Source organism: Homo sapiens, chromosome 15 (assembly GCF_000001405.40).
Source record: "Homo sapiens chromosome 15, GRCh38.p14 Primary Assembly".
Lineage (NCBI taxonomy): Eukaryota > Metazoa > Chordata > Mammalia > Primates > Hominidae > Homo > Homo sapiens.
In genome coordinates, this window is record NC_000015.10 from 46,603,637 (window position 1) to 46,675,725 (window position 72,089).

The 72,089-nt window shown below is 36.2% G+C and overlaps 1 long non-coding RNA gene and 1 pseudogene across 2 annotated transcripts; both read left to right on the forward strand.

The window, feature by feature from the left end:
* The first annotated feature begins 4,113 nt into the window (after window positions 1-4,113).
* Window positions 4,114-35,174, forward strand: LOC105370803 (uncharacterized). 2 transcript variants are annotated; one of them, XR_932193.3, is made up of 4 exons: window positions 4,114-4,431; window positions 4,597-4,842; window positions 33,274-33,449; window positions 34,514-35,174. It is a non-coding gene; the product is annotated as an uncharacterized LOC105370803 (long non-coding RNA). The 2 variants fall into 2 exon arrangements; XR_932194.3 differs by having other exon boundaries at window positions 33,274-33,421.
* RNU6-1014P (RNA, U6 small nuclear 1014, pseudogene) lies at window positions 57,022-57,124 on the forward strand (annotated as a pseudogene).

Below are 72,089 nucleotides of genomic sequence, written 5' to 3' on the forward strand. Positions count from 1 at the left end.
GATTCTCTTTCAGCTGATAATTGGGGGAGGAGCATGAAGTATGCATTCTTCTCTCCATGACTTTGCAGCATATGCTGACATGTTTCTATGTAAAAAAAGGAAAAACTTTAATCTTCATGTATGTATGTATGTATCCTTTTTAAAATGCAGAAAGCAGCCTCACATCATCCAAGGAATTTTCTAAAAATGAAGTCATGGAACCTTGTCTCACTATGGTCAGAATCTCTGCTGCCCTCAGATTATTGCCTTCGCTATTCTAAATCTCAAGTGTGCATACATTTCTGTATAATGATGAACATTTTTCCTTCACTAAATGGTCTTCTCTCATTGTCACCAAATAAGGACCTTGGTAATTGCTGAAATTGAGCAATTACTAAAGAATTGTATCTCTTCTCTAAGAGTTCTCCTTCTTCTCTTGGCCTCTTGTTCTTTCTGGCTCTTCCCCTCCCTAGGAACTGTCCTGAGAAAATACAGTTGATCTCCTCTAGACGCTTGGCTTCCTCAGCTCTTCTGTTCACTCATTAAATTTGGCTCTCTTATGCCAGTTTTGCTTTGATTGTATGTTTAAAGTTACTTAAAGATAGAAAGGGGCTGTGAGGGTGGAGAGAGGGCCTGTAGCTTTACAGAAATATATCTTATCCTTATGGATTTATTGATCTAGACAATAGATAAGGCAGATGGTACTGCATGCTCAATATTTTATGTTTGGAAGAGAAGGTAGCGATCAGCATTCACTGGGAGAGGCTGGAAACTAGTTTCATCCAATGGGATAGGATCAATGCCAAAGGAACACTCACATACAAGTTACAAAAGGAAATTAATGCAGATGGCTGGAAATTGGTATCTTCCGAGTTCAGAGCCAGTTGAGCCCAGTAGTCTTGGCATTTCTCCAAAGAGTGTTAAGATTTCCCCAGACATAGATAGTCATGGGAATCTTAAATAGAAGAAAATTGTAGAGATTCTGATGACTGATGATGTTGTTTACTGTTTACTCATAATGCAACCAGGTCACCCATGGGTGGCTAGCCACATAGGAACCTTTCGAGAAAATGAATGTAGTTAATCAGACTACACGTAAGAGGCAAGATTCCAGTTTCTGAAGAGAAAAAGTGACGAGAAGATTCTTCAGCAAGAACAATTTGGCAAGACAGTTCTTTATCAAGATCAATTCAAGACCCAGTCATAGAGTTATTCCATGATTTATGCATTCACTCAATGTTTATTGAGTGTATAGTATATTCTGCAACCTGGCCTTGGCATTAGGGGTGCAATAATTTTCAAAAATGCATTTCCAGGAACTAGTGGTTATGTATTAGTTATAGTCCTTGAAAAATAACTATGTGAGTAAATATTTTGCCTATTATTTATTTCCTACAAAACTGCTAAGAGCTTTTATAAGCACATTTATGTTGCTAATGTGTTTTTGCAAAGGGTTATATATAGTAGGTTGCATTTTTCATACACAACTTGTTTAATGTACATCCTTTAGGAAATGCTGGCACGATAAAGACATGCCATGCTGGCTTTCAAAGACCTTATCTTCTATTGAAAGCCAATAGTGGAAAAAGTGATCGATATAGATAAATAGAACACTACAGTAATAGAAGTAGAAGGTGAAGAAAAGAAGCTGTGCCAACAGTTCTTCATTTGCTCCTTTAGATTCATCATTCAGCCTTCTCCTTCTGCTCTCTGTTCCAGTGATGTGGTGGGTATTGGCAGCATTATTTGGGTTTCCTTGTCTTCTAACTTCCAGTTGGGATCAACCAATGAAAGAATCCAGTAGTACATCAGAGGGTATGAAGATAGAGAGACTGGGCTATTATTTCTGCCTTCATCTACCCTTCCTGTACCCCTGGCAGGGGAGATTTCAGCAGTAACTGCTTTCTTCTACTGAAGGCCACGGATCCTGTCAAGAAGCCCCTCACACATACGTATAGCTCTCACTCTCTTTGGGGACAGGATCCTTCTATCCCTTTAGGTCTAGCATTGATAACACTTGCAGTTAGTTCCTGTGTGTGTCACCATCTGCTTTTCATTCCTTAACTTCTGTATAAAGCACCTTAATTAAATTATATCTAATTAGCTTTTGTGTGCATAATCTATATTGTGCCAGAACTCTGAGTGACAAAGGAACATTTATTGTCTATTATGTCCCAAACAATTTAACATACATTATTTTATTTTCTTATCACAAACACCCTACAGCGTATGAATAATTAGCCTCATTTTATAGAATCTAGAAAGGGGAGAAATGAAGAACCAGAAAGGTTAAGTAACTTGTTCTAAGTCACACCTCTAAAATTAGTAGATTTGAGACTTGAGCCCAGCTATTCAATAGTCATATACTTATCATATACTATTGTTAAGCAAAAAGGACCAATTACTCAAAATAGATCAGAAGGTTAGAACCATACTGGCAATAAGTTTTGCTTGATAATAAGCCAACTAAATAATGAAATGATTTGGTGCCAGAAGGCAGAAGTAGATCAACTAGATTGAGCGTGGAGAGAAGAGGCAAGGGACACGACAGCCGTTTTTAGAACTGCACATGTTTTTTCCTCAATTCTATCAAAAAGATTCAAAAGACACAATTACACTCAATACACACAGCATTATAAAATCATACATCCCGCCACAATGAAGAAGGTCTGAATTCTTCTGGAGCTGTGTGCATTTGGTAGTTTCTTAACTGATCACTATTCCTGTAGTGATCTAAATTAATCTAAATTAGGAAAACAAGAACAACAGCAATGCCTTATCTATGGTTCTCTGTGCATCTGGGTGTGGAGGCATGAAAAAGGTATTGCTGTTTTCCCTAACAGTAGGGAAATTTGGGTACTAATATATGGCATTGCTGTCCATATTTACATTAGAATATCAAGTCCCATACAAATGTAATAAATCCGGATGGGAATAAAAAACATTTCCTTTTATTTTTTCATATATTTCTTAGATATAACTTTCCTTAATGCTCTGACCCTCTCTGAAAAGCTAGAGAATCTGAGAAAATGAAATAAGACAGGTGCACATCTAGACACTGGCAAAACAAATGTACAAGTTGTCAGACCAATGTAATTCAGCAACAAAACAAAAACAGCAACCAACATCTGCAAGAATTTCCAAAGCCAGCAATGTATTATTATTTATATAGACAAATATAGTGTATGGGTTTCCAAACAGGAATGACCAGTCTCAGAAGGGTTAAAACAAGGCAGACAAAGGAAAGATACAAAGCCTTATGACAATAGCTTTATATAACAAATATAGCCAAAATTATTATGCACTTTCTAAAATCTCAGGATGATGATGATGATGATTTCATTAATCTAAAAACTCTTCTGCTAATTATCAAATTGTATGTTTGTTTCATTTAAGTAGGCTATTTTTCCCTTTATTTTACTGGAAATGTTTTTACCAGCTGGAATGGATCTCATAGTGGTGATAAGGTGGAATTTCTTTGACATAAAAGGGAATTTTTGCCTGCAAGGCAAATATCGCAAGGATCAACGATTTTTGATTAAAATACATATACCAAGGAGGGTAGCTATGATGTTTTTGTGTGATATTTGGATTTTGTAATGAAACACAGCAGGGAGAATGTGGACGTTAAGGTAAAGAAATACAATATGCCTGAAATCTGTGTAAGATCTTTCTAACTCCTGGTATTATGATTAATTTTCTCTGGGAGGCAGCCAACAGTGACATTATGCTGCTGTTGAGAGATCTTCTTTTAAGGGAGAATGTCTGGTGATGCCAGTCTGAATAGCTGCACAAATGATGATGTCTATGTCTTTACTAAACTGGGATTGTTTGATGAATCTAAAGAAATTTTAGAGCTATGTGGAGCCCAGGGTAGAAATTTGGTTATTTTTCCAAGTATTGAGCAAATGTACCTTTAGAGGCCAAACAATATGAGGTACAACAATATGCGGTAAGGTCTCATGAAAAGAACGTGGGGTCTAGTGTCAGAAAATCTGATTTGAAGAAAAGCCCTGTTGTGTTCTGAGAGTGGATTGAGGGTAAGTCACTCTCTTTGGATGACAGTGTCCTTACCTGTGTGATGTCATTAATGACATCTATACATAGATAATCATGACAATCAACTAAAGTAATATACGTGAAAATCACTATATACATCTGTTTCTTGAAGTCAAGAGGTCTACAGATTCTTCCCAACTCTTCCCTTAAAAACAACTAAACATCATGGAAAAAGTATTTTAAACTCTCTTTTAAAAAATATAGTAAAGGGATGGCAATAAGAAAAAAGAATGTAAGCAATCAAAAACTCAGTAAACCTGAGAACCTAGAGGGATAAAGAGGAAAATGAATTTGAGTTTCACCCTGAAGACACTTACCAAGTCTAAATGAACTTAGTATTGGGCTTTCACAGTCTCCCAGAAGACATGAGACAATGCCCAGGACCAACTTCAGGTAGGATATCTAAAACAACATCACTCTATCTTGGCGTTAGGCTAGAACTTCCAATGGGTGTATTTTGGCATAAGGTCATCTAGAAATAAACCAGACTGCTTTTCTTCCCAGGAAACCATTTAGAAAAATCCCTTGTCTCAAACCATTTTTTTTTTTTTTTTGCAGAGGAAAGAAAAAAAAATTGCTTTGGAAACCTACAACTACAACAAACTCTCACATAGATTTGTACACCAAATTTACACTAGCTACCAAATTTACACTTAAACCAGCAAAAGCTGGTTTAAGATACAAGGATTTTAATCTCAAATCTTCCTAACATAGTAGTGCTCCAGATGTATGGTGGAAGTAAATGCCAACCATTTGTGGAGTAGACAACCCTCAGCCTACATCTCAAAGGAAGGCAAGCTTATAGTAAGAAAATATTAAATGGGTAGTCTGGGGGTTGGTCAGGGTAGGTCTCCATGATCAAAAGAGAGCAGTCAAAAACAAAACAAAACAACAATATGAAAATTAGGCCCCCTAAAAGTATGAATATTGAAATTATTAAACAGAATATAAAATAAGCGGCCGGGCGCGGTGGCTCACGCCTGTAATCCCAGCACTTTGGGAGGCCGAGGCGGGCGGATCACGAGGTCAGGAGATCGAGACCATCCCGGCTAAAACGGTGAAACCCCGTCTCTACTAAAAATACAAAAAATTAGCCGGGCGTAGTGGCGGGCGCCTGTAGTCCCAGCTACTTGGGAGGCTGAGGCGGGAGAATGGCGTGAACCCGGGAGGCGGAGCTTGCAGTGAGCCGAGATCCCGCCACTGCACTCCAGCCTGGGCGACAGAGCGAGACTCCGTCTCAAAAAAAAAAAAAAAAAAAAAAAAAAGAATATGAAATAAGCCTGTATGTCTAAAAATAGGAGACTATAAATGTAAGTAAAGACAGAGTTCTGTTTCCAACTATGATGGAGTAAGTAACTTGTATTAAACTAACCTCTCTACTGAGAAAAAAACAACCTGTAAATGTGGAATAAATTTAGAAAACAGATATTTGGAGGCATAACAGAGCAAAGGAGGTAGTGAGGGCTTGAGGGGAGGATATCCTGGAGAGATGCGGGCATGGTGGGGCTATGTGTGGAGGTGATGTGAATGCTGTAACTTGCCTTCACTCTTTTTCTTTTCATAACATTTGCCAATATACAACCAGCTCTATAGAAGCCAGACAGGAGTGACCTAAAGCTTGGGACAGTCACTCTGGGCTGAGGAGACAAAAACGGACACTTAAGCTAGAACTTGAGAATCAAGATCACAGAGAAAAAGGAACCAAAGAGAAAGCAGCCCACATTTAACTATGTAATTTCATCTTTGGATATTTACTGACTCCTGAATTTAGTATTCACAGTTTAACACAGGAAACCAAGTGAAACATATGATGTTCCCTCTAGTACTCATTTGATAAGAATTTTTTTCATGAATGGATGTAGAATTTTACAGTTGTTTCTGTATACAATTTTTTTCTGTACATTTTTTTCTATATCTATTTAGGCAATTGTATGACTTTGTTTTTCTTTTGAAATCTGCCAATACAGTGCTTTGCATGGCTTGATTTTTCAAATGTAAAAACAATGTTGCAATCATAGGATACATCATACTTGATCATATTTTTAGTCATAACTAGATTTTCTTTTATTTTGGTAAGGATTGTTTTATGCCTATTTATTAATGATACAGTGAATTTTATTACTTACAAATCTGTCTGGTTTCAGTGTCAGGGTAATGCAGGCTTTGTATACTATGTCAAAAAGATTCCCTGCTGTTTTCTCTTCTAGAAGAGCTCATTTAGAAATGGTATTATTTGTTCCTTAAGTGTTTTAATAAAGTTTACCAGTGAAATGCTCTTTGTGGAGACAATTTTAATCACACATTGTCTTTGATACAGGGCTACACAGGATATCTATTTTTCCTGAATGAACACTGGTGATTTTGTATCTTTCAATGAATTTCTCTAACTAATCTAAGCTGTTAAATTTATAGGCATAAATTTTTAAATATTCCATTAATATCCTTTTAATTTGTAGGATCTTTAATGAGTCCTTTCACTCATAATATCGGTAATTCATATCTTATTTTTTTCCAATCACTCTGTCTCTCTGGCTGGAATTTTTCTTTCTTTCACTGACAGTCTCAGTCTCTCTTTCTGTGTGTGTGTGTGTGTGTGTGTGTGTGCGCGCGCGTGTGTGTCTGTTCACTGATTTCTGCTTTTATTTTCTTCCCATTGCTTATTGAGTCTAATTTACTCTATTTTATTATAATAGAAACTTAGATTACTGATGTCAAATAGTCTTATTTTTTAATATAAGCATTTAATACTATAAATTTTTATCTGAATGCATTTTAGCTGTATCTTCCAAATATTGATATGTGTATTTTTATCTTTATTGCATATCAAATATTTTCTTTTCTTGAGATGGAGTCTTGCTCTGTCACCAGGCTGGAGTGCAGTGGCACCATCTCAGCTCACTGCAACCTCCGCCTCCCGGGTTCAAGCAATTTCCCTGCCTCAGCCTCCCAAGTAGCTGGGATTTTAGGCACGCGCCACCATGGCCTGGCTAATTTTTTGTATTTTAGTAGAGACGGGGTTTCACCATGTTAGCCAAGACGGTCTCGATCTCCTGACCTCATCATCCGCCTGCGTCGGCCTCCCAAAGTGCTGGGATTATAGGCATGAGCCACTGCGCTCGGCCGCATTCCAAATATTTTCTAACTTCCCTTCTAATTTCTTTTTTAATTCAACACAACTGTCTTAGAATTTACGCAATTCTAAGAAAAGTACAAATGGCTTAGAATTGTCATTTGTGCTTGTGTTAATTATCAACTATTTAGACATTTTCCAAATCTCTTTTTTGTAATCAATTTCTAGTTTAATTCTGTTATGTCAAAGAGCCTAACAGGGATATATGACTTCAATTATTTTAAAATTATTAAGACTTGTTTTCTGATGCAGAATATGAGTCACTCTTGAGGCATATTCCTTATGCACTTATAAAAAACATGAATTTTGCTATTGTGTAGGATTTTCTATGAATACCAATTATGTCAGTTTGGTTGATAGGGTGGTTTGAGTCCTCTGTGTCTCTGCTGATTTTCTGGAGTTTTTATTCTTTAACTGATTGAAAGAGATGCTGAAATTTTCAGCTATAATTGTGAATTTGCCTGTTCTTCCTTTCAGTTCTACTGATTTTTGTTTTGTGCATTTTAAATATATGTTATTAGAGGCAGATATATTTAGGACTTCTATGTGTGTCTTCTCAATGAATTAACACTTTTATCATTTTGTGATGCCCTCTGTATCCCTGGTAATATTTCTTTCTTTGAAGTTTACTTTCTCTGATTTTAATAGAGTCAAAGTGTCTTTAATCAGTGGTTTTACATTACTTCATTTTTCAGACCTTACTTTCTCTCTATTTAAAATACATTTATTGTAGATAGCATGTAGTTTTGTCCTACTTTTATTTGTATCCAGTCTGCCATTCTTTGTATTTCAAATAAAGGTTAGTCATTTACATTGAATTCATTACTGATAAGTTTACCATATTCCTGTTGTTGTTTTTTATTTGTCCCATCTGTTCTTTGTTCATTTTATCCCACTTTTTTCCTGCCTGATTTTGGATAGAATATTATCAATTTTTCCATTTTATCTCCACTAGGCTTAGTAATTATAGTCTTTCTTTTTATTTGCTGCTTTAGAGGTTATAGTCACATTTTTAACTTATCCCAGCCTATCTTCAATAATATTATGCCATGTGAAATATAAAGCATGTAGAATAGCTTGTCTTCATTTGTTTGTTACTGTTAACATAAATTTTACAACTAAATATGATTACCAAAATACATCATTAGTATAGTCACTTATTTTTTACAGTTATTAAATATAAAGAAACTATCTTTTAGGTTTATTTTCTTACTTTCACTATTTGCGGCATTCTTCATTTCTTGGTATAGATCCTAATTTATTTTCATTTGGTATCATACAACTTGTCTCTGAAAAGCTTTCTTCAGCATTTCTTGTCTGCTGTGGTGAAATGTCTCATCTTCTGTTTCAATAAAAAAAGTCTTTATTTTGTCTTTATGCTGCCCAAATGTTTAATTCTGGGTTAACAGTGTTTGTTTGCTTTTAAATTCTGCAATATTTAAGATATAACTCCATGTTTTTCAAAAATTCTGAAAGGTGTGCTATAATTTTTACTTTTACCCTTCTGTATGTGTGTTTCTTTTTACCTGGTTGCCCTAAATATTTTTTTCTATTTCTGCTTTTCAGCTGTTTGATTATGATATGCATGAGTGTGTATGTGTGTTTCAGGTTTTTTATCCTTGGGATTCCCTGGATTTCTTGGACATGTAGAGTTTTTTCTTTTTTAATTGGTCATTATATTTTAAAATATTTTTCTGCCCTATTCTCTATTCTTGTTCTGCAACTTTAGTTACACATAGATTAAACTATTTGATATTGTACAACAGCTACTGAATACTCTTTTCCACTATTTCCCTTTGTGTTTCCATTTAGATGATTTTTATTTTTATTTTTTATTTTTTTAATTTTTTTTATTATTATTATACTTTAAGTTTTAGGGTACATGTGCACAATGTGCAGGTTAGTTACATATGTATACATGTGCCATGCTGGTGTGCTGCACCCATTAACTCGTCATTTAGCATTAGGTATATCTCCTAATGCTATCCCTCCCCCCTCCCCCCACCCCACAACAGTCCCCAGAGTGTGATGTTCCCCTTCCTGTGTCCAAGTGTTCTCATTGTTCAATTCCCATCTATGAGTGAGAACATGCGGTGTTTGGTTTTTTGTCCTTGAGATAGTTTACTGAGAATGATGATTTCCAATTTCATCCACGTCCCTACAAAGGACATGAACTCATCATTTTTTATGGCTGCATAGTATTCCATGGTGTATATGTGCCACATTTTCTTAATCCAGTCTATCACTGTTGGACATTTGGGTTGGTTCCAAGTCTTTGCTATTGTGAATAATGCCACAATAAACATACGTGTGCATGTGTCTTTATAGCAGCATGATTTATAGTCCTTTGAGTATATACCCAGTAATGGGAAGGCTGGGTCAAATGGTATTTCTAGTTCTAGATCCCTGAGGAATCGCCACACTGACTTCCACAATGGTTGAACTAGTTTACAGTCCCACCAACAGTGTAAAAGTGTTCCTATTTCTCCACATCCTCTCCAGCACCTGTTGTTTCCTGACTTTTTAGTGATTGCCATTCTAACTGGTGTGAGATGGTATCTCGTTGTGGTTTTGATTTGCATTTCTCTGATGGCCTGTGATGCTGAGCATTTTTTCATGTGTTTTTTGGCTGCATAAATGTCTTCTTTTGAGAAGTGTCTGTTCATATCCTTTGCCCACTATTTGATGGGGTTGTTTGTTTTTTTCTTGTAAATTTGTTTGAGTTCATTGTAGACTCTGGATATTAGCCCTTTGTCAGATGAGTAGGTTATGAAAATTTTCTCCCATTTTGTAGGTTGCCTGTTCACTCTGATGGTAGTTTCTTTTGCTGTGCAGAAGCTCTTTAGTTTAATTAGATCCCATTTGTCAATTCTGGCTTTTGTTGCCATTGCTTTTGGTGTTTTAGATATGAAGTCCTTGCCCATGCCTATGTCCTGAATGGTAATGCCTAGGTTTTCTTCTAGGGTTTTATGGTTTTAGGTCTAACATGTAAGTCTTTAATCCATCTTGAATTGATTTTTGTATAAGGTGTAAAGAAGGGATCCAGTTTCAGCTTTCTACATATGGCTAGCCAGTTTTCCCAGCACCATTTATTAAATAGGGAATCCTTTCTCCATTGCTTGTTTTTCTCAGGTTTGTCAAAGATCAGATAGTTGTAGATATGCGGCATTATTTCTGAGGGCTCTGTTCTGTTCCATTGATCTATCTCTCTGTTTTGGTACCAGTACCATGCTGTTTTGGTTACTGTAGCCTTGTAGTATAGTTTGAAGTCAGGTAGCGTGATGCCTCCGGCTTTGTTCTTTTGGCTTAGGATTGACTTGGCGATGCGGGCTCTTTTTTGGTTCCATATGAACTTTAAAGTAGTTTTCTCCAATTCTGTGAAGAAAGTCATTGGTAGCTTGATGGGGATGGCATTGAATCTATAAATTACCTTGGGAAGTATGGCCATTTTCACGATATTGATTCTTCCTACCCATGAGCATGGAATGTTCTTCCATTTGTTTGTATCCAAGATGGCCTAATAGGAACAGCTCTGGTCTACAGCTCCCAGTGTGAGTGATACAGAAGACAGGTGATTTCTGCATTTCCATCTGAGGTACCGGGTTCATCTCAGTAGGGAGTGCCAGACAGTGGGCGCAGGACAGTGGGTGCAGTGCACCGTGCGCCAGCCGAAGCAGGGTGAGGCACTGCCTCACTCAGGAAGCGCAAGGGGTCAGGGAGTTCCCTTTCCTGGTCAAGGAAAGGGGTGACAGATGGCACCTGGAAAATCGGGCCACTCCCACCGGAATACTGCGCTTTTCCAATGGGCTTAGGAAATGGCGCACCAGGAGATTATATCCCACACCTGGCTCGGAGGGTCCTATGCCCACGGAGTCTCGCTGATTGCTAGCACAGCAGTCTGAGATCAAACTGCAAGGGGGCAGTGAGGCTGGGGGAGGGGCACCCGCCATTTCCCAGGCTCGCTTAGGTAAACAAAGCAGCTGGGAAGCTCGAACTGGGTGGAGCCCACCACAGCTCAAGGAGGCCTGCCTACCTCTGTAGGCTCCACCTCTGGGGGCAGGGCACAGACAAACAAAAAGACAGCAGTAACCTCTGCAGACTTAAATGTCCCTGTCTGACAGCTTTGAGGAGAGCAGTGGTTCTCCCAGCATGCAGCTGGAGATCTGAGAACTGGCAGACTGCCTCCTCATGTGGGTCTCTGACCCCTGACCCCCGAGCAGCCTAACTGGGAGGCACCCCCCAGTAGGGGCAGACTGACACCTCACACGGCCGGGTACTCCTCTGAGACAAAACTTCCAGAGGAACGATCAGACAGCAGCATTCGCGGATCACAAAAATCCATGGTTCTGCAGACACTGCTGCTGATACCCAGGCAAACAGGGTCTGGAGTGGACCTCTAGCAAACTCCAGCAGACCTGCAGCTGAGGGTCCTGTCTGTTAGAAGGAAAACTAACAAACAGAAAGGACATCCACACCAAAAACCCATCTGTACATCACCATCATCAAAGACCAAAAGTAGATAAAACCACAAAGATGGGGAAAAAACAGAGCAGAAAAACTGGGAACTCTAAAAGCCAGAGCGCCTCTCCTCCTCCAAAGGAACGCAGTTCCTCACCAGCAACAGAACAAAGCTGGACGGAGAATGACTTTGACGAGTTGAGAGAAATAGATGATTTGTATTGATCTATCTTCAAGTTCAAATGATTTTTTTATCAGATACCTCCAGTGTTACTTCTGCACACTGAGAGAATTATTTATCTTTGATAATATTTTTATTGCTATATTTTCATTTGTCCCTCTTGTAATTTCTCTGTGTGTGTTGAAATTCTGCATCTTATTATGCATGTGTCCACCTACTCCATGAATTACTTTAACACATTAATCATAGTTTTTGTTTTTAAGTCTCTGTCTCCTAGATACCATACCAGGGTCATCTCTGAGTATTTTCTTATGCTTTATTTGGTCACAACATATTTTTTTCTTCTTGATTTTTTGTGAGTCTCATAGTTTTTTATTAAATGTTTCATGTTGTACATAAAGGAACATCAGAGTCTGAGGTAAAGGCTATTTACACAAGGAAACGGGCCATTAGGACATTTGTGTGTGGTGGTGGACTTGACCTGGGTTTGGGCTTTGTTGCTCCTATCAACACGTTCATGCATGACAGTGGTGGATTGCTGTTATCCTTTGTTTTAGAATGCAGCCTATGGTGTCACCAGCTGTCAGCCACCTTAAATCTCATTAGCCCTTCTATATACGGACATTAGAGTCTGCCCATACTATTGCTTCGTACACAAAAGGAGACTGCTGTAATTTTTTACTTGGCACTGTACTCATAGTGGCTGTGGTCTCTGGTGTTCTCTGTTCTCCTGGTTCAACCTCAGTCTTTTGCCAGCCCTATGCAACCAAGTCTTGTGGGTTAGGGTTTCATAGTGTCTTCGCTTCTCCTTCCCATGGCTAATTCTGCTCTGCACTGTATCTGTGGTGGGTGTGGTACAGGAGAGCATTTTCTGGCTCTCTCCAGCCTAAGCAGACCTCAGCTTTGTAGCCGCTTGAATCCTGAGTTTTCTGCTCCTCAGTCAGGATCAGAGTATTTTTTCTTATATTATTCATCCAAAGGCAATGGATCTTTGGTGTGACTTGATAGTGGGAAAGTCTTTATCCCTCTCCTAGAGGCAGACATACTTTGCTTCTATGCAATTCCAGAAGCAATAGCTCTTTATGCTGGTCTTTCAGTGGCAGCCAGTTATCTCCTACAGGTTTCCATCACTAAAGGGTACTCTCTCTGGACCTTGTCCTCGATCTTTTTCATGAGAATCCTGTTAAGACACAGGGAAAAGAACCTACAGTTGAGCCACCACTATTTCTGAGGTTCTCAGGAATGCTAGGCCACACTCAACCTTGAAGAGTTAGTTAATGTATTAGTTGTTTTTTGCTCATTTACTTTTATGGCTCTTACTTTTCCTCCCCTCGTTCTGACAAAGGCAAAAGAATGCATGAGTCCTGTCTCTCCTCACAGGGGCTCGTCGACCTTTGAAATTTAGTCTTCCTTGTCATCATATTCTCTGATGGACTCAGAAAATGTTATGATTTTGTGTATTACCCAACTTCTCCTGGTTGTTAGGATAGAGGCAACATTTTCTTTTGGCTTTCTATATCCTATGCAGATATGGAACAATCTGGTGTATTCTATATTGCTTTGGTAAATGTTGTATTCTCCAGGCCCTTCTTTGAAGCACAGTCCTCTGATGGGATTTCTTACATTCCACATTGTATCTCCCAGAGCATGCCATTCTCTCTCAGCCTGAAAATGTTTTTTTTCTACCATCTTCCATACCAATTCTAGAATTTCTAGTTCAGTTTGTGTGGAATGTCACCTTTTTTGATACTTCGAGAACCTAGCCTAGCAATATGGCTATATCATCTCTGACATCCTTGCCTGGGTATTAAGTCCTCTATCCCAGGAGAGTGGTAGAAAATCAATAAACTCTCCCTTTTCTGACTTTATTTTTCATTGCCCTTTAACCAAAGCACCTTCAGAATCCAGGATCATGACACTCTCCTGGCTCCTGCAGGTGTCCTGCTGAAGTCCCGCCGTTGCTTTGTCGAACACTTCCTTTCCTCCTGTATGAGGCCCAGCACATCTCCAGCTGGATTATACCGCAACTTTAAACCAAGTTATAGTTGTAATATCTTGAAGGGGAAATAGAGACAGATTTGGGATGACTGCTTTCAGAATTAGCTTTTAATTACTGATTTGTCATATTTAGCCTTTATTTTTTTCAAAGCATCAATCTAGTTAAGGAATAGACAGCTAGTCCATTGTCTATCAGTGACTGTTTATCCCACTATTTCTCAATTACCTGATATATCACAGAGGAAACAGCATTTCTTTTTGCTGATATAGCATTCTAGTTGACTGCTGGTGAACATTTTAACATAATTGGAATACCATCTTGTTCCAGGGGCTATCTTTGCTCTACCTACCACAAGAGATGAATTCCTTATTGATAACCAGACAGTAGGTGATCCAGCTCCAAAATCACATCATACCTTCAGCTTTTGCAGAATATTCTGCATACTAACTATTGAAGGTTAGGTTCTCTGCTATACTTGCAGGAGGTTTATTTGGGAGTCCTTTTGGGATTCTTATGTGGGGAAGTGAAAGAAAAGAAGCAGAATTGGGTAGGGATAGAAGTTGAGCTTTGATATGTAGTCTCTGTGAGATGCCTCAGCCAACCCTGTATGTGTGAGGAAGGGGGAAATGAAGACAGAATGGGCTTTCAGACCTCTCCATACATACTCATATAGGTTATTGGATGTGGACCTCCATGGGAAAGTGATATAACCTTGGCCATAGTGACGCTCTTCAAATGGGCTATCTCCCAAGATGACCTACATATTGGGGGGGTCTGCTGGAAGGAATTAATATGCCCTGTATTTCTGAAAGGTATCTTAGAAGCATATCAAGCTTAAGAAATTCAAAGAAACCACATCCAGGCAATCATAGTCAGACTGCTAAAAAATAAAGACAAAAGAGAATATTTTTAAATTAACAAGTGAAAAGGGACCTCAAATAAGCAACAATAAGATATAGAGCCAGTTTTTAGCGATGTCAATCAAAACTTTAAAGCAAAAGAGAAAAATAATTGACAATCAGGAATGGTATTCCCTATGGAAAGCGTAAGTGTGACGGCAACATAATGACATTTTAAGGCCATAATATAAAACAGAGTTTTGTTGTCATTGTTTTGTTTTTTGTTTGTTTGTCCCAGCATAATTGCACTAATAGTAATACCAAAGGTGACTTCACTTATGGAATGGGGGTTGCCTAGACATTTAAAGAGTGACTGGAGGCCAGGCACGGTGGCTCATGCCCATAATCCCAGCACTTTGGGAGGCTGAGGTTGGTGGATCACCTGAGTCAGAAGTTCAAAACCAGCCTGGCCAACATGGTGAAACCCCGTCTCTACTAAATATACAAAAAATAGCTGGGCGTGGTGGCGGGTGTCTGTAGTTCCAGATACTCGGGAGGCTGAGGAAAGAGAATCGCTTGAACCCAGGAGGCAGAGGTTGCAGTTAGCCGAGATCACACCACTGCATTCTAGCCTAGGTGACAGAGTAAGACTATGTCTCAGTAAAAAAGAACAAAAAAAACCTAACAAACATTAGAGGCTCTAATGGGGAATCAAGTAACAGATGGAATCATGGATATATCTAGCTTATAGTGGGTTCACTTTGTTTGCAGAGTCACCCAGTGGTTATTGCCTAGTCCCCAAGAGTATAACTGAGGTTAATATATTTGTAATTTAAAATAACCACTACAGACAGTTCTTGGCTTGTTCTAATACTGCAAACACAAACAAGTTGTAGCTCTGCAGCAGCTGCTATGCCGGAAGTGGTACATTTCTTGGTTAACAAGCCCTCAGGTAGGTGGTATATGCCCACTGATTTAGCAAATGCATCTTTGCTATTCAGATTAGAAAAGAGGATGAGAACAGCTTGCGTATAAGTAGAATGGATATTGATATTCATTTGCAGTTTTGTTTCCTTTTGTCATAATGTCTAAAGAGATCTTGACTGCCATAACATTGCTTAAACTCTCTGTTTCTTGTTGTTATTACACTGCCTAAAGAGATGTGAACTGTCTGCATATCCTGTGTAATATCACATTGACCCATTATGTCAATGACAGAAAACTCACTGGGTAGGATAAGCAACTGATTGCTAATATACTAGAGACCGACGTAAGACACATGATCTCCAGAGGTTGGAAGATAAACCCTATGAAATTTCAGGTTCTTACAGCTTCAGTGAAACATATAGCCCTGTGGTAAGCAGTGTGCTAACATATTTCCAACAAAATAAAAGGCAAAGTGCTCTATCTAGCATTCTTTACCATAAATAAAGAAGCACAGTGCTGGAAAGGCCTTATTGGGCTCTGCAGGCAATATGTTTTACATCTAGGAATGCTATTACAGCCCATAATCTGAGTAACATAGAGGTTGCTAATTTTGAGTAGAGCTATGGGTAATAAGAGGTGCTATAGTAGGTCCAGACTATGGTGCAATCAGCTCTGTCCCTTTGGGTCTTTGTATCCAACCGACCTAATAAAGCTGCAGGTGTCCATCCATTGTTAGATGGAAATGGTGTCACTGAGAATGAGCACAAGCCAATCTTGAGAGCATGACTAAGCCATATGAATAGGTAACCCTATTACCTGGTGCAAGTTTAAGTAAACTGGATAGCCACTTGGCACCAGAACCTATCTATGCCTCACTTATAACCAGTGATGAGGTTTTCACTGTCAGCTGGCAGCAAATGAAGTAGCTTCCAAATCCCATCTTACATTTTGATATTTTTAGTATCAATTGTTGAAGGGAAATAAGCTGTATTAATATGTATTATGTTAAATAAATTAATAAGGCACTGGAGGTTTACCAGACCTCCCTACTTGTGCAAGGGAAAGGGAGGAAACAGGCTTGGGCAGAGGGGGAAATCAAACTCAAGTGCAGACTAGAAAGAGTTAGCCAACCTGCTGGAGCTCTGGATCATATGAGACCTTTCAGTGTTGTCTCACATTAGATAATAATGGTAAGATACTTCAGTTAGGTAACAGTTTACAGAAACAGGCTTCTAGAATGGAATGGAGGCTGTCTTTCATTTAATTATTCACTTATTCAAGAAACTATAATAGAAAGAGGTGTCAAGAAATGAAAGTAACTAGCTAATAGCCTCTAGATTTAATATGTCTTTTGTGTGCAATACTTGGTAATTCAGGGAGCTAGTCACATTTCTGACCAGTTGCTTCCTAAGTGTATTACAGTTTTTTTCTCCCATGGAAACATATTTTTAATTACCTAATGGAAGTCAGTAGATAATAAGATTTACATGACAAACATTTCCATTCAGTCACCTTTGCTATAAATCAAAGGCTTTATTTCTAATAAAATAGTTTTTCATGCAATCAACAAATTGAGTATGTGATGTGGTTTATATACTGTGTGGCATGTGAAATCAAAGATGAATAAGTGCTAAGTCTTTTTTTTTTTTAAAAGAATGTCTGTTCTATTGGGAGAGATGAGAGGTGGACATAAACAAAATATAAAATAATATGTATTAAGTATGGGATGACAAGCAAAGTGATGTCATAGTTCAGAATAAGGTAACCCCCATTCAATAGACATGGGATCTCTAAAAGGAGCAGGAAGAAAGTGCATTCTAAGCAAGAAACAACAGCACTGTAATCAAGAAATGAAAGAAAAAAGAAAAGGCAAAATATTTAGGGTAATGCTTACTTGTCCAGGTTACCTAGAACAAAGGTTACTTGTAGAAAAATGAATGAATAAAAGTTTGGCAAGGTGGTTTGAATTTTGTGGTTTCTGAATGCTGATCAAATGACTTAGGACTTTATTAAAGAGACAATGTAGATACTCCCAGGCTTGTTAAGAAGGAAAATGTTGAATAGGTTTAGAACCAGTCTTTAAGAAAATTATTTGCTTGCTTGGAGCAATTTGGATTGAAGTGGAGAAAGTCTAGATGTTTGAGAACTAATTACAAGAATTTTAAAATAGAGCAAGTGAGAAATAATAAGGGCCTAAATGAAGTATTGTCACACCATATTGCAGTTATTTATCTATTGTTCTATCTTATTTGAATTTGAATCTAAATTCCTAACACAGTGTTTAACACGTTGCCTTTTTAAAAAATATGCTTTTAATAAGTAAACATATGAGTCCATGATAAGTTGGAAGGGCTATGCAAATGACAATCAATGGCACCTTTTGAATGATTTTATGTGAGAATTTAAACAGAGAGATTTCAAAGAATTTGAACTTCAGTAGTTGGAAGAATGGTAATAGTTATTACAGAAAAAGCTCAGAAAAAAAGCCCAAGAGGAAGCATGGGTCTGAGGGGCAGTACGGTGTATTAGGTGCAAAATGAGGGCCATCCTTACTTGAGCCAAGAAGGAGTGTGGCTTTGACCACAGTCTCAGAAAATGGCAGTGACCTGCCTGTTCTTCACAGAATGCAGCATGGCTCCAGGGCAGTGAATACTGAAAGAAGGTAGCATCATTTTGACTTTTTAGATGTCTGCTGTTTTAAGATGTCCTGAGGGTTCAATACTCAGGGCACTTAGTGTTTTTTTCAAAGGAATAGCAGGATCCTGTGTGACCGAGCTCCAGAGGATATTTCAGGGTTTGGCAAAAGGGGTAAATGTCCAACCACCAGAAGGAACTCCCAGGAGCAGCAGAAGCTGTACTCACATTGTTGGACATAGGTGGACACAGTCTGGAGATGCCCAGACACTTTTGGGGTGGATAGGAAGTACTTTGTAGGATCCTGAGGCTTGCCAATAATGCAGATGAGTTATTGATCCACAGAACGAATGGACATTATTGTTAATTTAGCCACATTAATGGTTATAGGCTGTGGGTACTATAGACAGTAAAGCCACACTTCCATAAAAACTATCCCCTCCCATGCCATTGGCTTCGAAGAACCAATTTTATACTCACTCAACATGTCTTATTGATGGGCATAAATCAGTCTGGAACAAAGTTTTAAAGCATTTATGATTGGTTTTGAAATTGAAAAAAATGTGCACATATCCCCAGAAAAGCTAGGCACAGCTTTTCATCCAAAATGAATAATTATGCATAGAACTGATTACTTAAATACACAGTTCATGATTATGAATGAAATTACCTGTATTACACTGCAAATACCTTGTTCTGCATGGATTAAATAAAGTAAAACTTGATTGCAGATGTTGGAAATTTTAGATCTTGAGATTTTTCAGTTACTCTCAAAATATATCACTTGCCTCTTATAACATTTCCCTTATAGAAGTAATTTACAAGTTGAAATTAAAAATGAACTCTTGGTTATAATGGATTTCACAGTGGGGTGAAATTCTAGTAGCTGGACCATAGGAAATAAGTGGACTGTTTCTCTGTTTTCACACCTAGTTCAGACACTTTCTGTAAGATGCAGATGCACAGGCCAGGTAGATCTCTACCTACTTGTTTAATCTGGGGGATTCCAATAAACCCTTAAGCCCCTGACAGTTTCTTCCAAAAGCCTGCGTATGTGCCTGAAATCCTATCTTTATTACTTTACTTCTGGTTTTTGCTTGTTAAAATGCACATGTTCCTGAGGAGAATAATCCATGAAACTGTAATCCATCAAAGCAACATAGTGTGAATCAGCCTGTCAGTTCCATTCCAAAGCGACAGCTTGGGAAGAACAGGTTTATTTTCCTATGTTGTTTTAGCAACCTCATTTTTCACATCTTTTTCCACTAACCAGATTAGACCCTCTGTGTAGGCATAGGCTTTGGTTTAGCCTTTTATCTGATCATTTCATGTGGACTCACATCCTGTTTTGGGGAATTCACTTGCTTTTCTTAGATTTCTTGGAGGTTTGTAGGAGACCAGGATTTATTAATACGTAGTGCTTAAATGCGAGGAGTCAATATTGAAATTGTAATCCTGGATCAAAAATAACTTAGACTCAGAAACATTTTGAAATGTAGGCAAAATACAGCTCACTTCCTTTGGTGTATTTCTTTATGTTCATCAATCACAACATTATTTTAATTAAATTTCATGTTTCTCAAAGTAGTATTTTTGATACATGTACAAAGTAACTCAAAGTTTTAAAAGAAAACTGTAAAAGGTTTCTATAAAGAAAACAACAATGCCTTACCCAACCCCTTTGTCCCAATCTTAAAGGGAAAGCCTTAGGTATAATATTAGTTGTAGATTTTTCTCAAATATCCTTTATTGAGAAACTATTCTATTTTTGTTAGTTTCTTCAGATTTTTTATCAGAAATGTGTGTTGCATTTTCTCAAATTGTTTTCTAGATCTATTGAGATAATTATATATTTTCTGTTTTAGCCTGTTTATATGGTTAATTAAATAAGATCAAATTATTAAAGTATTAAATATTAATGGATTGACTTTTTGAATCTTCAGCCCACCTTTTATTCCTAAGATAAAATCCCCTTGGTCATGATATATCATTCTACTTTGTATTACTGGCTTTGGTTTGCTAATGTCAGTTTCCTGAATTTTTTTCAAATTATGGCAACATCCTCCCATAGCTTCTCATAGGTCAGAACAATTGTCTATATCATCAAACTATCTAATTATTTGTCAGTTTCATTCCCTCAGCAGCCTCACCCAAACAATTCAAACTAATTGCTCTCAAGGCTTCTTTTTTCTCTAATGAGTTTTGATCTTCTGTTCCCTATTTCATGCTCTCCTCCTCTTAGCTTTTTTATTTATTTGTTTATAGAATATCCTTTAGTAATTTCCTTTGAAAAGGTAAATTTTTGAGACACTTTTCATGTCTTGAAATAACTTTATTTTACTTTCTTCCATGACTGGTAGTTCAATTGGCACTAAAATTTATCTTTACAGCACTCCCCATCTATAATATTTTGTTTTTCATTTTTCTCTGACAGAGACCAAAGTAATTTTAATTCCTGATCCTTTTTTATGTGATATTTTAATTTCTTCTTTCAGGGAAGAAAAAGATTTCTAGGATCTTCTTCTTATCCTTGACATTCTAAAATTTCATAAAGCTCATAGTCTCCGCCCAAAGGCTCCTAGAGCTGATAAACAACTTTGACAAAGTTTTAGGATACAAAATCAATGTACAAAAATCAGTAGCATTTCTATACACCAATAATGTCCAAGCTGAAAGCTAAATCAAGAATGCAAGCACAATAGCCACAAGGAAAATACAATACCTAGGAATACAACTAACTAGAGAGGTGAAAGGCCTGTACACCAAGAAGTGCAAAACAATGCTGAAAAAAATCAGACAATACCAGCAAACAGAAAAAACATTCCATGCTAATGGGTAGGAAGAATCAATGTTGTCAAAATGGCTGTACTGCCCAAAGCAGTTTATAGACTCAAGGCTATTCTTATCAAACTGCCAATGTTGTTTTTCACAGAACTAGAAAAAGGAAACTATTATAAAATTCACAAGGAACCAATAAAGAGCCTGAATAGCCAAAGCAATCCTAAGCAAAGGAACAAAACCAAAGGCATCACACTTCCTGACTTCAAACTACACTACAAGGCGACAGTAACCAAAACAGTATAGTATTGGTACAAAACAGATACATAGACCAATGAACAGGTTAGAAAACCCAGAAGTACAGCTGCACACTTACATCCATCTTATCATCAACAAAATTGACAAATATAAATGAACAAAAATAGGGAAAAGGACTCACTATTTAATAAATGTTGCTGGGATAACTGGCTAGCCATATGCAGAAGATCAAAAGTGGACTAATTTCTTTCAACGTATACAAAAGCCAACTCAAGATAGATTAAAGACTTAAATGTTAAACTCAAAACTGTAAAAACCTTAGAAGAAAACCTAGGAAATACCATTCTATACATAAGACTTGGCAAAGATTTCATGACAAAGTCTCCAAAGGCAATTGCAATCAAAACAAAAATTGGTAAGTGGGACCTAATTAAACTTAAAAACTTCTACACAACAAAGGACATGACCAACAGAGTAAACAGAAAACTTAGAAATGGGAGAAAATATTTGCAAACTATGCATCCAACACATGTCTACTGTCCAGAATCTAGAAGAAACTTAAAAAAATTAATAAGCAAAAAACAATCCCATTAAGAAATGGGCAAAGTACATGAACAGACACTTTTCAAAAGGGAACATACACACAGCTAACAAGCATATGAAAAAATGCTCAACATCACTAATTAGAGAAATACAAATCAAAACCATAATGAGACATCATTGCACACCAGTCAGAATGGCTATGATAAAAAAGTCAAAAAATAACAAATGCTGGTGAGGTTGCAGAGAAAAGGGAACACATACGCTGCCGGTAGGAAGGTAAATTAATTTAGTTACTGTGGAAAGCAGTTTGGAGATTTCTCTAAGAACTGGAAACACAACTACCATTTAACCCAGCAATCCCATTACTGGGTATCTACCTAAAGAAATATGAATTGTTCTAACACAAAGACACATGCACCTATATGTTTGTCGCAGCACTATTCACAATAGCAAAGTCATGGAAGCAACCTTGATGCCCATCAGTGGTGGTCTAAAGAAAATGTGGCATATATGCATCATTGAATACTACACAGCCATACAAAAGAAAGAAATTATGTCTTTTGCAGCAACATGGATGCAGCTGTGGGCCATTATTTTAAGCACATTATTATTGTAAGCATGGGAACAGAAAACCAAATACCACATTCTCAGTTATAAATGGGAGCTAAACATTGATGATATGGTTTGGCTGTGTCCCCACCCAAATCTCAACTTGTAGTTCCCATAATCCCCATGTGTCATGGGAAGGACCCTGTGGGAGGTAACTGAATCATAAGGGCAGTTATCCTGATGCTGTTCTCATGATAGTGAGTTCTCATGAGATCTGATGGTTTTACAAGGGGCTTTCCCTGCTTTTTCTCACCACTTCTACTTGCTGCTGCCATGTGAAGAAGGACATGTTTTCTTCCCCTTCCACCATGATTGTAAGTTTCCTGAGACCTCCCCAGCCATGCTAAACTGTGAGTCAATTAAACCTCTTTCCTTTATAAATTATCCAGTCTCAAGTATGTCATTATTAGTAGCATGAGAATGGATTAATATAGTAAATTGGTACCAGGTAGTGGATGCTGCTGTAAAGATACCCAAAAATGTAGAAACAACTTTGGAACTCGGAAATAGGCAGAGGTTGAAAAAGTCTGGAGGTCTCAGAAGAGGACAAATGTGGGAAAGTCTGGAATTTCCTAGAGCCTTGGAGGGCTCAGAAGACAGGAAAATGTGGGAAAATGTTAGAAACTTCCTAGAGACTTGTTGAATGGCTTTGACCAAAATGCTGATAGTGATATGGACAATAAAGTCCAGGCTGAAGTGGTCTCAGATGGAGATAAGGAACTTGTTGGGAACTGGAGTAAAGGTGACTCTTGTTATGCTTTTGCAGAGAGACTGGTGGCATTTTATCCCTGCTCTAGAGATATGTGGAACTTTGAAGTTGAGAGACATGATTTAGGGTATTGGGCAGAAGAAATTTCTAAGCAGCAAAGTATTCAAGATGAAGCAGAGCATAAAAGTTCAGAAAATTTACAGCCAAATGATGTGATAGAAAACAAAAACCCATTTTCTTGGGAGAAATTCAAGCTGGCTGCAGAAATTCACATAAGTAATAAGAAGCCAAATGGTCATTTCCAAGCTAATGGGAAAATGTCTCCAGAGCAAGTCAGAGACCTTTGTGGCTGCTCCTCCCATCACAGGTGTGAAAGCCTCGGAGGGAAAAATGGCTTTGTGGGCTGGACCCAGGGCACCCCAGTTCTATGCAGCCTTAGGAACTGGTACCCTGCATCCCAGGTGTTTTAGCTCCAGCCATGGCTAAAAAGGGCCAAGGTATATAGCTCAGGCTGTTGCTTCAGAGGGTGCAAGCTCCAAGCCTTGGTGGATTACAAATGATGTTGGGCCTGCAGGTGCATAGAAGTCCAGAACTGAGGTTTGGGAGACTCCACCTAGATTTCAGAGGATATATAAAAACTCCTGGATGTCCAGGCAGAAGTTTGCTGCAGGGGTAGAGCCCTCATGGAGAACCTCTACTAGGGAAATGTGGAAGGAAAATGTGGGGTCAGAGCCCCCATACAGAGTCTCCTCTGGGGCACTGCCTACTGGAGCTGTGAGAAGAGGGCCACCATCCTCCAAACCCCAGCATGGTAAGTCCACTGACAGCTTGCATCGTAATCCTGAAAAAGCCACAGACACTCAGTGCCAGCCCATAAAAGCAGCTGGGAGGGGGGCTGAATCCTGCAAAGCCACAGGGTCAGAGCTTCCCAAGGCAATGGGAGCCCACCTCTTGCATCAGCATGACCTGGATGTGAGACACGGAGACAAAGGAGATCATTTTGGAACTTTAAGGTTTAATAACTGCCCTATTGGATTCTGCACTTGCATGGGCCCTGTGGCCCCTTTGTTTTGGCCAATTTCTCCCATTTGGAACAAGTGTCTTGTAGAACAAGACCCTATTTTGTCTAGGAAGTAACTAACTTGCTTTAGATTTTGCAGACTCATAGGCAGAAGGGACTTGTTCTGTTTCAGATGAGGCTCTGGACTTGGACTTTTGGGTTAATGCTGGAATGAGTTAAGACTTTGTGGGACTGTTGGGAATGTATGCTTGTGTTTTGAAATGTGAGGACATGAGATTTTGGAGGTAACCAGAGATGAAATTATATGGTTTGGCCACGTCACCACACAAATGCTATCTTGAATTGTAGTTCCCATGATCCCCATGTGTCACAGGAGGGACCAAGTGGGAGGTAATTGAATCATGGTGGCAGTTACTTTCACGCTGTTCTCATGATAGTGAGTTCTCATGAGATCTGATGGTTTTATAAGAGGCATTTTACCCTTTTTCTTGCCACTTCTCCTTGCTGCCACCACGTTAAGAAGAACATGTTTGCTTCCCTTTCCACCACGATTTTAAGTTTCCTGAGGCCTTCCCAGCCATGCTGAACTGTGAGTCAATTAAACCTCTTCCTTTTATAAATTACCCAGTCTCAGGTATGTCTTTATTAGCAGTGTGAGAACAGACTAATAAAATTGCGAACATATAGATACAAAGAATGGAAGAATAGACACGAATGTCTACTTCAGGATGGCAGGTGGCACAAGGGTGAGGATTGAAAAACTACCTATTGGGTTCTATGCCTATTATCTGGGTGACAAAATAATCTGTACACCAAACTCCCATGGCACCAATTTACCCATGTAAGAAACCTGCACATATATACCCCCTGAAACAAAAATATTTGTTTGAAACTGACTGTTTGAAAAATAGTTATGTGATTAGTTGGTTGGCCTCTTGAATGTTGAGTTCTGGGAAACTGCATAAGTTCTGGAAATTTTTCATCTGTAATTTATTTTGTTTTTATGTCAAGTATTATGTTGCACATTTGTTTGTTTTGAGGTATATGTTGAAAGGAGAAGATAATGGAAATATATTTACAATTGTAAAGCCAGAAATCTGCTACTTTCTTCAGTTTATAACTTTAGTTGAACATATTAATTGGACATTTGTTATATGACCAGCATTGTGCTAGATATAAGGAACCAAAAATGAATTCACTTCCAGACACTGACTTTTAATTGCTTTATATCTAGTGGGAGAAATAAACATGAAACCTGATAATAGCACTCTAATGTCTAAGTGCTGGTAAATAATATGAAGGGAATCCTCAAGAAAGTTCAGGAAAGAATCCCTGGAAGAGATGATACATAAGCTAAAATTTAAAAAGGTGTAAGAATTAACCAAATGGAGAAATAGACGAAGGATGTTTCTGGCCGAGAATACAGCATTCATCCATTTATTCACTAATTCTTTTACTAACTTATTCAATAAGCATTTATTGAATATCTTATTCCAGCCACAATTCTAGACATGAGGATCAATAATGTATAAAATAATCAAAGGCATAAACAAAATGACATATATTTTGTGTGCTTGTGTCTTTGTGTGCTTGTGTGTTATAGAAGTGTTTCAGGACTTATTGGCATGTGTAATAAATGACAGGGGATATTGCAGGAGAGAATTTTGAGAAACAGGCCCTTTTATTAAATGACTTTATATGGCATAGTAAGCCATTTGGATTTTTTCTTGTTTGAGTGTCATCATAGGATTTTTTTCTGTTTTTCTTTTTTTTAAAATATAATATACTCCTTTTATATGTATTACTTGTATTCAATTTTTAACTTACCAATGAGATGTCATTTATAGGTCAGAAGTTATCCTCATGTTGTCATTGATTTAGAACAGATAATTATTGATATCTACATCTTTATATAGGTATCTATCTAAACTCTCTCATTTTCTTCCACCTTTAGTTTACTTATTAACTTATTCAATAAACAATCAACCAACTCACACCTTTTCTTCTACTAAATAAGTTGACATGTCTAACCAACTGGTGTGTATTTTTCTGGAATTTTATACTTGCTGAAATAATCATGTATAAAAATACATTCACCTTTTTATAATTCTACATTCATTTCTAAATCCATCTATTCATCATCTATTCAAGTTCGTCTGGTCAATTAAAAGAACTAGATCCAATTGTACAATTTCTCTGCTAGACTTCACAAAGATCCTTTCGAGTTAACTCATGTAGCTTTAATTAATTCTTCTTAATGGCTTCAGAATATTCCATCATGCGGATTTACCATAATTTATTCAACCATTCTTCTACTAATGGTGGTCTTTGCTTCCAGTTTTATGTCACAGTGAAAACTGCTGGAATAAAGACCTTGTATACATATTTTGCCAAGCTGTTTTAATTTTATGAGATAGGTCCCAGAAGCAGAGTTGCTGGGTTGAAAGGTATGTGTATTTTCAAATTTAGTAGGTTTTGTTGCTAAATTATTTCTTCAAAGACTGTCATATGTTCACCAGCAAATTAAGAGAAGGTTATTTTTCCCATATTCCAACAAGCAACACCGATTATTGCCTTAATTTGTGCCAATTGAACTATATGTAAAATTTTATTGGCATCATACTTTTCATTTATCTGACTACTGGTTGGTTTAGGGACACATTTATTGGTTATTTGGGTTTACTATTTTGTGAGTTTTGCTTGTTTTCATTAGTTTTTCATGTGAATTTTTAAGTGGTCTCATGTTAAATATTACTATTTTCTCTGTCATGTATAATTCAAATGTGTATAATTTAACTAGGATTTTATATAGTAAATATTTGTCATACACTAGTTTATATCATTTTGTAGAAAAATATTATCATTTTATAGCTTTTATAGTTTCTTAATTTTCTGTCTTGATAAAGGTCTTCTCCTTTCTCAATTTTTGTACATACAGTCTCAGAGCTTCTTTTCAGTTGTCTTTTTCAAGTTCTCAATTTATCTGAATTTTTTCTTTTACTTATAGTTCAAGGTAGCATTCCAACTTTCTTTTCTTTTCAGACGTACCGTCCATTGTGGAAGCACTTTTGAAAATATCACGCTTATCATACATTAAATTTTCACATGAATTGTGATTTGTGTCTGCATTTTTTATTAGATCTCACTGGTTTCTATGTCAGCATCCAACTTTATGTCACAGAATATTTACAATGTGTTTTAATATTTATTAAACTCTTATTCACTATTATTGCTTTTGCTTTTATTGGCATAATTCTTTCTCATCAACTTAAGAGACTTTTGTCAAGTTCCAAAACCAAATTTAAATCCTAATCCCCATAAATATTTTAATTGGACTTGAAGTACATTTATTTATTAATATTAGGAAGACTGACATTTTTATTCTATTAATCTTTTCCATCTGAAAACATGGTATGCTATTTCAATTTTTTCTTTGTTCATATTCTTTCAATCAGATTTACTCAGTTTCTATACCTTTCTTGTTGAATTTATTCCTAAGCATTTTATACTTTTGTTATGATTGTAAAGGGAATATTTTCACCACTTTCATTTCTCAGTGCTTATTGCTAACATGGAGAAAACCACAGTAGTGTTTTTTGTTTGTTTGTTTGTTTGTTTGTTTGAGATGGAGTCTCGCTCTGTGGCCCAGGCTGGAGTGCAGTGGCGCGATCTCGGCTCACTGCAAGCTCCACCTCCTGGGTTCACGCCATTCTCCTGTCTCAGCCTCCCAAGTACCTGGGACTACAGGTGCCCGCCACCACCCTGGCTAAGTTTTTGTATTTTTAGTAGAGACGGGGTTTCACCGAACCACAGTAGTATTTTAAACAGTGCTGAGAAACAGCAAACAAATTTTAAGTAGAAACGTAGTGATATTATGGAGAAAAGATTTTAAAGAAAAGAGAATGAGGACTGAGAAGCCAGTTAGAAGGCCATTGTTGCAATTCAAGTGGGAGAAACTAAATACCTGAATCAAGGTGCAGTTGTCAAGCTGGAGAAAATGGAGCATGAAGGAATGATTTTGAATAAAATTGGTAGAACACGGCTGTTGACAATATGGGACACATGGGCAGAAGAGGTGTTTAAGTTAACTGTGAGATTTCTGGCTGTTTCCTGAAATGGCAGATACAGGAAAATACGCAGGTTTAAAAAATCCACAGTAAATCTTAGTTCTGCTTATGTTTCTAAATATGTTATAAAGCAGTGTTTCTCAAATTTTTGGCAATCCAATAACCACTTAGTGGGTGACTAGTGCAATTATAGGTTATCACATTTTAGTTAAATAAGTTTAAAATAATAATGGCTTTAAAAATAATTACTCAGTAAACATTATTTTGATTGTTAAAAAGAATATTACTTATTTCATATCTATGCCAGATATCCTATTCATTCTAAGGCTTTATTACAATGTATATGTGGCTCAGTGATGGACAATGTAGCCAAGTGGCCACATTCTACATGTAGTGGGTTTCTATTGAGGTAAAACCCTCTGACTTTCTATTGAGTTAAAACCCTCTGACTTTCTATTATATATTGTGTGGAAATAGGAGCAACTATTTACAGCTTCATCAGCTATGTACATTAATTTCAAATATGCACATAGATATTATGAGACAAAAACTAATATATCTCATTAAAGACTATTTTCAGAGCTACATCAGATGTAAAATAAATAAGTGTATCACACTATAAAGTTTGACCTCAAATGTTTCAACTTAGACCACAGAGCAATTGGTTTGCTAATCTACTCTAGTTGTTTGGGTGATAAATAATAAACTCAATAATCTATCGCCAATTTCTATCCCCCAAAAGTGAAAATATGTATTAAGAAAAAAGTTAAATCCTTCACAAGGAAGCCATTGATACCACTGTTTGGATTTCTAAAGGAAACTTGGTGCCCTACCCTCAATTTAAAAATCATCATCTTTTCTCTTGAATTTTTAGTGTCATACTATTCAGACCATCTAAAGTCATACAAATGCTATCTACTGGTATCATCAGTGTAATAAAGATGTGTTTTTAACTTTATTAATGCATGAACTCAAATCTTTCCCCCTCAGAGAGCAAGGGAACTTATGAGGAAAGCAGTCTTTGACTTGAAGCGCATTTCCTCACATTGCATATGAAAAGATGAACTCACTATAGTTGTTATTTCATCATACTCAAATATGTTTACTATTTCAGAGAAATGTGCTAGTACTGTAGTCCTTAGATATATGTTAATAGTTAAATTTAAATTAAAGTTTAAAAATAGAATTTCTCAGTTGCACCAGTTGCATTTCAAATGCTCAATAGCCACATGTCTTTAGGGGCACCATGTTGGACAGAGCAAATAGAGAACATTTCTATCACTGAAGAAAGTTCTTTGGGTCAGTGCCATTCTAGGACAATGGATCAGGGAATATTATTGATCACCGTCTATTCTATTGTAATGAATAATGTTTGGACTGACTTTGTAGACACCCTCTTTTCCTGTGTCACATATTTTTCTTGCTTCACACACAGCTAAAGGTCTCTTACCATGTCCCAAAGATGCCTGCTACAGTCTATACCACACCTCAGAAGATAATCATTAATTACTCTGAAAACAAAAATCTTTCTTCTGATTCTCATGAGTTTTGTGAAAAATAGAACAGGAATCACTAGGCATTTTTTTTTCCTACCTGTCAAATACATGTGCTGAAAACACACAGAATTAGTAATTCTATTCAATTGTAGTATTAACTGTCTTGGCATACACATACACAGACAACAGACACACATGTGCGTGCACACAGGCATAACCCCCACACCCCCACATGCCAATATAGACATGTTTTAATATTTTCCTGACATATTTTTATCTTTGAGATCCAACAGTATCATTTCATAAATAAATTTTATCAGTAGCTTATTATTTTTTCTGGTATAATATTTCTTTTTAATTTGCTATTGGTTTTGTAGCCTTTTCACCAATAGTGTAACCATCATTTGTATCTGTTTTTTACTCTGAACAGTGTAATTCTGGATAATGCTTCCTTAGTTTGTGCTCTTGTCTTTCTTCAGTGGCAAAACATCAACAACTTTATACTAAAAAGCCTTTTTAATTATATATTGAAAAACATTTTGTAATTATTTGAAAATTCAATAACTTTATGTTCTCATTTGTTAAATTTTGTTAACAGCTAATTCATTGTGAAGTGAGAGAAAATTGTTCCATGGCCCAACAGAATCCAATTTTTAAATAATGATGTATTTTAGAGTTCTACATTTCTTTGGCTGACTTCATTATACTTAAAGATCCAATTTCCGAGAACACATCCGTTCACATTCTGTTTTACAAATGAAGTCCCATTTATTATTTCTACTAACAAGGCCATTCAGAAGGGGCCGTTGTTTGTGTTTTTATCTCCATCACTGTTTTATGCTTCAACAACCATTTTTTGGAGCTATTAATTCATTTATGTCACTAGGGTATATGACAAATCAACAGAGTTAAAACAAAAATGCAAATTTGATATGCAGAATATAAATAGTATATATACTACATATAAAAATTGGATATACATAGAAGGAATATACACATATATATGATGCGAAATTATGTTAGCTGTGATAAATTACATACTCCTTAAAAATGTGCACAGCTTTTAGGAAAGCAAAATAATTAAGTAGATTAGGATTTCTGTAAAAATCACAGTTAATCTCACATTTAAAATTTTTGAAATATATACCAAAATTATTTTCCTTAGAATTTACCCACCTCAGGAAGATCAGTAGTTTGACCATGAAGTTTTGAGGATATTATTGGTGGGGTCAATCAGGCTGCTAGTGTCTCTAACCTGTGTATGCTTTTCAGGAGGGACTTTTAATGTTTTAGTTTTTAATCCTCAGGAAGTCATCTCTAAGGCATCCAGGGCAGGGTGTCAATGCTGTGCAAAATGCCTGCATTTGGTGGTGGTGGGGAGGGGGGAATCTTGGATGATGTCTACCACACCTCCTTCTAGGACTGAGGTAGTTGGTGTCTCAGAAGTGAAATAAAGTTTACTAAAGTTTTAACAAGTCCATTCAGAAATGGAGCCAGAGTCACAGGAAGGAACAGGATTGCAGCCACGACTACAGCTCTCTAAGAATGTAAGTGCACGTAACAGGCAACACGCAGGAGTTATTTACCAAGGGAATAGAGGGCTACTTCTTAGGACTGACTCTCCCCAAGACGAAATGAACTTTTCAGGGTCACACAAAGTTCCAGGCTATCTAGCTGGGAACATAAACTCCCTGAAGTGCTGACGCCCATTCCCACCCACGCTCTCACCCATCACCACAGAGGCAAATAAATTCAGACCAGTGATGTGTTATTTGCTCATCTTAATTAAAGAGAATATAATTACAACATGTTTATGCAACTAACTTATACAGTAGTTATTTGCTTTCTTGGCATTGTCACAGAGGGAAATGTTTCATATAAAGGGACTTTGCATGTAACTAATTCAAGTATAAAATCTCTTTAAAAATTTAAACATGTCATTTAAAAAATCTCTCTAAAGTTTCTTCTACATCCCCTAACCTGCTAAAGCAGGATGTACTAAATATACTTTTTATCTCCCTAATGACATTACATGAAGAACATCGATGATTTTGCTGTGCTGTATAAACTGAAGCCTTCAGAGGCTCTTAAAGCATGTGAGACTTCTTTCCTCTGCACTAAAGGGCCTCAAGCTATTCTATTTGTGCTTTTAAGTTTTCAGACTTCCCCTGTAGAAAAGTAGGCTTCAGTTGAGACTTCTCATTAGAGGGCCTGCTTCAAGTATTATCTTCCCGCCCTTCTGTTTTTTCCTTTCATTCCCTTCTACTATCTCTTTAAAATTGGTGTTTTCTTCCTTTTTTTTTTTTTTTTAGGCTGGAAAACAGGTATTCATATGAGTATGCTATAAGAGTCCATAGGTTTCCAAGTGGATGGTCAGTGGCTTTTCATGGAGTAAAGTAACAAGTGTAGGGAGCTGGTTCTTTGACAGCTGTCTCCTGGCATTTTTTTCTTTCTTCTTTTTCTATGTTCCCAACTGTGTAACAGAGGACTGAGGATACCCTACACTTGATTTCTGATAGGAGGCATAGTTTTGCAATTTATGAAGCAGAGTTTTTTGTTATTTCTGAACATCTTAAATACGAAATGAAAAATCAGCACTGAGAGAAAAAGCACATAAGTACATGCCTTTTAACCATGTGATTTTTGCAATTATTGATTTTCTTGGCATTTGTTTCAGTCCATGTTTTCTGTTACTGGTGTCAGATACATTTTACTTAGAAATGCTACCTGATGAAAATCCTATAGTACAGAACTCCCTTTCCTCCCTGTGTTTTTATTCACAGTGTACAGTATCTTCTAACTTTGAGGAATCACTGCAGCAAGTTGTAAATGATATATGGAGTGACAAGTTTTCCCTACTGAATTAAAAGAGAAAAAGTACTGAGCAATGACTGCTGTGATGCACTGTTTCCAGTAATATTTAGTTTATACAAAGCTTTGGAAACCCAGCAGGCCCTGAGCTTTCTACACAGTGAGACAAAACCCAGACCAAAATGCATTTAATGTGCTCATTTCTTTTTTCTTTCTCTTCAATACATTTCCAGTTGAGCAATCAGTTTCATGCCCCAGGGTGCACTGCATGCCTATAACCCTAGCTATGCAAAGAGCTTGGATTACGATTGGATCTGGAGGTAGGAGTAGGAATTGCAGCTTCTTTGGTCTCTTGCCAAATACCATTAGGAAGAGAAATGGATCTACAAAAAAATTCTGAGTGTGTGTGTTGGTGGTAGGGGAAGGGAATATGTGTGCATGCATTTAAGGGAAAAGAATAAATAGCTGGCCTCGACCATTAAGCCAGTCTCATCCTGGGTGTCCAGACTTCTGCTGGGCAGGGAGGAAATGCTCACATCCTGGATCAATGGGCTGTTCACAACACCATCCCTTCTGGGACACACTTGGAAAGGGACATAGATGATATCAACACAGATAAAGGTATGAGGATAGAGACATCTAGAAGAAAAGCCTCCTTTTGAGTGTGCATTGAAAGATAGCTTTTTAAAAAAAGATGTGTGACCCCAAACTGCCACGGGCACTGTTTTAACTTAGAAATATTTATACATCTATCCTAATTAGAATTATTTTATAGGAAATTTCCAGTATGAAATCTACTGAGATACAGTGGTGGAGAATGTCTTTTGACTTTTACTTGATACTGGCAAGCCAAATGACTTATTGTAAAGAGGATCAAACACAAGCAACACTGCCAACTCACATGGGATTTGGCTCCATCTGAGGTCAGGACCTCACTGCTAACCTCAAAAGGTTTGACTTAATGCTAAAGTGTTCTTTTCCTGCAGTGCTTGCTTACCTAGTGGTTCTCAAGCATTTTTTGGAGAAAAAGTGGTTTGGGCGTAGCCTAAGGATAAAGCTCATATGCATGATATTTTCCCATCAGATGGGTGGAAAGATTATATAGATAAGCTAGGTTTTGGATTAAATTTCTTGTACTTTTTCTATAGCTCTACCTCTTTTCTTTCCATTGATGCATAACAGACCTATATGTAACAACACAATTAAGAATCAGCGCATGGCCCTTAATACCTATTTACCGGTTGCTCAGAGATTTGAACTTGATGATCATTAGTATTGTTCAGAAAAATTGTATCCATGAAGTCCAAGTTTAAATATCTACACAGAATTAAATAATCACAATATTTATAAATATAATAGAGAATTTGAAAAGGATTTTAAAAAGTGAAAATATATAAGGCTTTTAAAAATTACATTTATATCATAATCACACATTCACATTACCTTATAATAATTTATCCTTTATCCTCCATTATACTAAGTCCTGTAATGTTTCAAGTTTAAAAAATATCAAAATTCAAGTTAAAAATCACTTTTCTATCTCTCTCTTTAATAGAATGTCTTTAGGCACTTCTTCATAATTCCAGGAAAAAATTCAGATTGACATCTTAGCATCTCAGATCAACTCTCTGAATGATCATGTTTCTGGTAGCTTTATCTTCCATAATCAGAAACAATAAAATGAAATTAAAATAAAATTTAGGTATCACAAGTATATTACTGCTTTTCTTTCATGCTTGCTGTCACTGCCTTTTTTCTGATCAAATATATTTCTTACCTTACTGGTTCTCATTATTTAATATTTGTTCAATTTTGGTGATTTGTTTTCTTTGCTTTGAAGTTCAACTTTGTTGATTTTCCTATTTCTTCACTTTAATTATCATCTACTAAACATCTCTAAGTGAAGACTAAATACTGAGGCCATCTACTAAATTGAACTTTCTCTGCTTTTAAAAAAAAAGTTGATTTGATGCAACAAAAATATTGACCAATATTTTTAAATAAATTTTATACAGGCCCACAGCCCTGATTACAACTTCTGCCACCTAGATCCTGAATCCATAGATGCCATCTCTGCTCCGAAGTCTGATGACAAGAATAATGATGATGACTGATGATGACAAACTGTTCTAAATGCCTTCTGTGTATTATCTCATGCGATCCTCAGAGCAACCCTTTGAAAGTAGATACACTACTATTCCATTTCACAAATGAGGAGGCTGAAGCCCGGAAAGACTTAGAAAATTTCCAAGGCCTTATCAATATTATGTCTGAAGTAGCTTCAGACCACTTGTCTTCATCACTCCCCATTAAGCCTGCTGGGTTTTCCCTCTGAAGTTCTCCTAAAGAACATATCCACACTAATTATTCTGACAGTTTTGACAGGAAGACAGAGGAGGGCTTACACTATGCACCAATAGCAAACAACTATTAATAAAGTTTCATATTAATTATGTTCTCCAAAATCCCTTCTTGACAATCTTATCCCTTCCATGGCATTTCTCTGTGTTGCCTCCATCCATAAACCTCAGCAGGTTGTCAGTTGTCAGCAACTTGAGAATCCCCTGCAAACTTTTGGTTCTCTTTCCTCAATTCTATAGAACATTCAGCTCTATTCAGTCCTTGCTCCTTGGCTAGCCTACAATACTACCCAGGTGTTCAGCTACAAACTGCCTTCCCCAGAATGAATACCACATACTCAGAAGGTAATCATGGTATATGGTGCTGAGATATGGTGTTTCTATTAGAATTTGTTTCTATGTGCTTACAAAGCCTTTATAATTATAATTTTAATGGCTCACTAAATTATCTCCTGCTCATGTTACATAGTAAGCCATTTTTAATTGTTGAATATTTTGGTGGTTTTGTTTGTTTTATTTATATATCACAACAAACATTTTTATTCATTTGGACTTTGTGTATGTTGAATTATTGCTTTAAAATAAATTCCCAGAGGAGAGAGTACTCAGTCAAAGGATATGAATATGTTTATGTTGCATTATTTTACAAATCAGTTGTATCAGCTAACAGAGTTGTGTATAAGTTAAAAGCCATACCAAAGCTTTGTCAACACTATTTCTATTTTCTTACTATGTAGAAGCATGAAAATATTCCCTCATGTACAGAAGATCCCTGACTTACAATGGTTCAACTTATGATTTTTCAATTTTGTCCTGGCTTTATGGGGTATTGAATGCATTTTTGACTCACATATTATGTTTATCAGGAAACCCATCTGAAGTCAAGGAGCATCCACGTTTGTTTCTATTTGTGTTTTATCTAATGTGAGTGCTTTTTACAAACACTTTGATCTTTACCTATATGGTGAAACAATTTTTCTTTGTTGTTTTGTTTCTGCATTTCAATACTGTTTCACACAAAGACCACTTTTGGTCTGCTATACTTGATACAAGTATTTTAACTTCAGTTTTACTGCTTTTTCATTTTTCTACAAGTTTTAGATTTCAAGTATATTTCAAATATACTTTGAATTGGTCAGGCTAAACCTTTGCAATTACTGTTTTTGCTTCAAAGGTGAGAAATCCACCATTTCCAAAGATCAGATAATGATTCTATTTTCTCCTTTAAAACATTGTTTTATGTTTCCCACTTTCATAGACATGGCCTATATTTTGGAGTCTGGTAGTAATATTTGGTGTTGGGCAGGTTTTCATGTTTCCAAATTTTCAATAAGACTGTTTTGTCAGGGCAGGGTTGGTAAAGGGAAGAGTGCAAACACTGTTTTCCCAGAGCCAATGACCCAAGAAGGAAGGAGTGGTGAAGGCAGAGCACACGGGGGGTGCTGCAAGGGCGGGAGGCAGAGCATCTACCTTACAGTCTGGTCTTTGGATGTCCCTGTGCTGGAACTTTCAGTTAGGCATGAGACCTTAGTTATGACCTGTGATATGGGAACTAGATTGATGGGTTTAACTGCTTCAAGGTAGTTTAGAAAAGCCACTTGAAGACCTATCTTTTACTTTAGCATGAATATTTTTGACCAAAATTTGCAAAGAAAGGGAATTTTATTTAAGCCAGGTATAATTGTACCTGGCTTAAATTTATAATTTTATTTACTTATGCTCAATGTGAGCATAATTGTAGGTTTAAAGAAGAAAATGGAATTTTAGTTTTTTTTCCTTTTATTAAATGAGGCCATATAAAAGAAGCAAAAAAAAAAACTGTGGTAAAATTAAAATAAAATAAATTTATATAAAAAACAAAAGAACTTCATTGTGAGTTTTCTGCTCCCTTTCCCTAATGATATCCTGGGAACAAGACTAGTCACACCTCATTTCCCCACACCTTTGGGGCCCACAGAGGAAATGAGGGTCTTGGTCCCAAAGTTTGAGGGAAGTGTTTCTTCTCTGGGCCCAAGATTAAGTTGGCCCCTATATTCCAAGTTCAGTAACAGAAGCATGGGGATCACACTGACCAGAAGATGGTGGTGGTCCCAGGGCAGGTAGCTGCAGATTTTCCTCTTTTCTCAGTGTCTTTTTTTCTGATGTTAGCTTTCCTGCTTGGTTTTACTTAAAGCCAGAATTTCTTGACCAAAAAAAAAAAAAAAAAAAAAAGTAGGTAACTGAAGAAAGATAAGGTTTACCTGAAAATTCAGATATTTTATATAACTGTAATTCCTTAACCTCCATTTAAATCCCCAAATTCACAGAATATAAATACTAGGCTAAAATACAAATTGATTTTGTCAATGGCTTGATTCTTCTGTGAGCAGGTTTTCTGTTACGAAAAAATGTTTCTATAAAACAATTAGTCAGGTGTATAACCAGAGAGCCACAGTAACAATACTGCTTTCTTGTACATAGTACATCTTGCTGGCTGGCACGTGGGAAGGAGAAACAGAGGGAGAGGCATAGAACATGCATCAGGAGTCTACTTCTCAAATATTCTCTAGACCTTCACTGACTAGTCCCACATCAGAGAAAAATTTGTTCTTCACCTCTACTAAAGCGAATTCCTTTTTTTCCTGTAATTCTACTCCCTCCTGACTTCTCTAAATTCACCAGCCTTTTAAATATATATATATATCTTATTTCTGATCTTTGCTTTAAAACATATTGGGGAATTAGGGAGCAAAAATTAATAATAATTAAAGAAGGGGAGAGAGAAAGTGAGATTTATTGAGTACATGTTATGGGCCAATCAATTTATGTGTGTGTTCTTATCTCGACATCCCTCAAAACTATCAACCATCACATCAGAGCTGTGAAATAGCATTTTTAATTCATTTTACACATCAAAAAACCTGAGATTCTAGGAGCTTAAGTAACTTGGACAAGGTTACACTGCTAATATGCTACATCACTGATACTGAAATTCAAATCTATTTAATTTCAGAGCCTGTGCACTATACAACTCTGCCAAGCTACAAACATCCTCTCATTAAAAAAAAAAAAAAAATCAAAATCTTTTGACCTTGCAACCCTTCAAGCTTCTGCTTGCTGAGTCTAAAGATCTTTTGACAAATCCTGATTGTCCCACAGCCAGCACATGTGCCTGACCCCTTGATGCTCCTTCAGGTTTCTGCCCATAATTATTCTAGCGCCATCACTGGGTAAGTGATGGACCTGTTGCACCTGTCTCTTTCACTGGGTTCCAGCACGGCAAAGCTTTTCGTTTGTTTAAGTTCAGATCTCAGTTTTGGACTGACTAGCGAGTGAGGTTAGGCAAATTATTTATCCTCTTTTGCTCTTCATAACTATATAAAAATGAAAAAAATTTACCTCATAGGGTTATTATAGGCAGAAATAATCTTGAAAATATAGTGAGAGTTCTTGACTACTTTTTTAGGCTAATAAATTACAGGGTGGAAATCATGTGATTTCAATTCACCTACTGCATGTAGCATGGTGTCTATTTCATAAGAATTTAATAAAATTTTGTTAAGTAAATGAATATAGTTATGAGAAGACTATACTCATTGCTTCTAACTCTTCTTTTAAAGCCCTTGTAATCTGGCTTCCACAACCACCAATTCACTAAAATTACCGAAATAATAAGTAGTATCTTAATAAATCCAATTCAAAGTTTCCTGTCTTCGTTTATTAAATATTAGGCATCAGTACTAGTACCCTATTTCCAAAACTCTTCCTTCCCCTGACCAGTGGCATGGCACTCAAGTGGACCTGTATATTTTTCATGGCCAACTCTGTTGATTTTAACTCCTATAAAATCTCTGCATCCACATTCCTCTGCTCCTATGCACTGCTATGTATCTAATTCTAGCTTTTATTACCTTACACCATGACATGCAGAGGGACTGCACATACACTAGGGCCAGTGGGAAGAACTGACTCATAAATGAACCTAGGAAAAACTGGTATGGTCATAGATTAGAAAGCAAAAGTAAGCCTGAGTGGAAGGTAAGCCCTGCAGGAATGGCTCCTAATTCATCATCTTGCACCCGCTTTTTCCCCGAACCATCCTTTTTTTTTCCTACACATTGGCAGAGTTCTTTTTTCAAAATACAAAACTGATTATATCGCCCATACATAAAACCTGTCAATGTCTTCCCTTTGCTCTGAAAATGAAGAACACCATCCCTAATGCAGCCCATTTGGCCAAATATGATCCCAGCCTTTTCTCACTGCTTCAGCCTCACATCCGTGAGTCTTACTTTTGCTTCCTGAGCTGTGGCTACACCAGTTTTTCTTAGATTCGTTTACAATCCCATTCTCCCCACTGGCCCTAGTATACACGAAGTCCCTCTGCATATTTCCCCTCTTCTTGATTTCATCAACTTCCATTTTATCTTCATATGTTAATTGTCACTTTCCCAAAGAGTCTTCTGTGAACTCCCTGACCAAGTCACTCACCCCATTAAACACTCAGAGAACAACATTCCTCTCCTTCAGAGCCCTTGTCACAGCTCCAATTTTACATGTATTTGTCAGATTATTGGATTAATGTCTGTCTCCCCTACTAAACTGCAAGTTCCATGAGGCTAGCAGTGTGTCTGATTTGTCTCCTTTTGCACACCTGGCACTTACACCAGGAACTGGCACATTGAATGAGCTCAGAATACTTTGTTAAATGAATGAATGAACAAATGAATGAGTCAATCTATCAATAATGGTCATACAGTTTTTTCACTTTTGAGCATTTCTTCTCTGCCATTTTGCTACCTCCTTTTAGTTTTCATGCCCCAAATGTAGGCATTCTCAAGGTTCTTTACTCAATCATTATCTTTTGTTTCTTCCTAATTTTTCCCATGGAAATATCATCCTTTCCCATAGCTTTAACCACCAAACCTGTGCAGTTAAGCACATCGACTCCTCCATGGTTTCCTAATGCAGTCAATAGTCTCTATCAATATCTCCACAATGTTGCTTACTTTAAAAAATTCTTTTATTTTTGACTATCATCCTTAGGTTCTATGTATGGGGATTGAGTATCAAAAAGCAGTAATTCAGCAGACAAATATATTTGATCAATAACAAGCAAATGAAAGGACTGAGAGGGACAAAGCAAGGACCCCAAATACTATCTAATAGCCATGAAGAGGACCTTTAGACTTAAGCATCCCTTTAACTCATATAGGAGTATTTTTATTTTTATTTTTTTTGAGACAGAGTCTCACTCCGTTGCCAGGCTGGAGTGCAGTGGTACGATCTTGGCTTACTGCAACCTCCGCCTCCTGGGTTCAAGCGATTCTCCTGCCTCAGCCTCCCGAGTAGTTGGGACTCCAGGCACATACCACCATGCCCAGCTAATTTTTGTATTTTTAGTAAACACAGGGTTTCCCCATGTTGGCCAGAATGGCCTCGATCTCTTGACCTTGTGATCCGCCTGCCTCAGCCTCCCAAAGTGCTGGGATTACAGGCATGAGCCACCACACCTGGCCTCACGTAGGAGATTCCATATGCTTCCTGGTATGGCAGATACCAATCCTTGAAAAGGGAAGGCAGATGGACATAAGGCCATGCACTGCACTATCAGTGCATGAAGAAGCAGGAAACAGCACAGCTTTGAAGGGGCAGGTCCTTCCAGGGGTCAGATCTAATACCTCTCCGCATAGAACCCTGTGTTTAAAGGTAATCATGAAAACAGGCTTCTACCTGCTCTGCAGCTCTGTTTCAGTAAGCCTATTCTTCATAATTTCCAGGTTGTGGAATTATCCACCTAAATTTCCTTCACATAAATGGTGCTTGATGAATAAAAGTACAGTGCAGATTATGTCCCTTGATGGTACCTCTAATCTTCTGTAATAATGTGGATGATGATTACTGTTTATGTTATCCAAGGTAAAAATGGATTTGTATGTGTATACGTGTGATTTTTGATTTAGAAGTGGAAAGGGAGGGGAAATGGAACCGCTGAGTCAGAAAGCTAGATTGGAGAAATGGATTAGCACTGATTATTTCTGATTATTTCAATCCTGTACATGAGGTAAATGCATTAGAAAACCACGTGATTTTCACATTTTAATATTTGATTTCTGAATTTCTGCAAGTGATAAGTAAAAAAAAAACAGCATGCAGCAGATGTTATTTTATGTTCTGTTTATCAAGTGGAGACAGTTCCAAAGAGCACAGGGATTACTGGCATAAAAGTGGAGTGTTAAGTTTCAGTTTCTCTTTCAGGTTGCCACCTTCCAGGTAACAGAAACAGAAGTTCTATCTTCAGACATTTACATCCCTCATTTTCTGTTTCCAAAACTCATCCATGTCTACCCTATTCCCTGTCCATTTCTGTTGCTGTTAACCATGCTGTTGATTATAAAATTGTGGATACTTGAGGTATAAATAATGGATTAATGGTTTGTAGACCAAGTGCAGTGCTGGTTTTTTCTAGTGACATCCTGGCACCTCCTGGGAACCAGAGTGGGAAGGATTTCTTCTCTGGGCTTCCACATGTATGAAATATTCCTTTCTATCATAGATACCACAGTGTGGCTTCTACTAGTATCCATTTTAAAGTGTCATTTACTTTCTGAGGAAAAAGTGAGGGAAAAAATCCATGCACAATAGGTGCAATACCTTTATATTTTTTATTTTTACGTATATATTCATTTAATATCTCAGAGTCAGTTGGGTTCAGCTAAAATCTTTATTCATCGGTTTGTCATAAGCCTTAATTATTAACCTTTACTCTTAACATGTAGTCATTCTGGTCACAGATATACCTACCACGATGGGTTTTCTTTCTGTTTTTGTAACTATTGGTTTCATATTATTGCTATCTTCCTTTGAACTTTTTATAAAGAGCATCTCATGTGGGAGATTCTGTATGTTTCTTGTTAAGGCAGATGTCAGTCCCCTTATGTGGGTGGCTTCAAGAATATGTGAATATAAGTCCACATATTTGATGACAGTGGGGAATAAAGGAGCAACAAGAGGATTTCTTCTAAAAGGCACTTCTTCTCAGGAGTTGGTCTCAAAATTAATCTGTGTAGGACTGCATGCGTTGGTGGTAATCATAAAAACAGGCTTTGAGGACTCTTCTCGACACATCCAGATGAAGCAGCCTCCTTTTTCTGGGCATAGTCTGCCTCCCTGCAGCCTTTTATGACCACACCTCTCTAACCAACTCTTTTGTGGGGTACTTTTAAAATTAAATGTACAAGACTCTTTAGTCTCTGGTTTGTAGCCCCTCACAACCTCCTCATCACGAGTTGCAGAATTAAGCCCAGTGAATCCATATTCTTACTTGCATTAAGGGGATGAATGAGTTACTTACCTGCAGTGCAGATTACCCTAAAAACGTGGATTTAAATAACTGAAATCCACCAGAAAGGGAGGAAAGACTTGAAAAGCTTACAGTATTCACAGTTCTTTCTTTTCTGTATCCTCTATCTCACTCTCCACTAAGAATTCAGAGTGAAGAAAATACTTAAAATCCAGGTATATTCTGCTTGGATGAGATCTTTGTGGGTCCCATTTTGGGGTGTTTCTGATTTGAAGCTTCATAGAAATGATGGGGAGCCATGAGGTCATTGTCTCCCTAGTGAAACAGTGGAGAGTAAACATAGTGAAACTGTAGACTAAACCTGTTTGTGTGCAACAGAGAGGGCATATGTTGCAGTAATGTCAGAAAGCTATACATTACGCAAAAACAGCTAATGGCCAGGTGCTGCATTACCTTCCTAGTGTTATGGTTGTAAGGCCAGTAAAACGAAAACCTCAGCTGACAAGCGATCTTTATAGCTCATCTAGGCCAATGCATGGTATGCTTGTATGTATGTGTGTATTTGTGCATGCACATGTGAAAGACAGAGAAATAAAGAGCATGTTAGTAAGGGAGAACAGAAGGTATCTGAAAGACAAAATAAGCATATTTATAAAATTGGAGACATAATGGGATTGGGTCAGTGTTTCCATCTCTTTACTAGTGGTGCATGTCTGTAGAAATGTATTTTGCAAAGGTTCTCAATTTTCCTTGATTCACATGACTTATACAGACCTTAAAATGGATAATGATGGATCATAATGAGAGACAGAAGGCGAGTCAGACAGGGAAGCAGCTGGAGACTAGAAGTGATGGAAGGGCACTGATCCTCAAAGTGCTAAGGCATTTTAATCACCTCAGACTTGGTCTCAAGTGCTAGCACCTTCAGAGACTAATAACTGTGATCCTTAGCAAAAGAAAATTGGGCTTGTGACATCTTGAATAGGGGAAAAATGACACTTCTTGTTTTTAGGTACAAATGAGACACTTAGGCAGTCCAGAGCAAGACAGCCCTGTAGGAATTTCCTCAGGGGGTAGGTAATAGATCAATGTACTTTATCACTGCCTGGGTCCTGAAACTAGTCTCCTTTTCCCACATAAAGAGCTCATGAGGAGAACAGTGCCAGAATATGCCATTTTGGGAGAACTGAAATTGAAATTTTCCGGTTAAAATTCATTTAATAAGCTTTTCTCATAGACCTTTTAAATCTCAAATGTTAAAAGGAAGGAAACAGAAAGACAGAACTGCTAATTCAGTGGCACTGTATTATCTAAGACATTCACTTTAACCTATGACCAAAGTCATTCATTCTACCATTTTTGTTCTCTTCATGTAAAAGGAAAATTCAGTTAGAATATAACAACCTTCTGGGCTTTTCTGTCCGTTTTCTCTCTCTTCCCTTGATCCTCATGCTGGATAAATGCTTCACTAGAAGATATCTCCCTTGGTGGTTGAGCCAAGTGGACATGTCAGTTTTGTGAATTTACATGATTCTTCCAGGAAACATGATAATGATTCTGAAAATAATACTTGATCCAAACTTTATAACTTAAGACTGTTTTTCTGGCTCTGTAACTTAGAGCAAGAAAGTCTTTCAGTAGTAATTTCAGTTAATCAAACAGTTTCATGGATGAAATGAATGTTCATGTAATACTGTTCACTTGCCCCAGACCTGCCTGTGTGTGTATGTCTGTGTGTGTGTGTATGTCTGTGTGTGTGTGTGTGTAATGCAAAGTGAATGAAAATACACTATAACCTGGATAACTGGCCAAAAGACACAAATGAAATTCATTCAGACTAGAGGCACAGGAAATTCAGTGCCTAAGAATGAGGGGATACATGAAATAACAGACAGAGATATTTAGCATGGTACTATATCCCTGTTTCTACAAACAACTGTCACCTTCAATATAGGAAAGCTTTCTGAGTGTGTCTCTCCTACAACCAACACTGCTGAGCAGTCATTCTTGATGCAACACCGCCTACCTCCACCCCAACTCATTAATTCACTGCTGCTATAAGTTTTGCAGGTAACAACTCACATCTGTACCCTTCTCCAGAAGCTTGCCCTTTGGTGATTGGATCTGCCTCACCCTGAGGCAGCCAGGAACCCAAGACTGAGTGGTCTGAGTGTGTGAGTGGGTGGGAGGTGGTGGTAATAAAGCTCTACCACTTTGTTGCCACAAGGCAGGCAGTCTTGACAGTACAAATGTTTATGTTTCAGAAGTCCTGTGGTATCAGGTTGAAGCTAGATATCACCTGAAATCACATCTTTACTTAGCCTCTCTCCTCCATCCTAATTTTCTCACTTCTTCTGAGGTTTCTCCCAAGAGTACCCTCTGAATAAATCATTTACATAAGAATCACGTCTCAGGCTCTGCTTCTGAGGAAGCCAGATATAAGACAAATAGTTACAAATGACACTCAGAAATGTTCCTAAATGCCATTATTTCATGTTCTAAATGAAGACATTTTGTTCATCAATTCTTTAACAAACATTTTCAGAGTCTCCTAGTGGTACTGACTGCCAGCCAGCAGTTACACTTGAGTATTAATTACTACCTTTATTGGTAGACCAGTGTTTTTACAATTGTTTGAATATTGTATTGCTTTTCACTCATATAACTTTATGAGAATAGGAAATTAAAAAATTAAAGTACTCATAATAAAAAGAAGGGATGTAGCCCTAAAAGAAAAAAACAAACAATGAAATTAAAGCAAAGATGAAAATCATCAGGGCTGCACTCAAATGATATCTTTAGCTTCAAACCTTCTAAATCAACATAAGTGAGCAGAATGTGATCCACTGTGAAGGAAACGGACAAAATAAAAAATATGTGCAAAAGGCTGGAAATAGGGCATTGGATATTTTGTCTAAAGGAAAAAGGGTAACTATGGATTTTATAAAATCACTATACTAATCTTAATTATCTGAGAACACAACTCTTCATTATAGTGTCTCCCTTTTTGAAACTTTTTAAGAAGTTTTATGTGTTTTAGAGAGACATTATAGATGAATATAGATAACTGCATAGCACTAGGCCATTAAAATTTTGAAGGGTCAAGGGTAAGAAATCCAGTGGATAGCGAAGGGGGATGTAAGTTTGGCAGGCCTAGAGGTGTACTACACAGATCTCACTGCAAGTACCTGCTACAGGGCATACTGACAAGTGGCCTCTGTCTGTGGCACCTTCAGCTCTGTTGCAGTGTCAGCACTGAGGCTGGGACTCAGCAGAGAAGAGGCACCAGGGCTAGGTCATTTCTGCCCCATGCAGGTCTCCTCAAATATCACCTTGATCTAGAATTCCTCATCAGCCTGGCCAAGGCTTTCTCAGAAAAGCATTCAGTCTGAAGCTCCTCCTGCCCAATTCTCCCCGCTTTCTCTCTTCTTTCACAGATGCCAGACCTGTATGATATTCTGAAGGCTTTTCTAGCTTTATATTTGTTCCTTCTTCATCCACATTAGGTGTTTCTCCCAGTAACTCTCTTGTGATCCAATCTGTCTTGGCACATTCTTTTCTCTAAAACCAAAATCGGCACAAAGAGGTATGATTGGGGGTGGAAATACGCATTATTTAGACACCGAGTCCTCTCAATGAAAAGCTTGGAAAATGATGCTGGAAGGTTAGTTTCCAAAGGGTTGTGTAGCTGCTAGGCTTTGTAGTTTTCTGCTATGAACCTATAAGGCTAACAAATAAAGCAAATAGAACAACTCAAAGAATCAGTGTCTTAATTCAGACTTCAGACCGCAAAAAAAGCACTCAAGCAGTAAGAACTCATATTTGAATTCCATGTGCTTGGAGTCCATTTTATCCCACTTGGCTTTAGTTTCTTTACCTAGAAAATCATATATAATAATGTTTATGTTGCAAAGATGTTGCAAAGATAAAATGACTTAATATATGTGGAGATGCCTAATAAATAATCAATAGATAGTTTCCTCCCAGCTAAACACTCAGCTACTTGACATTATCCACAGAAAATATGTAGATCATTGTCCATACTTTACAATTAGTGGAGATAAAAGGACAGAAAAAAAAACCCACAAACAACAATATTTGAATATATGGAAATCGAAAGTTATTTTCCTGTGTTACCATAACCAGTGCTTTTCTCCCTTATGTCTGAATCCCAAAGGATCTGGTTGCAAAAATGAATATATATTGTATGTTTTTAAAAATTTTTCATATGTGGAAAGAGATGATTGAAAAAATATTTTTTATTATGCTAAGCTGTAAATGAAGAAACAGGAACTATGTAAGTTCAAATGCTAATCCTCCCACAGATGTATTACATTTCCCTAAATTACCAAAACCCCTAAATTTGGCAAAGTAGAAGAATCAATGACTTGTAGCATTCTGGATATAAATATTTTAAAAGGCAATAGAGCAGGGGCTCCAGTAAATGTGGAGAGCTAATAGAGAAGATATAAGTATTCTAGGCTGCACACAGAAGGAAATTAGAAAGGAGGTGGAAGACCTTGGAGCAGAAGAGAGTAGAGGGTAGGAAGCTAAAGATGTTTGAGAGCAATGGTAATAAGCTATAGTGGGTGTCATGGTGCATTACCCAAATTTCCACCCCCCTTCTCCCAGCTAAAGCTTTTATTCTTCACTTGCTCCAGAGGTGTGGTTGCTGAACCAGCAACCCTCTCTCTCTAAGGCTTAATATGGAGTACCAAATGCCTGGCTGAAGTGACTTTAGCTGGTGCAATTCTGAAGGGCTGCCCCAGCTCCAGAGCTCTTTTTAGGAATAGCTAAGGCCTTGGTCATAACTGCATTATATTCACCTTCTCCTTCTGCCCATTCCTGCTCCCAAAACTCCAGTCAAGGTGTTGATGCTAACAGTGTTCCCCATAAACTTGCCACATGCAAATATGCCTTTGCTTCCAAGGAACCCCACCTGGGATAGCAGCCCTGTTGAAAAGCATCAAGAGATAGAATGAATAAAGTCAGTTGAGTATCAAAGTCTTCATAATCCCCCAGAATATGTGTGAGAACAGGTTTGATCAGATTTCTTGTGGCCAACAGCAGTAGCCATTGACACATCAGGATTTGAGTACCCTTAAGGGTACAGGTTTCAGTCTGAAGACGAAATATATCCTGGGGCTTAAATTAAAAATATTTTTCCTCCAATCTATAGGGCTGAGTAAAAAACTCACTCTAGCTTTAAAAATAAATATAAATAAATAAAATCAAATAAATATATGGAAAACAACCCAAAAATAGACTTCAAAGAAGACTACCATGAAAGGCAGACTCTATGCTTATTGGTCAGTTAAAATTGGACCCAAAGAATGTTTATTCCAGTGCCTTCCAATTGTCTAGAGCAATTTTTCTAATTTTAAGTTTGCACATTTTTAAAGCAAAAACTCAGCTTTCTGGGCTGCAGATACAAAATTTATGTCCTTCCTTGTCTATGTTATTTATCTTAAAACTCCATTTAATTCCCTCATTTATTCCTTTTCTCTTACCTTACCTTCTATTAAAAACAAAACAACACTTAACCATAATTGCCCATAGCTAATTACTACTGAGAATATGTATTTATTTTTTTATTTGGTTTTATGTACAGCATATTTAAAATAAGGATGCAAATTTTCACTTTAGATTTGGTCTTTTGTCTTTGTCTTCTTTTCTCCTCTTTATTGAATTTTGTTAACACTGTAATTCTTACGGAATGCCCATAGTGTGGCATGATAGCAGGGATGTAAAACAATGAAAGTCCAGTATGTTAAACACTGTTCTCTCTGCAAGAAAATAATTAGTAAATCATGAATAAAACTGCACAGTAACATCAGATGTGATACCCTATATTCCTGGCCTATTCTTTGAAGTTTCAACTTCACCAATCTCAGCACAGATCGTCGATGTGTCATTGGCTTCAGCTAACTATTATTATTTCTGCAATTGTTTTCATATTTGGCTAATGACACTCCTACTTTCAGAATGGCCCTTTGGCTGATGTCAAATTATAACACCCTAAAACAAAAGTGGTATCTGTTGAGTAAGCATCCCTTTTTCCAAATTGCAAACTCATAAAAGATAGTACAAGTAAGCAAAAATGGTATTCAAAAGGGTATGGGAGGAGGGTGCAGGGAAAAGGAGGGCACCAATGCTAAAATTAATTGTATGATTATATGACATCAATTTTAAAATGAAAAATTTTCACATATTGCATGTATACATATTAAGTATTTGGAACCAAGATATAGAGAATGTGGGTAGCTAACATATGATTTTTCTTCCAAAGGAAATGTTGCTGAAAATATATAAAGACAATTCTGAAAATCTGCATAATTTGCAGGAGAAACAACATTGCAAGTGAACTTGGACCAGGGAAGAGATGGAGCTTTGTTTACTTGGCTTATAAGCGTGGACTTATATTTATTGAGCACGAATTACATGTCAGACATTTTATGTATTAATTTACTTGTTCCTTCTAATAACCCTTTGAGGAATATGTCAGTATTTCCTTATCATATAGATGAATAATCAGGTACTCCAACGCATAACATAACTTGCCTAAAGTCACACAGTTGTTAATTGTCAGAGCTGACATTTGCACTTAGGCAGTTCAATTCCAGTGCCTGCTCTTTTAAAAACAATGTACTGCAGAGACAAAGGCAGTGAGGCAAACACACATGCCCCATTAAACAGAAGGCCAGGGGGCAATCAGCACATTCACTAACCTGAGTTCTCATTTGTAACAGGGAAAAACCAATAGATACTGCTTTATTATCCAGTCTCTTATCTCCTCAAAGATTGCAAGCTCCATTAAATAAGGAATCATATCTAGTCGAGCTTCATCTCTAGTACCTGGACAGGGCTTAAAACATAAGAAATAGCACATACATATCTAACAAATAAATGAACTTAATAAAAGAGAAATACCAGAACAAAATCCTGAAATTTTATCATTCGTCTCTCGTTCTTGTACTCTGTGTATAGTTTTCCCTGTTTTGGCAGAAGTATATATTGTCTCAGGAACAATTTTGATTGTAAGTGAGAATGCCAAGGGAAGAAGTCAATGTTAATCATATGACTTTCAAACAAGGCCCTTGAAACCCAAAATTGAAATGAGAGCTTTGAGAGAAAAGTATTTTTTGAGGCTCAAAAAAGGAAATCCTAGCATAATTGATTTTTCTGGAGCACTGAGAGGCAATAAAAGTCCTTTCAAAGTTGAGTTGTGGGGAAAATCTTCAGAACCAGGATAAGACAGAAAAAGAAAAAAGCAAGGATATAAAAGGAAAAGTAGACAGGGTAGACTGAGGCGTTTCAATACATGTGTAATTAGAATTCTACCGTGAAAAATCAGAAAAAAATAAAAAAGGAAGGAAAAAAGCCAGAAGGGAAGGAAAGAAAGCAGAAAGGAAGGAAGGAAGGCAGACAGGCAATATTCAAAGAGATGATTGTTTTGAATGAAACTCTTCTAGTTTCTATTAACTTAGTTGGTAACTACTGTCCCTGGCAGCCACCAAAGGTCCGAACAGAAGAGCAAGAGATCTACCTGCATGAGTCCCTTCAAGGGAAGGATTGCAGGCATGACTTCTATGACATAGCCACAGTGCGAAAGTTTTAAAGTTTTTTATTACTCTCAGATCCTCATGCTAGGAATGGTCACTAGATAGGGGCAAACAACAGTTCTCTGTCCCAGGTCTCCTGCAGCTGCAGCAACAGCAAGTGTGGGCATGTGGGAGCAAGCTTCCCCTATTTAAGGGTAGTCTGGGATGAGTGTCTTAATTTTGCAGGGTTACTTTCTATTGGATACTTCAAACAACTCTGTCAGCAAGAGCAGTTGAGCAGTTCGGCACAAAGCTGGTGTTGAATCAGGGCTCCATAGAAGGACTTCTTATTTATCATGGTCAGCCTACCCAGGCGTAGGCAGCAATCAACTATGGTTTCTCAATTTCTTTTAATACTAAGTTGACTGAGATGTTTTCTGTATGGATCAGAACTGCCAGTGCTTAGATTCAAGAAACCAAACAACAACAACAACAACAAAACCAAATCCCATGTATAGTAACTTCAAAAAAAATCCTCAAATACATAATAGAGAATCTAAAGAATATCAAACACAGATAGGAAAATCATATAAACAGCCGAAGTGAAAATACCAGTTATCTATAAAGAAAACTATTAATTTGACAGCTGGCACCTACACAGCAAGTATGGAAACCAGGAAAAACAAACCGGAATGGATATCTTCAGTAAGTTAAGAGGAAATAACTGTCCAGTTAGAATTCTAAATTCACCAAACTAAGTTACAAGAAGGCCAAAATTGTGTTTTTCCTATCAACAGATATGCAGAATGTCTGTCCTTCAGGTAAAGTAAAAAAATAAATTAGGTATTGGGAGCCAAAAAAAAAAAAAAAGGTAAACATGTGTATTAATCTAAATACACCAGAACTATACTGAGCAATTAAAATTTGGAAACTTCAATGTCTAATATGGAGTTTCAAAATCACATTTTAATTCATTTGGTCTTGTCAAAGGTGTATTAGTTTCCTATTGTTGCTATTACAAATGACCACAGACTTGGTGGCTTAAAGCTACACAAATTTACTATATCGTAGCTCTGTTTGTCTTAGGCTACAATCATTGTGGGCAGGGGCTGTGGAACACTGTAGGGAATGTCTGGGGGAGGATTCATTTCTTTGCTTTTCTAGCCAGAGGTTGCTCCCTAGAGGTCACCTACCTTACGGTCAATTCCTCCACCTTCAAAATCGGCAAAATTGGGGTAAGTCTTTCTCACACCATCTCTCTGGTTCTCCCTTTTCTGCCTCCTCCTTTCACTCCTAGGACTCTTGCAATTACATTGGGCCCAAGTGGATAATCTGGAATAATCTCCGTATCCCAAGGCCAGCAGATTAACAACTTTAATTCCATCAACAACTTTAATCCCTCTTTGCCATTTAAAGTACCATATTCACAGGTTCCAGGGATTAGTACACAGATATCTTTAGAGATCCATTATTCTGTTACTATAATAGGCTTCTAATTCTCTTCACCAGCTTTTAATATACACTAAACCATTTCCAATCATGCAGAATTTTTCTATTATGGTAAACTTTGCTTATAAACTAAACTTTTAAATCACCAAAAATACTAGTGAAAAAGTAATCATTAAACAGAAAAGCAAACAGTTTTAGAAACTGTTTGGTGTTTTTTTAAATAGAGGTAAAAATGTATTTACATTATGGTCTAGAAATTCCTTTACTAGATATTTACCCAAGAGAAATGAAAACATGTTTACAAAAAGATTTGTACATGAATGTTTATAGTAGCTTTATTAATGACAGCTGAAACTGGAAACAACCCAAATATCTATAAACAGAAATTTAGATAAACAAATTGTGATATATTTAGAAAAAGGAACAAATGACTCATGTACTCAACAACACGGATAAATCACAAAATCATTATGCTGAGTGAAAGAAGCCACATCAATAGACACAGGAATCCATAATATATGACTCATTTACATGAAGTCCTGGGCAGGCATAATAATGCATGACAGAAATCAGAATGTCTCGGCCATGGGGGAATTGGGAAAATTATTGGGAAGGGTCAAGATAGAACATTTTGGAGTGTGTTTGGGTGGTGGTTACACAGACATATACAATTCCCAAAGCCAATGAACTTAAGAATTGTAAAATTTAAATAATCTATCACAGCTCCCTTGTAACTATCCAGATAGCATCCATTAACTCCAACCTCTAGCTCTCCTGCATTGATGGTGTCAGTCCCCTTACTTATAAATTTATTCCCAAACATTCTCACTGTTCTTAAATTTACTTTTAGAGCTCCAATTGAAAACAAAATCGATTTGATTTTGGATGGAAACAAAGTAACCAGACACATACATTGTCCAAATTTAAACATAAATGTATTCATGGAACCAATGCCCTTGCCTGTCTCTCACGGACTGATGCTTTATGTATTTCTCTTCTGAATTTATAATTGGAAATGACTGTAGTCAATGCCTCAGGACAGGAGTGCATTATTGCAGGCTCATTGACTTTAAAAAGGTGTGTAGATATTTCCCATTAATTAGAATAAAATAAGATCAAATAATAATAGCCCAATTCGTGATAATTTCGTTCTTGTAATTGACATCATCATACAAATGAGTTCTACGACAATGGAATATACTCAGTTAGAATTTCTTCAACCTTATTTACTTTAATTTTCCCTTATTAAAGTTTAAATTCAATCAATTTTTGCTTACTAAAGTATATCTGAGAAGTTCACATTAGGTGGATGTGAAGTATAAAATTTAATTATATAAGATGTCAGGTTAAAATCATAGTAAAATTTGTCAAACTTCAAATTACAAGTAACTTTCAGATAGTTTATTGTCACACGCTTAAATTTTCTGCATCAAAAATCTTTTCTATAAGTGATTTCAATAAGCTAAATGTTTTACATGTTATATTATCTTATCCTTATCCATAAATGGAACACTACCTCGCTTATTTTGTGCAAAAGTAAGGTGATATGTTAGCTTTGATGATCACTCCACTAAGTGTAAAAACGGTATTTTTCCAAATAAAAAATTTCCAAATAAATGCTATTTTTTTAACTTTATTTTTCTATTTTAATTTTTTAAACATTTAATGTCATTTGGAGTCATCCATATAGTTTTAAACTTTGAAATTAATTTAGAAAAAAACATGGCCTTAATTTTCCATGAGGTATTAAAAATAGTCATATTTTTCATGTCAAATTCATCTTTATATGAATGAACACAATTAAACCAATTAAACACTGCACATCTGCAATTATTGACAAATAGGGGTTTTTTTGCTTCAGACCCATGACAAAACTAAAAAAAAGTCTTAAAATCACATATCCTTGAGTGTATTTGCACTATCTTTCCACATAAAACATACTTTGTACACAATAAGTGTTTGACATTTGCTGAAGTGCTATATTTTAGACACTATTGAATTTAAAAACATTAAAGAGCCATCTTCAGATTGAGGTATTACATATTTGCCAGAGGAAAGATACAAAGTCCTTCAGAGAACTAGAAACTCCTAAGTCTGTTTTCTTTGCTGCCCAGTTTGGTACTTCCTGCAATCTTTTCTATATCTGCACAAATCTTGGTTGGTAAACTTAGACTCCGTGGTTATTAGGAAGGATTCAGCTTTTGTCTGGGGAAAACCAGTTTAAATTTGTATACAATAGAAAAGCTTCTCACTAGCTTCAACTGTTAGCACAATTTGCTCCAGGATTAAAAAAAGTTAAAAAAAATACCTCATGGACACTCTATATTCTACTTTACTAATTAAATTTCTTCTAAGTCATATTTACACGTTTTTATCATTTTGAATGACATTTACTTAATTTCCTCCAGGAGGTTCATGTGTTTAGTAAATTTCTAAATAAGTTCAATCTGACTTCTTTGTCTCTCCTAGAATCCCTTTAGTTAGCCAGTCACTGCTGACAATCAAGATAGTTGTCATCATATCCATTGTTCACCACCTTGCTTTAATGTTTGCATGTGAAGCAAACACTCTCTCTACTTGAGTCCAGTCCTTTATCACATAAGGCTCATTAGGATTTTCTGACTTGATGAAGGGAAAACATTAGGATTACCTGGAAAGCCCCTGAGGATCAAGCTCCCTGATTCTCAGTTATTCTACTCTAGATTCTTCCACTGTTAAGGAGAAGGTGCCTAGGATACTTGGAGTTGAAGCTATTATTTAGGCCTGAAAGTTCCCTGAAACTCGCCATTTAAATTTCACAAAGGCACTGATATCCCTCTGCCTGGGCTCAGTGACCCCAAATTGCAGTTTATTCTGTTGTACAGATTGCACTTCTCTAACCCCACCCATGTTTAGCCTGAATCTATGAACAACCTTTGTGTACGTGGCCAGATGCTGACAGATGAAAGTAAACACAGAAGCCAAAAAATAAAAAGAAAAATCTCATCAGCTCAGCTGAGAAAAGGGTGTGTGTGTGTGTGTGTGTGTGTGTGTGTGTGTGTGTGTGTTTCATTTCAGGCCAATTCAAAACTAACAGAGATAGTCATGAGGTAGTTTACATCATGATATAACCTCATGGGTTCTGCAACCATGGTTTTTGTTCAGTAATCACTAGTTGAGTATTTACTGTGTGCCAGGCACTGAAATAGGCATTATGAAGGATACAAAATATTACAGAGACAAAAAAAGGAAGTCCACAACTGACTGTTACCAATTTAGTCTTAAAGGGAGTGGCAATTTGCCACTTGGTCGACTGTAGCAATGGGGGTAAAAGTTGAGGTTCAGGGTCATGTACAAAGGCTGCTGATTGTCCCTGAGTAACTCTTCTTCTTCTTGAGGAGGTCTGTGATGAGGAAATAATCACAGATTGCTTTGTGGAATGAATGAATGATTGGAGGAGATCACCTTTCAGTGGCTTCAATAAGCAGCTATAGTTCTCATATGCTTTCAGTGACTTTTCTCTGTTATCTGACCCTCCAGATAGAATATTCAAGTACAGAGTTATACAGCATGCAGTCAGCACACCTTTGTTCTTTGTACCATTTTTATGAATCTACCTGTTCTCACAGTGAGAGTTGTGTCTTTAAATTGTGAGTTTGTTCATGTGTCATCCTAATAGGTTTATCTCTTTTGCTGGTGGGTCTTCCTCCTTTATCTGCAATAACAAATCTTGACTGCTTTATGGATCATTTATGCTGCTTAATCTCAACATAATGTCTATTCTCTTGCTTTAACCATGACACGTGGACCAAAGTCTTGCTTTTGAATTCCAAGCCATTCTCTACCCATCCTCAGAAGTACTGGGAGGATCTGCTTGGGGCTCTGTATATTGGACTAATCTTATCTGAGGTCACATAGCGTGAGCGAGATCATAAAAAGTGGGAAGACCCAGCGAGGTGAGCTTTAGCTATAATGCTAGTGGGGCAATTCAGAGGCCAAAAGTTTGCATGTCAAATGTAAACACAAACTACAGACAACATGGGGTCAAAATGAATATCCAGAAGACAGACAGACTTGAGATCAGAGAAGAAATAAAGTGGGGAAAACAAAGGGTCTTTGGCTTCAGATTGTTGTACTATTAGTGTGATTGACTGCTGCCTGCTATGTGGATTTAGATCAACATCAATTCTAGGTATTCCTTCTCCTTTTATGCTTTAGAAATACCCACACCTAATCCTTCACTACTTTACCATATCTGAATTTCAGGTAGATCTTTGAAGGAATCTCCCATTTCTTGACACACATGTGGCAAATAATTAAATGCTTGTCAGCAACGTAATTTTACTGTAATGCTGGAGAGAATCCTGGGTAATGTTCTGTCTTGAAACTCTGGTGATTTAATTGTACTGCATTCCTAGCATTTATAGTAAGTTTTTGTGGAGCCCTGCTCCCCAAGGTAAGCCCAGTGTTTGAAGCAACAATATTAAATTTTACCACATTTAGTTAGTCCAGAGTGTAGGATGACTTTCCACTTTTACAGCTCTTCTCTTGTACACAGATCTTCCAACAACTCATTCAGGGCCATGAGTTCAACTTTTACATTGACTCCTCACCTACGATATGTTCTTTAGTTCTCCCCAGTAATCACTAAGTTTCCTCTCTGGAAGGGCAACATGTCTGTAATAATTTGAAAGCAATTTTTGTTGAAGTCTATTTTTAGGAGGTAAAATGCATTTAGCATTGGGAAAATAAGTATGCAGGAGACACAGAAAGGCAGCTCTCTCATCTGTGGCTCTGTTATAGACACTACCTTTGTGAATAGAAAAAGATAATTGGGAGAATCATCTTCAGTTTGTTTCTCTGGGAATCCATCAGCCAAAGGCCAAGTTTTGCTGTTAACAGTAGATGCTCTGTCAGTTAAACTCAAAAAATGTTTATTGAGCTCTATTACTTGATTCACAGTGTTAAGCATGCAATTAAAATGTATAAACAAGTAAAAGACATGATTCTATCCTTCAAGGAACTTGTAAACATGTTTTTGTAAAAAACAAACAACAACAACAAAAAAACAAAATAAAACAAAAACAAAGCCTAAGAAACAAATCAGAGAAAGGTAAACGGACTGTAAAAACATACATACTAGATTGTGTGATATAAACAAGTGCTACATGCTTTGCAAGAAAGGAAAATAATGTTAATTGGGGAAATTATGACAGATGACCAGGAAAAGTTCTGAGTCATACTTGTCCTTAAAGGGTAGGTCCAATAACACAAACCATAGTGAAGGTAACTGGCATTCTAGGTAGAGAAACAGCATTATCGAAGGGATCAACATGGTATTCTATTTTACATCTCTAAACTAGTATTATTTCAAATAAAATTTTAAAACAACTTGAAAGCAATAACATTATTCTGTTCTTTGAGGATGAATGAGATGCTTATTGGCATCCTTTTCCTTTCCCAAAACAGGACTACACATGCTCAGAAGTGCAGATAACTCATGCACAAGTGGAACTGAAACAGACAAACAGACTGCTATAGATTGTGAAAAAAACCAACATAGAAATGGAGGACCTAGAATAGTCTATAGAAACATCCCCACCCTGCTCAGTGCTTCATGGTACAATAACAGAAAGACTTTAAAGCAGTTAGAAGCAGCTAAGAGGGTGTGGAAGAAGTAAATTTCCTTAGTTCCAGTATCAATTTCTGGCTGTCTACAATCTGATTTAAAAACAGAAAATAAAGACTTTACAAAATTATAGCAAAACTGAAGATAGTTTTGAAATGTGCAAACAAACCTTATGATGAGGAAGTTATTGTTCTGACACAGACTGGTATGGGATAGAGGAAGAATCATAGGCAGATGATGAAGACCTAATATAACAAAGAAAGAGAGAGTCAAATCAAAACCAGTGCTTGCTCTGCAGCACATATACTAAAGTGGAAATGACACAGAGATTAGCATGGCCAGTCCACAAAGATAACATGCAAATTTCTGAAGTGTTCCATACTTTTCTGCCATCACAAAAAATATGAAATTATAGAACTCATTGGTAGAGCAGATACACAAATGAGAAAGAGAAAGGAATCAAATATTATCACAACAGAAACCCAAAAACCTACAAAAGTAAACAATAAAAGAGGAAGAAAGAAACAATGGATATAAAAAAGAACCAGAAAACAACAAAATGACAGGAGTGAGTCCTCACCTATCAATAAAAATCTTGAATGGAAATGGCTTAAATTACCTAATTAAAAGCATAGACTAGGTGAATGAATAAAAAATAAACAAGACTCAACATTTGCTGCCTACAAGAAACCTACTTCACCTGTAAAGACACAATAGACCAAAAGGAAAGGAATGGAATAAGGTATTTTACACAAATGGAAGCAAAAAGTGAGCAGGAGTAGTAATTCTTATATCAGATAAAATAGATTTTAAGTCAAAAGCTGCGGAAAGAACAGGGAAGGCTATTATATGAGGAGATCAATTCAGCAAAAGGGACATAACAATTGTAAATACATATGCACTCAATGCTGGGGCACCCAGATATATAAAGCAAATACTATTATAGCCAAGGGGAAAGATAGTCCAAAATACAATAATAGTTGGGGATTTTAACGCACCACTTTCAGCACTGAACAAATTATCTAGACAGAAAATCAACAAAGAAATATTGAAGTTAAACTGCACTATAGAATATATGGACCTAACAGATATTTACAGAACAGTTCACCCAATAACTGCAGAATATACATTCTATTCATCAGCACATAGAACATTCTCTAGGATAGACCATATGTTGGGCCACAACACAAGTCTTAACAAATTGTAAAATACTGAATTTATATCTAGTATATTTTCAGACCACAATGGAATAAAACTAGACATTGATAGTAAGAGGAACTTTGGAGATTGTACAAATCCATGGAAATTAAACAACACACTTCTGAACAACCAATGGGCCAATGAAGAAATTAAGAATGGAATAAAATTTTTGAAACAAATAAAAAGAGAAACACAACATACTAAAACCTACAGCATAGAACAAAACTGGTACTAAAAAAAAGTTTATAGCAATAAATGCCTACATCAAGAAAAGGTATCAAATAAATAACCTAACAATGTGCCTCAAGGAACCAGAAAAGCAAAAACAAATCATCCTCAAAATTAGTAGAAGAAAACAATAAAGATCAGAGCAGAACTAAATAAGAGAGAGACTTAAAAAGTACAAAAGCACAATAAAAGAAGTTAAAAAAAATAAGCAAAGTCACCAAACCATTAGCTAAAGTAAGAAAAATAAACAGAGAAGACTCAAATAAGTAAAATAAGAAACAAACAAAAACGATGACAACCGAGACTATAAAAAAAAAAGGATCATTACAGTTTATTATAAACAACTATACACCAACAAATAGGAAAATTTAAAGGAAACGAATACATTCCTCAACACATGCCACCTGCCAAGATTGAACCAAGAAGAAATGGAAACTCTGAACAGACCAATAACAAGTAATGAGACTGATCAGTAATATGACTCCCAACAAAGAAGAGCCCAGAACCAGATGGCTTTACTGTTGAGATCTACCAAACTTTTGTAGGAGAATTAACACCAATCCTTTTCAAACTATTCCAAAAAATTAAAGAGGAGAGAATTTTTCCTCGCTCATTCTATGAGGCCAGCATTACCCTGATATTAAAACCAGACAAGGAAATAGCAAAGAAAATGAAAACAACAGACTGATATTCCTGATAAATAATAGATGCAAAAATCCTCAACAAAATAACAGCAAATCAAATCCAACAATACGCTAAAAAGATAACATACCAATATCAACTGGGATTTTTGCCAAGGATGCAAGGATAGCTCAACATACACAAATCAATAAACCTGATACATTACATCAATGCAATAAAAGACAAAAAACCATGGTTCTTTCAATAGATACAGAAGAAGCATTTGGCTAATTTCAACATCCCTTCATGATAAAAACTCTCAACAAATTAAGCATTAAAAAAACCACAACACATTAGAAGCCATGTATGACAGATTCACAGCTGGCATCATAGTGAACAGAGAAGCTAAAACTCTTTTTTCCAAGAACTGGAACAAAAGAATGCCTATTTTACCACTTTTATTCAGCTTACTATTGGGAGTTCTAGCTAAAGCATTTAATCAAGAGGAAAAAGTAAAGGTCATCCAAATTGGAAAAGAGGAAGTCAAATTGTCTTTGTTTGCAGATGACATGATCTTATATATAGAAAAACTTAAATACTTCATCCAAAAAACTCTTAGAACTGATAAATTACTTAAAGTTGTAGGACACAAAAACAACACACAAAAGTGAATAGCATTTCTATATATAAATAATGAAGTAGTTGAAAAAGAACTCAAAAAGCAATCTCATTTATAATAGTTTAAAAAATATCTAGGAATAAATTTAACCAAGGAGGTGAAAGTCTCTACAATAATAACTACAAAACATGAATGATAGAAATCAAAGGAGACACAGATAAATAAAAATACATTTCATGCTCATGAATTGGAAAAATTATTATGGAAAAAATTAGGAAAAATGAGCAGGCTACCCAAAGCAATCTGCAGACTCAATGTTATATCTATCAAAATGCTATTGACATTTTACACAGAAATTTAAATAAATTCTAAAATTTGTATGGAACCACAAAAGACTCTAAATAGCCATAACAATACTGAGCAAAAAGAACAATGTTGAAGGTTTCACATTACCTGATTTCAAAATATACTACAAAGTTATAATAATCAAAATAGCAAGGTATTGATATAAAAACAGAAACATGGACCAAAGGAACAGAATAGGAAAATGAAAAATAAATCCACATATTTACAAAGGTGCCACTGACATACATTGAAAAAGGACACCCTCTTCAATAAAAGGTGCTGGAAAAAGTGGATATCCATATGCAGAAGAATGAAACTGGATTTTTATCAGTATACACAAAAATCAACTCAAATTGTATTAAAGACTTAAATGTATTACCCGAAACTATAAAACTACTAGAAAAAAATACAGGGGAAACACCTCAGGACATTGGTCTAGGCAAAGATTTTATGGCTAAGACTAAAAGCACTGGGAACAAAAACAAAAATAGACAAATTCGGTTTTATTAAACAAAAAAGCTTCTGCACAGCATAGGAAACAATCAAGACTGAAGAGAAAACCTGAAGGAGAGAATATATGTGCAAACTATTCATTTAACTGGGGACTAATATCTGGAATATAAAAGGAACTTAAGCAATTCAACAGAAAAAAAATTTAATGTGGACATAGGATCTGAACAGACATTTCTTAATATAAGACATTTGACCAACAAATAAATATATGAAACAATAACAAACCTCACTAATCATCAAGAAAATTCAAATCAAAACCACAATGTCATCTTATCCCAGTTGTTACGTCTATTATGAAAAAGACAGTAAATGCCTATCAGGAGGCGGAGGAAAGAGAACTCATACGCTGTTGGTGGGAAGGGAAACTGGTATAGCGTTATGGGAAAAAGTACGGAGGTTTCTCAAAAAATGAAGAATAGAACTACCTATGATTCAGCAATCCCACTACTGGATATTTATCCAAAGGAAATGAAATCAGTATATCAAAGGGATTTGTGCACCCTCAAGTTTATTGCAGCACTATTCACCATGGTTAAGATATGGAATCAACCTAAATATCAATAGACAAATGAATAAACAAAATATGGTATACATACCCAATTGAATATTAATAAAAACGAATAAAATCCTGTAATTTGGGAAACACAGATGAGCCTGGAGGACATTATGTTAAATTGAGTAAGCAAGGTGCATAAAAGAAATACTGCGTGTTTTCACTCATATGTGAGAGCCAGAAAAATTTAGATCATAGAAGTAGAATGTAGAATTGTGGTTATTAAAGCCTAGAAAGAGTAGTGGGGAGGGGAGGATAGGGAGAGATTGGTTAACAAATGTAAATTTACAGCTAGCTGGGAGGTACGAATTCTGGTGTTCTGCAGCATGGTAGGGTGAATACATTTAACTGTAACTTACTGTATAGTCTAAAAAAGCTAGAAGAGAAGATTTTCGATGTTCCCAACACAAAGAAATGTTAAATATTTCAAGTAATGAATATATTAATTACTCAACTATTACTCAACTTTCTACTCCATAAATACTTGCAATTATTTATGTGCCAATTAAAATAAAGGAAGAAAAATAGGGCAGGTACCACCATGGCTACAGTATTTGCAGAGGACAGAATGAAGAGCAACTCCAAAACCGAATGTGTTTATAACTTTGTAGTTTTAGCACTTAAATGTTAATAATACAATACAATTGGGTAATTAGAATGGAGTTGATTCTGGGTGTTAGCCATTATTAATAATAGTTTCATTGTCTTTAAACAGCTCTTAAGAAATTCCTTTCATTACCATCAAAGAGAAGCATGTGAAATTGGTGAACCTAGTCAACACTTTCTGAAATTATTCCAGGGCTAACAGCGGGTAGAAAAGAAAAATAAATAAATAAAAAACCTGTTAGATAATTATACATATAATTATTAGGAGGACTTATTAATTGCCGGTATGCTATCTATACATTACCTAAGCTAATTTTCTTAAAAAATGAAAAAAACCTTTTTTTCAACTATTTTTCATTTTTCTTTTTAAAAACACTTTCTTAAGAGAAACTCATAAAAGCTTAAATGCTATTGCTATTCTTAGAAGGACTTTAGAAGTCATTATCTTATACTATTTTCACGAATAGCAGGAGCACTAGATACTTTAAGAGTCTTTGCTTATATTTTTATTTTAATATTCAATTCATGAAAGATTTATGTGTTTCATATAATCATTGATACTCTGAGTGCCAAGACATTCCTAAAGGTGGCCGGCCTTGAAAACAGGTCTGCTTTACCTTGTGACTCTAATTTAGCATGTGCCTTTCAAATGAATGTGTTTAATTCATGTCTTTTCTTTTTTTTTTTCATATTATCAACTGTAATTTCAAGGAATATCAAAAGAGCACTGAGAAGTATTTTTTATACTTTAAAGTCCTCAGATGGTTTAAGATATACATATATCTTATTTTATATAATTGATTTATAATTATATATAATATAATTATATATTATTATATAAATATATAATAATTTATATATACATAATTATATATAATTTATGATATATAATTTATAATAATTTATATATAATTATGTATATATAAATTATATATATTTATATATTAAATTCCTGAGTAGGTCTTTTGAAAATTAACTAATTCCATTTAATGTATACATTTGACAACCAAAGTAGACCAACAAATCTGTATCTAGAGGATGTCATATTGCCTGAATATGTCTTTTAAAAATTATGGCAAGTATTGTGTTTGATTATCTGGATTTTTTTCCACTCACACGACCAGTAATTTTTGGCAGGGAGAGATGACTCATGAAATTTAATGGCAGCTCATAATAAATTTATCAAAAATATCAAGGTTTTCTGAGAAAAAGGCCATAAAAATTCAATCTAAATGTTCAAATTTAAAGAAAAAAATATGACACTTTCAATTACATCTTTAATTTAAGAAGTCTAGTTAATGTGCTACTTGGAGTATATGAGGAATCTTTAGAATTCTGATATTCATTCATCCCTCAAATCTTAAATGATTAAATGACTATTGTGAACAAAACATCATAAGTATGTACCTGTTCTTTAACCCTTGGGGTAACAATATACAAAATGAATTAAGTCAGGAATTGTACATGTTTTTAATATGGAATTTTATTTATTATTCACCCCTACTGAACATGAAAAATATTTACCCTGTAGGGTATTACAAGTAAATACTTCATTGGTTGTAGAAGTCTAAATTCTGGTGAGCTATGCAGAAAACAAACAAATGTATATCTTTACTTCATTATATGCTATATAAAAATGTGGATAAGTGTATCTTGATAGATCAGAGACTGATGGTATTCAACATAGCTTCCTGTGTGCTTTAAATTGCAACATAAGGGAAATAACTATTGCACACAATTCTTTCAGAGAAAAGATAAGGCAACTTGATCCCATAATATAGCACTTTTCTTGAAGCTAAATTTAAAAGACCTAAGGCAGACAAAAAGGGAGAGATGTGTAGTGAATATAAATGAGGCGATACCTGGTTTTATATAACAATATTTAAGAGAGAGGGTGCAGTGCTATGTCCACAGATTTAAGCTAAGGACCTTCTATGCACATTTTTTCCCGTCTTGTTTTCTGAGAAAAAGAATTACATGCCAGAAAGCTGACAATAATAGAAGTATTTGGGAATTTGGTGCTTTTATCTTAAAAATAACATCTAAGAGAAATGAAAAGGCTGCTTTTTTATCTGCGCAAAAGCAAATTCAAAAGATTATTACTTTTTATCCTCTTGGTGATATTGCCATAGGCTTTAATTAAATATTTCTCTCCTGGCACCCACCCTTTACATTTATGACTAAGAGTGCTTGAGGAAGAATGGGAGTCCACTGAGCAGGTCACAATCTTAAAGCTCCTCTGACTCTTATTAGTAAAGTGTTAAAAACAAAAATCTGGAGAAGGATGCATATAAAAGTGACAATGTCCACTGCAAGAAATGGAGGAATTCCAAAGTCAGCAGTTGTCAGCATTAATATTACTGTACACCAAGGAATAGGATCACATTAAATATCATCTTTCCTTTCTGGTACAGCCTAATAAGTTTAGGTTAGTTCTACTATGAAATCTTAAAAACAAATAGCCCTTTGCCGGAATATAAGTAGCTCAGGAAAACAGAATATATTGTCTCCCTCAAGGATAAAGAGAGCCCACAAGTAATCTGCAGTGCCTCAGCTGTTTTTTTCTCATCTTAGGTCTTTGAAAATGTTAGGTCTTGAAGGGATCAATTTGCTCTCAAGTGTGTTTTCTCAACACCTAGACATTGGTTTGAAAATTGGCATGTTTAAAACTTTGAAAGAAGAGAATATCCTTCTACAATTTTCTGTTCCTTCAATTCTGGTCACAGTTCTGCTATGAATGTGTTCTTGTCCAGACTCCCCAGGGATTGATGCTTTTGAACAATGGAGATACCAAGAGTCAGTTAGGTTGAGATTTAGTTAAAATCCTGTGTGTTAGTAGCTGTGTGGTTTGTGGGCGTGCTGGTGAAGAGGCACTTTTTAGCACTGCTAGCTAATCAATATAACTAAAACATAGAATGTTTATTAGGATCAGTGTTTCACTGGTATTTGCAGCCCTGTCTCACTTTAGGCATTACTTGTAGTGATCTTAATGTGACTTCAATGATTATCACAATTGTGATAACAATTATTTATGACTTTTTAAGTGCTAGGTAGTATTTTAGGCATGTTTATATATTACCTCACTTAAGTTTTTTTTTTTTTTTTTTTTTGAGACAGAGTCTCTGTCTGTTGACCAGGCTGAAGTGCAGTGGCGCCATCCTGGCTTACTGCAACCTCTGCCTCTCAGGTTCAAGCGATTCTCCTGCCTCAGTGTCCCGAGCAGCTGTGACTACAGATGCATGTCACCACGCCTAGCTAATTATTGTATTTTTAGTAGAGACGGGGTTTCACCATATTGGTCTGGCTGGTCTTGAACTCCTGACCTCGTGATCTGCCCTCCTCAGCCTCCCAAAGTGCTGGGATTACAGGCGTGAACCACCGTGCCTGGCCACTCAAGATTTCTAACAGCCCATGTGCTGGATACTATTAGCATTGAAATTTCATAGATGAGGAAACTGCAACATAGCAAAGTTCAATGACTTGCTCCAAGTCATAAAGCTATTATGCAGGTGAAGTAAATATTTGAACACAGCCATGATTTTAACCACTATAGAACTTTGCCTCTCTATTCCATTAGTACCGCTGTATCTATATCCCCAGTGTTGTTCTCTAACACATCTCTCTTTTGCTTCCTCCTTTCCTTTCTGCCCTTGCCCTTTCTCTCTTCTCCCTTCCTTCCCTCCTTTTCTCCTTCCCTTTCTTTCTTCCATATATTCCATGTGTATTAATAAAATATATAGTATATAGTATATATGTGTATGTGTATACTGTGTACTTATATATGTGAATTAATATATTTATAACTGGCAAATAATTCCTCTTAGGAAGATGAAAATTCTGTATGTGTATATGGAGTTAGCTGGTAAGCCTGTGCTATACCTGGAAATGGAAATAACTGTTTTGCATAAGAAACGGGAAGGGATCTTTAATTGCCTTTAATTATTTGACATCAAGAAAGAGGGGAAGATGAAAGAGGAGAGAGGAAGTTGGGGAAGTGAACCTGGACCAATGAGACTGTGGTCTACCCAAATTCCATGATTTGATTACTACCTTAGATTCCCTCCAAAATGTTCAATAAAGTTTTTTTAAAAAGATGAAAGCAAATTGATTTCTAGTGGAAACTGATGAAGGATCTGAACTAAGTATCCAGTGTTCTGTGGGGCAGCAAACAAAAGGAGCTGGAGCAAGGAGCCAGAGAAAAACATTAAAAAACTAGTTTTCAAAACATAAAACAAAAAAGATTTTGAAGGTTGCTGGGAAGCTTTGCTTTTCAAACACCAATAGAATAGGGTTGGGACCAACTTCAGGTACATCTCCAAGTACTGGGACCTTAACTAACATTTTCGTTTCTTTCCTTTCCTCCCTATCTTCCTTCCTGCTTTTTTTCTGTCATTTTTTTTTTCATTTTTTCCTTACTTTCTTTTTTCCCTCTTTTCTTCCTTCTCTCTGTTTTTCTCTTCTCTACCTAACAATTTTTAGAAATACATAAAATACAATCAAAATTTTAAATACATATTTAAAATAAAGTAGAAGAAACTCCCGATTAAATAGAAAAAAAGGTAGAGTGAGATGTATCCCCAGATACCCCAGATACACTGGTTATAAAAGTATTTTTATACAGTTATACTAGAATTATGCTATAAATTTTAATGTGAGCTTCCTCTTGACAAAAGCAATAAAAGGTAATAAGTGTTTATAAGATTAATATTGAACATAAGAGAATTGTGTATCATTTTGTGAAATGCATACATTTTGCTCTTATTACTTATCTTAATAGTGACCTGATTATAAAAAGTTGCAAAATTTTACTGTTTGCTTATGCAATATGGTAGAAACTCAATGCTTTTCCAGATGCTTTGACATGTTGGCCAAGGTGACTAGCCTCTTACAGTTTGGAAAAAATTTCCACTCCCATATGTATGTTAGTGCATCCCTGATTACAGGACCAGGAAGGGCAGATACTCTGTTGGAAAGCTCTTTAAGAATTTAAGACAGTTACATTGTTTAGCTTCCTTCTTCAGAGTGTGTCACCACCATTTCATCTATTTTGAGTTTTTAGGATGCAGTGGACTGAAAGTCTAATTCTATGTTTAAATCTGTGTTTAATATATTGTTGATATTTTAAGCCATTTTCAGTTTTGTAATTCTTAACCAGAAAATAATTCTGTGGCAAACAAAGCATTTCTTTAAAGTGACCATCGAGGTTCTAATCTATAGGTAGAAATATAAAACAGATTGTTTTCTATATTTAGAGGACAAAGTAGTCACTGCACAGTGTAAAAATGCACTAAGAAATAAATCCCATCAATTTTTTTTTTTTTACAAAGAAACAAAATTTAGAATCTCACATGAGCTTTCTGTAAAGCTATTACACTTGAGTGCTAGGTAATATTGCAACCACAGCACTTTTTGATGGTTTATGGGAATTCTCTACAATCTTAAATTCTTTCAACTTAAATTGCACTTCAAAGTTTCATTCATATCCAGTAAAAATGATATATTTTTCAACTGGGAATGAATTATTCAGATAACGGTGTTAGTGTGGAACCAAGGAGCTGTAGCATTAGCATAAAGATTTCCCTGTCTTACATTAATTGCTAAAATTGAAAACAAACACAAAAGATAGTGAGTTGGAGATCTTTTTTGTTAAATTAAATAAAGTCTTTTATGGTAACCTTTACATCAGATTTTTAATCATGGAACATGGTTCCTGGGGGATTATAAACTATTTCATCTTGTTTATTAATGATAGTAATGCAAAAACTATGGTGGTTTTTTTTTTGAGACGGAGTCTCGCTGTTGCCCAGGCTGGAGTGCAGTGGCCTGATCTCTGCTCACTGCAGGCTCCGCCCCCCGGGGTTCACGCCATTCTCCTGCCTCAGCCTCCCAAGTAGCTGGGACTACAGGCGCCCGCCACCTCGCCCGGCTAATTTTTTGTAGAGATGGGGTTTCACTGTGTTAGCCAGGATGGCCTCGATCTCCTGACCTCGTGATCCGCCTGCCTCGGCCTCCCAAAGTGCTGGGATTACAGGCGTGAGCCACTGCGCCCAGCCAAAAACTATGTTTTTATGCAGACTTAACAATTGTTTAGGGTGGTGGTTTGAATTTTTTTTGGTCTTATGTAAATTATTCAAATGGCATACTTAAAAAAAAAGTAATCCATATATTTGTGTATCATTTTGTTGTATTTTGTCCCTGAAAGATGTTGATTTGTAAGAGGCAGCTTATAAATGCTTTGATTGAAATTTATAAGAAACACAGCATCAAATAGTGATTTCTTCAATAAAGATATCCTGATTGAAGCATACAAAATGCATCATTGATTTAAAATGTCATGATTTAATGCTTAATATGTGCCAGATAAAACATTAGACAGTGTGAAAGATGGAGAGATAAATATAACATGATTTACAGAAAACACAATTTATTTGGAAAGAAACTATAAAAAGAGAGGCAAATTCCAGGGGAAGGATTAGCTTTCAAGCTTACTCACATGGATATTGGCAAGCCTCAGCAAAAGACAGATAAAGAGAAAGAGGAAAGAGAGAACACTCCAGAGTGGGCTCCCAAGGAGAAAGTTATCTTCCTATCACTTAATATCAGAAGCAACAACTTAATATCGGAAGCAACAGTTTATCATCATTACAGTATTATATTTTTTGAGAAGTGAGTCAATTAGTCCAGCCCACACTCCTAGGGACGGGATTATACAAGTGTGAATACTTGGAGACAGGTCTCAATGGGGACCATTTTACAGGCTGCTTCTCACAGGCTTATATATTGTGGCAGCCCTTGCAAGTTAGAGTACAGCTACGTCAGACTTCCCCAGATCCCAAGGGAAAATAAAGAGAAGATAAATGTAACACAGTAAATACTTTTTAAAAATCAAATAATGAAACAAGCAAACAAAACAACCCTGCAGATGTGAAGTATTTGGGAAAGTCCCATTCTTACCAGCTATTTACAATTCAACCCAAGAGAAGGTTTTTTGAACCACTGATGGAATATGGTTAATCTTTGTGAACCAATATGATGCCAGATATTTTTAACTTAATAAAACTGAGGAAAAAATGAACGTTTTATGTGAGGAATGCAAGCCCCTTTGAACTACTGACCTAGAGAGGAATTGGAATGAAAGAGCAGTCGAGTCCCACATCTCCCCTTAAGCTAAATAAATACCTCTCGAAGCCGCTATCATGCTATTTGGGCTTTCAACTAACTGTTGCTAAGTAGCCACAAAATGCTATGTGCTGGACAATGTAACTTAAACTTTGTAGCTCAGCAACGTATAGCCTATCACTAATCAGTGTTCCTGTAAACCAATGAGTATTCATTCCTATGAGCAACTTTTGTAATCACTCCCTCTCCTGATTCATCCATTTTTTCTTTAAAAACTTGAGCCTCTCTTGTTTTCCAGAACACTTGCCTAGGCAACTTGGAAGTGTTTTCCCAGGCAGCTGTCCTCAACCCTGGTCTAAATAAATTATATTAATTTTGCTTAATTTCTCCCTTTAGGTCAACAAAACAAAGAACAAAGAGAAAGGTGGTGGTCATAGTGCTACACTGTTGGGTCATCAGCTCGTGATTCTTTCAAAGAAGAATCTTTTGAAGATTTTTCTTTGATCTTGAGGTTCCGTACTTGTCGTTATAGAATATTGCTTTTCCTTATAAGAGAGGCATGTGATAAAATAGAAAGCACAGCACATTTGGATTTAGAAGACGTGACCTCTAAATCTGGTCCCACCTCTTACCAGCTAAGCTGCATGACCTGAGACAACTCACTTTTTTTTACATCCAGTTTCCTCAAGTGTAAAATGGATAGAATAATGCAAAACTATTCATTGCTATGCATTGCATGTGCCAAAAGCTATGGGATCTTAGAGAAAGGAGATGAGGATATTGACCACTAGTGAGGACTGTGGGATGAGTGTGGGGCTTGAGAGGAGTGGAAAAGTTGTGGCCAGGTGGTGTGGAAAATTAAATACAGAGCCATCCAGGTATTGGAGAGCATGATTGATGCCCCTAGTGAGGCTGGGTAATGTGGGTTTATTGTGAAGCCAAAGAGAACAACTCTATAGCTTTTGGCAGCTTTTTCAATGGTCTGGAAACAGGAATACTAATTGTAAATGGTGGGGTTTGCCTAGATTTAGGATTGGCAAGAAAAAAGAACGGGAGACCAAGGAAGTATGATAATCCAGGGTGTTAATGAGTAGGAAAATGTGGTCTCTTGGGGTAAGCCTTTCCAATTGTTACATTTGAATAGAGAACTTTAAAGCTACTGCAGATGCAGCTCACGGAGACCTCGTATGTCCAAAAACATGGTCCGTGTGGCCAGACATCTGTTCTCTGTTCCCATTTATGGCTCTAACACATGGCAAATCATTTAGAATATACTGGTATAGACTTAATCTAAGAGGCTGAAAAAGCACTTGACTAGTTACAGGCAAAATTAGTTATTTTATTTTTTATGTATTATACATCTCTTCTCTGTGCCCTTCTCAGTTTCATTGAAGGTCCCATACCTTTTGCCCACATATAGGGTTCTTGCAAGTCTCAGCTTTTTTTTTTTTTTTTTTTTTTTTTTTTTTTTTTTTTTTGCTTAGGAAAACATATGTGATTAAAAAAACAAAGGCAGACCTTTAAAATGGGTTTATTACCCTTTATGGGCATCACATTCTTATAAAGATTTTCAAAAGAGGTGTGCCCTAGGAGTAACGAATTACTAACGGCACTTAGGCAGGTAGCCTGTTTTAAGCAGAGGAGGCCCCAACTCCATTGTAAAACTGACAATAATCATGGTCAGTTCAACATAAGCTCCAAAGTTGAGGTCCTTACCTATTTTCAATGTCTCCCTTTCTTTCTTCCAAGGATGCAGACAGGGCCAGAGCTATTTTATCCATCAGTACAACAGCGTAGTGCTCATAGACTGTAAGATTTTCAATAGCCAATGAAAGTATCTGAGGCTCTAGAAAAATATTTCACTTATAGCCAAAGAAACAACAACTCCAAAATTACAATTTTAACTTTATGTCTGCCAAATGTAATATAATGACAACTTCATTAGTTATTAATTTCAGTGTTCAAAAAACCATACATTTGAAAATACTTTGTGGCTTTGAGTTTTATATAAGATAAATGTCAAAAATATGTATGACGATTGTCAAAAAATCATACGAACTTATAAATTCATTAACTTATTCATGACTTAATAAGCTTAAAATATTAATTTTCATTCATCCACTTATTTATTAACTTAATACAAATTATTTCACAAACAAGCACTTAATTTATATTAGGTCAGCAGTATTCAATCTAGACTGCTGGTATCCTTAGAGAACAAAGAGACTTTGTCAGGAGGACATACATATAAATAGTTTGATGTAGATTAATTTTCAGATGTTCAACTTTCATGTGTACTCATTACTGATATTGATCAATCTAAAAACAAGCCTGTTCCTCTGGTTCCATTTTCTCACTGCCTTGTCTCCAATCAATCATCTTTCTTTCCATTGCAGATTAAAGGCATGCACCTCGAGAGTGTGCACGTGTGTGCACACACACACCACACACACTCACACCCGGTAGTCCAAATCTTCCTCTAGATACGAAGGAACTAAAGGGCCATTTTAACAGAATAAAAGTAGGAACGATTGGTATTTCATCAAAAATAATTTCTGATACTAGATCACTGAATGATTTGTGGGGGTATATAACTGGGAAAGAGTTAAAAGAAGTCAATTATATCACTATAAGAACAACTGGCCCATTTCTGCCTAATTATTTAGGCAAACTAGTTTTCTCAGTTATTTATACCAGTAACAACCAAAAGCAAGAATGAAATTGAGACAGAAATGTGTCTTCTTCTAGCAAAAATTGATAAATTGAAAAGAAGCTCTACCCATATAAGTAACAGATTGATTTATAACAAAATTGTATTTAGTAATTATTTTCCATAGTGTATAATATACTATTTTTGATAAATTTTGTGTCAATAATGATCATGATAATCCAGCAGATGTTTTCCAAAGCTTAGAAACCTCACGATAGGATTTTTTAAATACAAAATTTAATGTTTATCTCTCTGTGAATATATATATGTATATATGTATGCATGTACACGCATACATATACAAATGTATATATATGTATGCATGTACACACATGCAAATGTATATTTTGTCTTTTATTGTAAAAATATGCCGTGATTAAAATATTTTTATGACAAAACATATTAGCATAAAATAATGTGAAGGAAGAGAAACATCAGTTCATGGAAAAAGAGTGCCAGTTTTAAAATTTCTGATGCTAAACCAGAGCTTCCTCAAATATTTCTTAAATGTAGGTGGTGACTATCAAAGCACTATGGTATTTACAGACCTTTGGAAACATTTAGGAGAATGATGTGACAATTTTTTTTAAATGTCAAGATTCACAGCATGGTAGAAATTACAATTGCTTGCAATAATGTAAAATTATGATGCTAAATTACAGATTAAATATCTATAAATATAATCTTTAGTAGAATATAATCCTAATAATATAAGCAAGCAAGGTACAATGTTTTTCAAAGTTTCTTAGAGAGAATTCAAGAAATGTTTATAGTTCGCCACACTGGGCGCTGTGCTTATGTTAAGTTTCCATGTTTTTCCAGCCTATCAGACTTCCT